The sequence below is a fragment of the Meleagris gallopavo genome, chromosome 2 (genome assembly GCF_905368555.1).
Source record: "Meleagris gallopavo chromosome 2, MGAL_WU_HG_1.1, whole genome shotgun sequence".
NCBI classification, from domain to species: domain Eukaryota; kingdom Metazoa; phylum Chordata; class Aves; order Galliformes; family Phasianidae; genus Meleagris; species Meleagris gallopavo.
The window spans coordinates 58,803,871-58,875,959 of NC_139405.1; the positions used below are offsets into that span (position 1 = coordinate 58,803,871).

At 37.4% G+C, this 72,089-nt stretch overlaps 1 protein-coding gene and 2 long non-coding RNA genes across 6 annotated transcripts; 1 reads left to right on the forward strand and 2 right to left on the reverse strand.

Moving 5' to 3' along the window:
• Positions 1-14,842: 14,842 nt before the first annotated feature.
• Positions 14,843-22,546, reverse strand: CENPW (centromere protein W). The gene is made up of 3 exons (XM_010707334.4): positions 22,184-22,546; positions 17,955-18,068; positions 14,843-15,871 (listed from the first exon to the last, which is right to left on the reverse strand). Exons 1-3 carry the CDS (start codon positions 22,271-22,273, stop codon positions 15,845-15,847), a joined length of 231 nt encoding a protein of 76 aa, XP_010705636.1. The 5' UTR covers positions 22,274-22,546; the 3' UTR covers positions 14,843-15,844.
• LOC109366110 (uncharacterized) lies at positions 22,429-52,827 on the forward strand. 4 transcript variants are annotated; one of them, XR_014881410.1, is made up of 3 exons: positions 22,459-23,442; positions 31,251-31,416; positions 51,364-52,827. It is a non-coding gene; the product is annotated as an uncharacterized LOC109366110 (long non-coding RNA). The 4 variants fall into 4 exon arrangements; XR_014881408.1 differs by lacking the exon at positions 51,364-52,827 and adding an exon at positions 32,613-34,725 and having other exon boundaries at positions 22,467-23,442; XR_014881409.1 differs by lacking the exon at positions 51,364-52,827 and adding an exon at positions 32,613-34,723 and having other exon boundaries at positions 22,482-23,442; positions 31,251-31,359.
• On the reverse strand, positions 24,741-27,339 carry LOC146544994 (uncharacterized). Its single transcript, XR_014881411.1, has 2 exons — positions 27,034-27,339; positions 24,741-26,161 (listed from the first exon to the last, which is right to left on the reverse strand). It is a non-coding gene; the product is annotated as an uncharacterized LOC146544994 (long non-coding RNA).
• Positions 52,828-72,089: the final 19,262 nt, after the last annotated feature.

Below are 72,089 nucleotides of genomic sequence, written 5' to 3' on the forward strand. Positions count from 1 at the left end.
GACACTACAGCATGTTCTACTTGCCCCCAGCAATGTTTTTAATTTATCTGTTCTTTCTATATCTAGTATGTTTAGTTACAGTAGTAATGAAAACCTCAAAATGGGTACAAGGTTTTGCAGATTCAGTAAATTACTGGTCTAGCAGACTCTGGAAATGATGAGCTATAGCTAAGCCATCTATGTAATCTTTATGATAGTACACAAAGCTGCTGAAGTCTAACATCAGAATATCCTTTTGCCAGGTCAAATGTTAGTGCTTTTACTGATATTTTTAACCCAAATAAGCTGTTTTAAGAATGCTAAATGGTGGAATATACTGCTTTGCTTGAATACCTGTAATCAGAATGTGTCACCTAATGGGGCTTTTGCCTTAGTAAGTCTGACCAGATTCAGAACTTTTTTATTATTATTATTTCTTGCACTTTCCAGGAGTCAAAGAAGACACAGCAAGTTTAAATAAAGAAAAAAAAAAGAAAACTTTTAACAAGGCTTATACACTAAACTAATCTCTTCTGTCTTGATATCCATTTCAATACCCAGCTCTGATTAAAAGCTTTCAGGAATTCTAGCAAAGCCCTAAAATTGAGATTTTTGAATAAAGCAAGATTCAGAGCTTAGCCTCACCTGAATATCCTGAACCAAGAATATCCTGCTAGCAATCCTTTGAATATCTTAGGGAAAATGGAGAGAAATAAAAGGAAAGAAACTACATGTGAAAATGTATGCTTTTAAAATTTAATTTCATCAGAATACTTTTGCAAAGTATTTGTTTTGTGATGATCTTCTTCCTTTATCTTTACAGATAAAAAAGACTTCAAATGAACAGAATGTGTCAAGGAAGTTGAATAATTTTATGGCTTTGCAGCATTTGCTCTTTTTTACGAAAAACCACGTTTACCCACCTCCATTGGGCTGTTAATTAAAATTTGAAAATTCTGGGTAAACAAATCTATTAGTCCACTTAGAATGAAATGGAAAACAAATGAGCATAACTCAGGTCAACACAGTGAAAAACCTTCCTTTATATATCTTAAGAACAATATATCCAAAGAAAATTTATGTTTGGCAATACAGGATTGTGTGATTTTTTTTAAAGAGAGATTTAAACTGATCAATACAAATTAGATCAAAATTGGTGACAATATATGAAAGCTTCAAAACTGACTTCATTCTATGAGCTTCAGCGTGAATGTAGAAGAAAGGCAAATTGTCTCAAATCTATAGTAAGCTGAAAGAAATTCTTACACCATTAAAGAAAGAAGAACTTACACTATTGCAATTAATGTTTTGCTGTGTCTAGGTCCATACTTCTGTTTCTTTTCTGTATACCATGCATATTTTATTTAAGCAGAGTCTAGATCCATCTTTAAAATGCTGCATTAAGGAAAATCCCACTTAACATATCCAAATCTGACTTAGGCACTTCTGTTTTAGGAGTTAAGACTTGAAAGCACTGACTGTTTAAATCAGACTCTTAATGTTTGTAGACAAGCTCATCATATTCCTTCACACAATGTTCTTAACACTTGTTGTTTCTAGAAAGTGGGGAAAAAAAAATAAACCTAAATTAAACATTTAGATAAGCAGGTGTTAATATAAATATTTAACAGCAAGATCCTCCAAATACATTTTAAAAATGTAATTCCTAATAATCTAACCAACTTAAAATTTAACATAGCCCTGAAACCTTATGCATTCAGTACAATACTTTGCTAAAAATGGGTCTAGAAGGAAACAAAGAAGCATTTCTTTATTCAGTCCATCCTTTCAGAATCACAAGACTTTTCCAAATATTCCGGATATATAATGAAATAGAAGCAGGACAGCATGGAATTATATTTAAGAAAGGGGCCTCAAAATAAAATTCAGCTGTATGTAACTGAACACAAGACAGCTTCCAGCACCTCTTATTGAAACCAAATTAGCTTTTCCTTTCTTGGCTTCAGAATAAAAAGTTTGCATCCCTGCAGTTAGCATGATTAGGTCCTGTTCTTCAGAGGAAGGATCAGAGACAGATTTCAATGGGACTCACCTCCCCTCTAGACAGTATCTTGCTTTAATTATGATCCAATTCAAAAGCATATCTGAGTAACATATTCTGGCAAAACAAAGATGTTTTACTCACTATGAAGAACTGTAAAACCTTCTGGCATTCGAAAAATTAACTTGTATCAGGAGATGAAAGGTTTGAAGTGAGGGAGTTGGGGTAAAGTCAGTCATCCTTTCCACTGCGTTTGTAATGATTCTCACTAGGACACATTCCAGATTTCCTTAATAATATGGAATAATAGTATGGAATAGCATTGCTCTGCTCACAAATGGACAGTCTGTAATTTAGAAAAGGCAAAAAAACATGATCAAGACTGTTCAGTCTAGACTTTCTGAAATAGGTCAGAGCAGCCTTGAATGTGATCTGCCATTTTATGTGTATCATTCGGACTCAAAATGCCATTCAGCAGATAACAGTAACTACAATAACAGCAGTTTGTACCTCTCTCTGTGCTATGACACTTGGTGTAGAAAAGTTAGAAGAGATGGCACAGATGTGGTTATATCCCAAGATGAAAATTTGAATCTTTTTGGATGATGGGCTGATTGTGCGAGTGCCAGAGTGAACTAGAGAAACAGACCAAATGCTTTTCATGTTGTGGCACATAGCAGTACCTGGCCCTTGGGACTCAAGAGCCCACATTTGAACACCTCTTTTGCTTTTCCTTCAGTTCAGAAGTATATTTCAGCTCTCAGTTCTAAGAGTGAAAATACAGGACTGAAATCTGAAGCTGCATCTTGACAGGACTGACAGGCTGGATAGACATATCTTCTGAGGTATATACATTGAGAAGCATGGATATGAATATGCATTCTTCTGTAGGTACACGTGAATGAAAAATCCATTCCTTCTCTTCCACATAAGTTACAATATTTATAGATTTAAAAACTATGTTCTAGAAGAACTCTCTAGTGTTGTTTTTTGGTAGTAGCAGTTCTCTAAATATCTTGCTTTTGAGAATTTATTGAGATCTATCATTCTAACACACTGAGATCAAACCGTTTTGAAAGGTTACACAGTAAATCCTTATCAGATTATAGATGCTCTCTACTGCAGGCTGAGCCATACGCAACATCAGACAATTAAAAAAAAAAAAAGCCTTTTTCCCCTTGACATTAACTCAAGTAAATATATATTCTACCTAGCTCACACTATGCATAAACACAGTGAACAATCTAAAAATGCATTGATTTTCCTCTATATAAGAGAACTGTGAAGTTGGAAAAAATAATTGTTATAGAAATATTTAATAGTACTTAAATTTCTGATGATTTATGCTTCTTGAGGAAATTAGCTAAAAAAAGACAGCACCCAAGTGTATGTTTGTAGACTATATATCATTTTCAATTTATTAACAAGCAGGAAACAAGAGAAGAATTATAAGTTCTCCTTTCCCCAGCTTCTTTCAGGAAGGCAAACACCCAAAAAGTTTGGAAAAATTCCAGAAGAGGAGTTGGATTTTACATTTCTCTGAATTTGGGATAAAGCAACTGGCAGGGCACTGTGCCAACAAGGCGTTGGCTGCCATCATGGCCTTACCCAATGTGGGTTTAATAGAACAGGAAAGTGTTTCTGTTTATTTTTAGTTGTTTTGTTACTCCTCCTTCTTTTGAAGAAATTTTTATAAAAACGTTTATCTTGTCATCGTGTGTAAATTATGTAGTATATTTTCAGTATTAGAGGGCTATGTCCACCCTACTGTGGGTTATATATCAAGATTCCTGCAGCTGTTCTGAAAAGTATTTTACTCTGAAGACACTCCAAAGTTCTGGTTGACTTGAATTTGGAATAAGGACTTTGCCATTATATGCTTTGTGAGAGGGAGACTGGTAAATGTCTGGACTTTGGAACGGACTTTGTGATATTTGGACTGTGCATACACATCATGTGGTGAATTAGCATGTGGTGTTCTTAAAACAAAACAAAGAAAGAATTAAAAGTGCATTTAAGAAAATGAGTTTCAGCATATGACTAAAACAATCCCATAATAGCAACAACTTTGTGGTAAAGGTGCATACTTGCCAAAAATATCTGCTAGCGTAGATGTCTAGTATTCAAAACCCTCACTTTAGCAGTAGTGCAGATGCCATTACTTAGTTAATATCCAGTATCACAGAAAAAAATCAATACAGTCTACAGGTTGTGCTTCAGAGTAAATGCAGAAGGCAAATATAGTGGGGCAAAATCTTGTTCCCACTTTTTAGCAGCATGCTTTGTTTCAGATGACTTCATATTTACATCAGTCTAAATAGGGAGAAGTTGGCCCAGAATGTCCCTAGAGAGAAAAAAAGATGTTATCAAATTTAAAATAAAATGATGAATAGTATGAAAAGTTCACCTAAGCAGTTCCTTATCTCATCCAATCTATAATTTGCCTTCAGTAACTCCAAAGCCCAGTCAGCTGAGACGCTAAGAAAATATAATGCTTAAAGACAGTGACAAGAATAGTTCTTATTACTGGAGACAAGATACACCACTCTACATTTTTTCATACTGATGTCTTAAATGTTAATAACTTCTGTTATTAACCTCAGCTGAACTGAGATTTGGATCTTTCTGCGAGGAAGATAAACAGAGAAAGTAGCTAGCCTGTCTAAATCCTGACAGAGGGCATAGTATGGTGAACTTATTGTCTGCAAATTTTTAGTACTTGGCTTCTTTTCAGATCAAAGGTCTTCAATTCTTAGAACCACTTACTCTGGAGACTACAGTTGTTCCTCCTGGACTTTTCCTAAGGGGAGAGGTTTTCCCCAGTGCACTTGGTCAAATCTACTACTTATGTTCCGTACAAGTATGGAATTCCACTCCAACAACAACAAAAAATTGAACTTCAGTAAAGCTGTATTATTTATAACACTTTTATAGTTCTGCAGCTAGAACTGATCAACTAAAAATATTTCTTGGATTTTTTTTTTTTTTTTTAAAGTGCATTTCAGCTTTTCCCCCCAAGTTGAGGAAACAGAGTTTATCATCAGGAATATGGACATAAGTAATCTAAGTACACTTGAGAAAATGTTACGTCCATCTTTTGCAATCTTCCAGCTAAGAATTATTACACACATATATTCATTCAGTCAGGACAAAGAAACATGACTCACAAGCTAACTGGTTGATTACAGGCTGTTACATTTCAAATGCCAATCAGCAAAAACAGGCAGCTCATCAGTCAGCTCAAAACCAAAACTCTAAGAATATTCAACAAAAGATTCTGACTGACAAACTTGAAGGAACTAAATTAATCACCAACAATCCATGGAGGAGAGATTTTATTAATTATCTGCTTAAAGAAGTTGTATAGCACTGCAGGCAGTAAGAAATTTTTTAGGAAAGACACACCTGGGTTTTAAAAGAAATATAAATAAAAGGGATGGTTAATGATATCAGAGGTACTACAGAATTTGGTCAAGACATGGCTTGCCTTTCATGTCACAGTCACCACTGCTGAAACACACCACCCACTGCCTCACTGTGCTCATATTCTCTGTTTGATCTCCAGAAATGTTCAGCAAGTGTAGATGAATGTCAGGTTTTTTCCCACATAGAGGAATTCTATTCCACATCTTTGCTTCAGACACACTTCCATGTCAGACACAGTTCTGTCAGACTGCTCCTCTGCTGCAATCTGTCATATGGCAACAAAATCTAATGGGATATTGGTGGGAATGTTCAACTCTACTACAATAATACCAACATCTGCCTCCGCCATTGCGGGCCAACATATTGAAATAGCATTATTTTTGGAGCAACTTTCCTATGTGAGCCAATAATTCTAGCATATTTTTGAATAATAGATTACTATGACCTAATAAGTATAATAGAAACTGTCTTTACCAATTGCCCACAGATCTATTGTTGGACTCTTTTCTCCTCAATAATAAGGAATACTTTCAAACAAAGGCAAACATTAAAAAAATTACAAGAGAGTTCTCAAACCAAAAGATTTAAAAACATGTTATTTGCAAGTTTTAAACAAGGCTAATAAAACTTGAGTTCACTCATTCACATGAGTTCATTACATCTGGCATTTAGAGGTTTGGGGTGATATTTCAAATCTATCCAAAAACAATTGTTTTAGAAAAAAAAGAACCTATACAGAAAAGCAAATATTAAGTAAAAACATATGCTGTAAGTCATGGAAGTCTACCATAGCAGCAATTATGTAATTGTGTGCAATGGATAAGTAGAGTTATATCTTATTTGCCCAGAATATGAATCTTCATAATTAGTTTCTCTTCTGGCTTCACACATGCTCAGATAAGACTAGAGAAAGAATAATAATAGTGTAGAGGTACAACTTCAAACAGGTATAGAAATTTGAGGAATGGAAAAAAAAAATGCTTCCTTCTCAATCTGTTACAATCCACAAGTTTTCGTTACTGGATCTTCACAGTTAAAAAGGTAAGGAGAGTCTTGCTTCTTATCATAAGGAAAATATAAGGAAAAGCCTTCACCCCAATTTAGTTTTCCATAAGTACAGTTCGATTATATCTTTCATAAGGCCTTAGCCTTGAAATAATTAGTGGGGAGGGAAAATGAATGAAAAACACTGGAAACAGACAACAAATATGACACAGAAGTTCAGAAAAAAATTCACATGCTGACTGTTCCACTTAGATGCTGAACAACTCTCATAAAAACATGTGATGTGCTTCTTCACATTCTTAAGGATGTCCCCCTCCAACTGTTCACATGTCTCTGGTGTAGATTAGTTATGGACCTTTCATGCTGATGAGGTAATTGCCTTAACGTACTATACACCATAGGATATCCTCCTTCTCTGTTTCATGTTCTGACATTGCTAAAAAGGTCAGCAAAGTCTTTCATACGGTGCTAGACTCTATTTAAATCAGAAATTACAACAGGAGTTGGTTTTTTTTGTTGTTGTTTTTTTTGGAAGGGGAGGGGATGAAGTCACACAATGCTACAAGAAACCTAGGTGAAGAAGGACTGAGAGTATATCTTAAAAGTGCGGTTACAGTTTTGCTCAAAATTGAATATGAATCCCTGAAGGTTTATTTCCTGTATAATGACTGGTAACACATAGGTACTGATACACTAAGATGAGACTCATACTATAACTACTAAGATATTTATTCACAGAAAAAGTAGGGTTCACATCAAACAACTAGAAAATAATTTCTGTTGAATGCAAAAATTACTGCTCCAAACACATGACTTTTATTAAAAGTATACTTCCTGTGTAACAGAGGCATGTAAAAATTAAATTAACTCAGAAATAAAGATATTTTGTTACACAAATTATGTCTCAAACAGTCCACATTTCTTTTCAAGAGGGATGCAGACAGGAACTTAACTTACAAAAGATTTTAAAATATTATATGTAAGCTTCTTAACAACATTATAATTTTACATGGACTTTGCAAGAGAAAACTTGAAAGAACTTTGTATTTCAAAAGTGTTCTTCTACTATTAAGAATATTTTGCCTGTTTGTACAATAATTTCATGTCTTTTAAAAAAAAAATATATATATATTGTTAGAGTTTTATAATCCCAGTTATGGCATAGATTTACATACTCAGTTTTTATTTTAAACAGCTTCTTCTCAAAAATCATATGTTCCTCAGAGAAAAATATAAGGAATAATGAATGTTTTCATTTTCATTCAATAATTAACATTGTAAAGAAATAAAACCAAATTGTTTTGGCTCTTGTTTAAGTTATAGCTGTTGCTTCCTTATTTTTTACCTAGCAAAGAGTTTTATCTTTTTTAAGAGAAAACCAAAACAACAGCTTTCATAACTACTAATCAAAAGCTACAGCACTGCTAACAAAGGTTCATCTTGTGAGCTGTTTTCCCAAAGGGCCATCCAAGTTTGCTAACGAAAATGAAGCATTTGCTTCATTTACTATTTTCATTACCAAAGCACAGCACCCACTGGTATTATTACTTAGGTAACAGTGTTAATGCTCTGATTTTAATGCAGTTTTAATGCATCTGTCAAAAATTTGCATTAAAAACAACCAGCACACAATGTCCTTTAAACTGCATCCTCAGCCTTGCTCTCCTCTCTCCCTCCCTCTCACCCTTCCTCTTTTCTCCTTTTAGCATTTAAATCAGAGGATTTAAATGCTGAGAAGGGAGGAACAGAAGAATCTGGGATAAACTCTGCTTGGTCTTAAAAATTAAAATAGAACAAAAAAGTATAAAATCCACTAGGTCTAAATTAGAAAAATGAGAATGATTTAATTAAGAAAAATCTAACAAAAAGTCATCTCCGTTCTTGACTGAAGAATACTTTGATGTTTTAAATTGATAGCTTCTTCAGAGAGTAAAACATATTCACAAGTAGGCTAAGTCTCTCCTGGAGCTTTTTACTGTGGATAAGATCTGAAGTTTCTTAATGTAAATTAAAAAAAAATCTAAATTTTTTACAAGCTATAAAGTCCAGTACTTGCAGAAAATCTCCTCAGAGATCAGAACATCAAATCTTTTAAATCAAAGGTAGAGAGACATTCTTGGTAAATTACCAATTATCTACTACATCATTTTAAAGATTTACAGCCTTCTGTTTTATCAGGAAGCTCACATAAAAAAAAGAGTCACTAGGAGAGTTTTCCATAGAATAATGGAGTATCCAGCACATCTCCATCCTCTTCCCTTGTGAACAGAAGTGAGCAAACAAGAAGTAGGAAAAAAAACATTAGCAAAGGTATCCAAGGCACAATTCAGGTCAATAAGTGAACGTTTGTTTTGGAGAAGTTAAGTGTAATTATGCACCCATTCTACCCAAATAAAGATGATTTGGAAAGGTGTTTTCTTTTTATTTCCAGGAAAGCCTTGCATAATATGTTAAGTTCATGAAAATAATATGCCAAAGTAAAACTGCTATGCTTGCATTCATCCTCTGTTATTAGTATTGTCTATTCTTCCAACTCTTGGCTACCGCTGCATTGCCAGCTAGCTGTTTAGCAAATAGGAAAAGTACAACATAAGGCATGGTAGTGTGAGTTATAACAGTAACAATAAAATTTGTGTTTGTGGGTACAAAATCATGGTACAAGCAATGCTTTCTTAAGCCTATAAGCTGTTCTATATATTGCTAAGACTTATCTTAAAAGTTGCAGTCAACAGTGCCATTATACACTTGGTCCTATATTCACAACCTAACAATATTTTTATCTATGCTACATATGCAGAGAAATATTAAAGTGGAAGGGGAAACATAAATGATGATATTTCAGAAAGTTTGTGCTAGGGTCACTGGTTCTTATGTTTGGTTTTTACTCACAGCTTAAGAAACTAAATCACCAAGTTCCAATTATTGATCCTTGGATCCCCTTCAACCCAAGCCATTCTATGATCCTATGAAATAAACTAAAATATTCTATATTAACGTCCATAAAAAAATAATAAAATACAGGATAGGTTTGGAAAAAAAAATGGAAAATGCTCTAGGATAGACCTGTTATAAAATCACATGGAAAGGTACCATGGCCATTCCAGTGCTGATGTCCAAAGAATTTCCCCCAGGGCGCTATGGAGACAGCAGTGCTTCTGCTACGACCTGGATATTTGTCCAAGGCACCTCCTTACACAATATACAGTATTTAGCAGGAGAGCATACGCCTCAGAGCTATGACAGCTGCGACAAGGCAAGGTGCCATACTCTGGCTTAACAGAGATTGAAGATATCTCCTGCACAGGTATCTTCTGGATCCAAACTAGTTTGGGTTCATTCATCTACAAGGCATCATATATTTCCCAAACAATACTAGTGATAGGGTTAGACTATTCTTTTCTGTACTTGGAAGCACTCCTAGCAAATTGTTCCATTCTCCCCATTTTATAAACTTCAGTCAGAGTGAAAAAGAATGTTTCACCTGGTTGTTGATGGCTCCTTTGAAGTTCCTTCCTTAAATTCTCTTGAAATCAGTACACATTTCAAAGCCAACAGACTGTTGAAGGTTTTGTATTAACAGCTGTGCTTGTTCATCAAGCTAAGCATCGTAAGAAAATTTTCCTTTCTTCAAAAGGAAAAGCAAGTAAACAATCAAAACCAAACACACAACAAAAAACAACAGAACAAAAAACACCACAAGCAGTCATGAACAGAAATTCTCATTCTTAATTTCCAGAGCCACTTATATATACAATATCTATGACAAACATCTATTGGATATTAAGCAATACGCACATTATTGTTCATACCCAAATAAATAATATAAATGTGCTTTCAAGTGAAATTGATAGTTAATTTATTCTTTTGGAAAAAGTGTATTTTCAAAAGTTGTTGCTGCCCTAAAATAAAACATCATTATGTTGTCCAGTCTTATCAAGAAAAGGAAAGGGAAAGAAAGAAAACAAAATCAAGGTGAATTTTCTGAAAAGCACATCATGATTTTTAGTTACTCTCATGTATTTTGTAGAATTTTACTGATTATGGAAGAGTTTCCTATAGAGCTCTTCCAACAAGCAAGATGAAGTCCTCTTGTCCACTTTTGACTGAATTTTCAATGTTTATTTAAATGAGTTTTTGGAAAAATCTTCCAGGCAACAGGAAAAGCATTGTCAAAATGTATTACCTTGAGGAATTCTGATGACAATTTAGGAAGGTATCCCATATACCAGAAAAGCTTAGTTAAACTGAAGTTAAAGTTGAACAGGCATAGAACTTTATTGCAAAAAGTTTTAACAGAACACCGTTAGTTAGACTATATGCAAACTACTGCCCTCATTCCTCAAACCCTTTGTATTCAGAAACTGTGGGAATCCACAGTTATATTTCAACTTGAAAAAGAAACTAGGAAAAAAGAGATATTGGAAGCAACAAGGCACAGTTAAGGTCAGCCAGGCAATCACTATGCCATGTGCCACCTTTTCCTTTTGCTTACTGCTCTCTTTTCTTTTTTAAATTAGTCTTCTTTCAATTGCTATCCAACCTTCAGAAATTAGTAAGATTTAAACAGCTCACATATTTTAGAAATAGCATTGTGCACACACAGTTTTCTCGGAAGAGTAAAAACTAAGGAATAAAGAATGTAGGTGTGTTTAAACAATCTATCATCAGTATGTTAACTTCAGCTTTTACTCTGAGTATCCTCAAACATCTGGGACCAGAGGCTTCTGTGTACTAAGGTTTCAGCTTAGCTTATGCAATAGAATTTTAAAAACTGGCTTCACACTATGTAAATGTTTTCCTTGATCTAGTTTATTTATAAAACTTGCTGAAATCTCGTTAAAATTGATTTCAGTTATATAACCTAATATCTGCGTGTACTTACCTGATGAAGTTAAACAAATGAAAAAAATACACATTAGGCTGACAATTTTAGAGATTAGTACAGTTAAAGACAGTTAGACCAATTTAAACCTGATATAAGGAATTAAGTCTGGATAATTCAATCCTATTCCTCATTACATTCATTTGGAAGAACCCTTTATGATTTTTTTATTCAGGATATGTTCAATTGCCAAAATATATATCCTTCTGTGTCTACTAGACACTTATGAAAGAAAACAGGAGTCTGTTTCTGCAGCAGCAGTTGAAAGAGCTTGACCTACGTAAATTCTAGGAGGCTAACAGCAAGCCAGTCCTGTAGAAAGTGCTCTTGGTTCTCTTGAACCACTGCAATCACAGCAGCAATTACCTAATACTAACTCTGTCGTCTACATTTCTTTTGTAAAACAGAAGTAATTTTAAGGCTGTCTAGGTGGTCTTACCTGTTTTTCTACGCTTTGCCCATTTTCCACCCACTGAAATCGTTCTCACAGAAAAGACTCTCTCAATAAGAAATCTGATCTTATAAATATCTAGTTACCCAAAAAGGTCTTTCAGCAGTTTGGTCAGGATATTAACATCCCAGTCCACAGGAGAATACTACGTACCAAAGCCTGTGTGAATTTGATGAGTGGAGACTGCAAAGATGGCGTATCCTCACCATGGATAACCAAACAGCAAATGAATCGATTTCAACTGACAAACTCTACAGAATCAAGAGCTTACACCATACATCTTCAAAGTTAGGACTTATCTTTGACACAGTACAAATGCTGTCAGCATCTTCTTGCCTTAGATCTGAAACTACTTAAACATGCTAGAAATTTGTTCAGTTACACTTTGTCATATCTACATAGGCCAGCACAGCACCTTATCAGAAGTACAGTACCATTAATTTATCAAAGAAACTATACTACGATACATACATTTATAATACATTAAACTGAACAACTACAGGCACTTCTCTGAAATAGTTTGAAGAACTTAGACTGGACATATTTCACAGCAATGGAAAAAGGAATTTTGTCTTATTGTAATCAGCACTTTTATTTGAGTTACCAGTCAGATCATTTAAACATATAATGGTAAATCATATAAAAAAAAAACCTAAGCATTTAAGAGTTGTGATGCCCTATCATTAGCTGCTCTAAGCTGATAAAAGAGTAATGGAATGCCAGCTGAATCTGCAATTCAACCATTATTAGCTATATCTCTGCATATAAGATTGCTTGTGCAATATCTTATAAATACATCCTATGGTAAACAGCTGACACCATATGCCACTTTCTAAATATGAAGCTTTGTTGCACAAATAACTATAGATCAGTAGCTAAGCAAAAAAAAAATAGCCTAATGCTGCAACATTAAGCTTACAAAAAAGATCAAAATCCATTAAAGTCTTGTGAATATCATACCCTCTCAGCATGGATGAACAGCATACTATTTTTTGAAGAGAAATAATTTTTATTTTATTATTAATTGTAATTGCTCCTCACGTGTCAGCAATACAGGCTTTCTAGCCTTTAAAAAATAGATCTGGAAGCATCACAAGTATATTTTTTAATAAGAATAAACAACATTTTCACTTAATAGGAAGTTACTGCAGGGAAGAAAAGTCAGCAGTTTTTGCTCTATCTCCACCTTATGGCTAGGAAAAGTATTTTCCTCACACATATTTCTGTGTTGAGTTTTTATCCCCTTTATTGTATCCTTATAACCAGAGAATATTTATTACTTGTACTTTAGAATTTAATATTCTAATAATCACACATTTTCTCCACTTGAAAGAACGAAGCTCCAAGACATAAATGTCCTCTCTAGCACCTGAGTTAATTTGCTGAATCAAAACAGCAAAGTTCCAGCCTAAGTTTGGATTCACATAGAAAGGTGATTATTTGGGCCCTGCCTCAAAAGTGTAGAGGCTCACATATTGCTGCTGTATTCTATTAAGAGTTGAACAGCTAGACCTCTCCACAGAGATAACCTTCACTGATATACCATTCATAATATTCACACCTATATTTTGTAGTTTTAAGTATAATAATCAGGTGACTTGTATATAGTGCCTTATTCACTTGCACCCACTGGGTAAGAGACTAACATTAGCTACTCTGTAATACGAAATACAAGACAAGGGCCACTAGAAGTACTTTTGTCAAATTCTTCCATTTCATTATTGCTTCTTCTCCCTTATGTTGACAGTCACAGTAAAGGTGTGGAGAAGTATGTGAAACAGAACACTTGCAAAAACTGTAAAGAGAATGAGAGAATGGAAAGACCAAGTAACTGCTCAGTACAGGTTTAACTTTCTAAGCCTTCTGTGCTGCTTTCCTGAGGAAATGAAGACTCACAATTGTTGTCTGAATACCTGTTATTTCTCCTTCCCAAAATCTCTTGAATCCTACCTTTGCAACTGAAGAAAATTCAATAGAGAAATCTCAATCTACATTTATGAAGGTTTTATCAAAACCATTAAGAGGCCCTATTCATGCATCAGCATAGCTCTTCCCTCAACAATCCTTCTCTTCTTCCTCCTAGAGAAACCACAGAGGAACTCAAATTACAAAACCCAACATCATTAAGCTTCTACCACAAATCTAGTTTTAAAAGAATGCTTTCTAAAGCTACATCTTTTAATGTTTTGTCATTAGCCATCTGTCTTTATTAGAGACTCACTGACCGAGGAAATTACCTTTGTACATCCACCAATGCTATAATAATTGAAGTGTGGGTATTTAGGCAATACTGCTGCGATGAGTTTATACTCAAAAATGAAGAGACTACGTGTGTACAAAGGGGCACACAAGAGCTGCCAAATATGAATATAAGTAATTATAAGTATAGTGAGCATTCACAGAACGGCCAGGTTTAGAAGGGACCTCAATGATCATGAATCAACTATCTTAATTTTCAGTAAACATTTAAGAGAGAAAACTGAATATCTGCCTGCTTCAGCTATGACAAAATATTCACAAAATAGTGGCAATCTAGTTTTGACACACTCTGACATGGACTTCTCAGGGCTTATAGAAAAATGTCCCTTTCCTCTAAAAAGAAAAAAATAATCAAACACAACATCATCTTAGTTGTGAATACAGCCCAAAAAATCCCTTGCCTCCCTTCACCAATGGTAGCTGACCATCTATTTACTACTTGAGAAAGAGAACACTACATAAAGCCCTCAGTGAATCTTTATTATCTGCAAATCAAAAAAGAATGTTAAGCTGGCTATCCAAACAAGATTCAAAAGAAGCAGGACACAGAACTCAGATCTCTCCAGTGAGTAGAGGTACACAGTCATTCAAGACATGCAACTAAAATACTTAAGAAAAAATAATAGAAAAACAGTTCTAGAAAGAAAATCTAGCATCCTTTCTTTCTGCATGTTGTAAAAGGACATTTTGCAGATTGTGCAGGATTACCAAATTCATGGACAATACAAAATCTGAAGATCTGACATCACTACAGGTTCCTTAGATTACAAAAACACAATCTTTTTCACTGGTTTTCTAGAATATATTACATAATGGGTCAAACAAATGACTCAACGCATACTAGTACAAAAATAATCTTTATTTTGAAAGCATCTCACTGTGCATATTATCTACTATAGATTCCATAAAACAGTAATATCAACTCAAATAGCTAGATCCAACTATAACTTTATTAAAAGATAAACTAGAAGTATTTAAAAGATAGATTTTAACTCAAGATTTTACGTAACATACATTTCCAGAGTTCTGACAAGTTAGAATGACATTCCAAAAGTGGTAAAAGAAGTGGTTCAAGCACCATGCCAACTTAGACCCTGTGTAAAAGTGAAGATAACTTCAAAACATCAGCTACGCCTGGTATTCCACCCTGCTTCCAACATGTGTCTGTTCACAGCAACTGAATTACAGGCCACCAACTTGTCCCATGCACCACATCAAAAAACAGACCAGGTTAACAGTTCAGAGCATGATTTCTAAACATAAAATATGTATACTTACTCCACAACATGAAAGTGTTAATCTACTTTTCAGTCATTTAAAACCATTCAGACATTTATAAACAGATCAAAGCCAAAGTATTTAGTATACTCGCTTCAACAACACTTATTTTGAAAGCCAAGATTTTGCCTATCTAGTAAATCTACTCTGAATTTGCATAATGGAATTAGTGAAATCTGTATCCTTACTGCTGTTCCTCTTAAAAAGTTTCACACTTTTAATGATAAATTACATGTACTTGAAGAATATGAACAGTAGGGATCCTTCCATTGTGGGAGAAATGAAGTATAGCAAATCTTAAATTACACTATCACTAATTGTTATTGTCTGTAAAAATTTTTATCAAGTGTATGAAAATATTACAGTGTGTGTGCATGTATGTATTTTTCAAAAGCAGAAGCAAGATACTCAGAGTCAGGAGATGGACATAAATAAGACTAAACACTTTCACAGGTGCAAAGTTGGCTCGCAGGATCTCAAGTTAGTAAGAAAACACAGAAAAATGTTTGGAAATTCCATTGCTGTTTACTAGCCTCTGCATTTCTTTTTTTTTTTTTCTCCTCTAGCCTCTGCTTTTCTTTAAAATAACCTGCAAAAAGAGAAAAGTATATTTATAATTGCTTGTATCTACATTACAATCCAGGCAGCAATAAGATCCAAAACAATACTAAGATATTCAGATCAGTGGTTTTCTAGCCAAGCAATCTGTTTCCAAGAGTAGAGTGACTAAGGGTAGAAGTCTACGGAAAATGATAGGAATAAAGGAAAAACATATATAAATATGCCATATCAGAAAATATTAAAACTCATAACCAAAAACTTTGTAAAAATAAAAGTTGTTGTTTTTTTTTTTTTTTTAATAAATTCAATGCCAAGAAGTATCAATAGCACTCTCAAGTCCTCGGCATATTGCTTGACGCTCTTATCCCATTAGACCTAGACAAAAAGAAAAAACTAGAATTTGCAATTGTACAGCTATTACGCTCAGTTTTCGTTTGCAGTGCCTTAGTTCTTCCCATAGTAAGGGCGCCCAGACCCTTGGAAGGACATTTTTTGGTTTGGAGTTTAAGTTGAAAAATGAACTTCAAAGCCCAAGTGAGACCATTTAAGTGTTAACATTATTAAAATACAGGCAGTTTTTCCTTTCTTCTCATCTTAAAAAAACATATATAAATGGAGCAAGAAATGTTCAAATAACATTAAGATTGCAGTTAAAAAGAAATTACAAATGCAAAAGATTCCAACTGCAACATTAACTTGGCTACCCTATACATTCTGTATATATTTTTGTTTCTATAGTAACAGAAACTATCAAACTAAACATTTTGCTAGAGGAAAGAAAGACTGAAGATAAACAGAAGCCACAGGACCAAGACATCAGATACCACCGAGTGTTACTCTTCTAGTTCACACAGCAGCAGAAGGTGGTTGAACAAATAACTCAGTACATTAGACCAAGTTCCTTCAGAAAACCCAGACAAAGAAGATTTAGGTTAGATTTTAGGAAGAAATTCTTAATTTGGAGTGGTGAAGCAGTGGCACTGGTTGCCCAGAGAAGCTGTGGATGCCCCATCCTTGGAGGCGCTCAAGACAAGGCTGGATGGGGCCCTGGGCAGCCTGATCTGGAGGATGGGGTCCCTGTCCACGGCAGGGAGTTGGAATTGGGTGGTCTTTAAGGTCCCTTCCAAAGAAAGCCATTCTAAAATTTTAAAGCAGACATATCCCTCCAAGTGAAGTGAGCTGCAAAATACAACTGGACTTCAGGCATACTTTGACATTAATTCTTTCTAGGGAGAAAAGACCGTATAATCCCTTCACCTTTGCTTTATTCTACACGTACACAGAACTCAAGAGTTCTGTAACACAGACAGTTCCTCCTTCACATACATTCACACAGCAATATTTATACTGAACCCACATATTAATTCATATCTTAATCTTCTCATAGTTCTTCCCTTGTAGGAAACTATCATCGCAAAGTTTGTCTGCTCAAACAGTATCAGCACAAGGCTACAAGAACCCACCTAAAACATCTTTCAGACTAAGGTAAAAATTGAAGATGCAGATTTGAACTCTCCTCCACTTGCTCCATGAAGTTTAATTTACATAATTTCAGTAAAGATATTAATTTGATATTAATTTGAAATTCATCTGAAATAAAGACCCTCCAACTTTGGAACTTGTTCCAGTTTCATAAAGTTCAGACTCATCTTCCCCCATCCCAAAGCTATTGCTACTTGATGTCATAAGTTTTAGTTTTGCTAGTCACGGCTGTTCATAGGCAGATGTGAACTCTTGCCACACTTTCAGGATAAAGGCGTTCACTGTCAAAGTGGCAGGGAGCTATAGGACTAAACAGTCTTATAACACAGAGCGGTTATTAATGCATTTGCCAGTGCTGTGCCAGCCACAACCACGTTGCTTTCAGCCCACAAATGTGTCAGTAGACTTCATCAAAGACATACACCCATATTGCAATGTGAGTTTAAACATAGAATAATTTCATCAAAACAGGACTATATGTATTGGCAAGTTCATTTGATGTCTTGGTGACATTTTTACAAGCTTTGGATTATAGTTAAAAACATTAACACTCAGAAAACTTATGCATATGCTGTTGTAATATATTTTACATTGCACAGAAAATGAAAACACTAGAAATGCCTTATTACCTTTGCTGCAGCTATAGTATGCTCAGGTTTAATTACTTTACTTTTGTTCTCAAAAGCATTTGTCCTGGCTTCTTCTGCTAACCGATGGAGAAACAACAAGAAGCTCAAATGTACCTTTAAAAGAAGAGAAAAAAAAAAAAAAAAAATCAGGAAGGATTCAAACTGCTCATAGACATAGTTTTGTTAGAGGTTCCCTGTTTGAGACAGAATTCCTATATTTAATTATTTTCAAATTCCTTAAGAGTCCTCTCAGGAAAACAAAGTTTCACTGTATTCAAGTCTTAATAGATACTCATTAAATTCCTTAATACAAGACTCTTGTTAAATTCTAAAGAGTGCTTTAGAGGAGGTTATAGAGACATCTAACAGAAATAAGATTTGGTTTATATTTGCGGGTTTTTTTTTTTGTTTTTTTTTTTTTGATAGATTGTAAACCAATTGATCGATTGCAGAATCAGAAGTCTTTTTTGTGTACTAGTAGATCTAATCAGCTTCCAGTAACTAAACCAGCCAGACTGTTAATGAACAGCAAATCCATCCCAGCCTCATCACCAGACACACCACAGACGAGTTCAAGGACTTCTGCCTTTTTCCAGTGTAAGGGAGCATTGACATGAATTTCTCTAGCACACTGACATGTCATTGTCAGGAAGCTCCATCCATTTACTCCCAGCTCATCATCTAACCTTTCTACATGATTCCAGTTCGATACATAATCCTGCTCTGTTCAGTACCAGAATTTCAGCAGCCAAAAAACTGCAAAAAAATATTATTAAAAACTACCATTTAAAAACATCTTTGCGTAGCCTATAATACAAACACCTAGCGTCATACTAGCCTTAAATGAAGCATTTTAACAGTCCAACATTGAAAACTGGCAACAGCACCTATTGTCAATTAAACCTTCAAACATTAACTTTGTTTTGTAGAGCACACAAAGTATTTCTTCAATCAAGAGCTCAAAAATGTTATTGGAACATAGCAATTATGTTTATGAATTCGGTGACATCCTTGCTCTGCCATCATATCTTTTTAGACCAAATAACAAGCTACAATTTGGAGTTCACAGGAAATAGTCCGGCAGAAAATCTGTTGTAAGAGGTGTTTTAATACTCATATGACAAACAATTCTTTTCTAAGTCTGCTGAACTAAAAGAATGACATTTTGCAATAGATACATTTATATTTTTTGTATTTGGAAGCATCTACGACACATAGCAGATGCCCAGGCAGGTTCACTTTGCAAAATGTCAAAGCTGCTTTAACTTATTCCTCATGAAAAAGTCAACTCAGGGGGAAAAAAATATATATCTGCAGTGACACTAAGTATCAAACATTATAAATCTCATTATTAGACTCATTAATATAGAGCTCAGGTTCCTAGGAACAACCCAGGGGAGAAGGTGGAACAAAATCTTTCCATACTTCATTTCTTCACGCTGAGACACTGTTTGCCAGGACTAACAAACTACTGATGAAGGCGAGCTCCCCCATTTTCTGTTGACGATATACAACTTACGAACAATTTCTTAGAAAATATTTTGCTTTCAATGCTCATCGGACTCCACACCGATCACAAAGACAAAAGCGGTCACTCAGTGCTGTAGCTCAAGCTTTTCTGCAATGTAAGTACAAACCTGCATTTGTAGCAAAAAGCAAGCAGCTGAGTTTCTGCTTTTCTTCTATAATTTCAAGCTAAAACACAGCTTTTGCACAGCTTATCTCTGACAGCTGGGTGGGAGTAGATAACATTCAAATCTGAGCCTCTACCTATTAATTTCAAAAAGGGAAGTAATTGATTTCTAAACACATTGGAGAAACCTCAACATTATTTTTGTCACTTCAAATATATTGTCATATTCCTTCAGTAAAACAGAGGAAGATGTTGTTACTTAGAAAATAGGTTCTGATGAAGCATCAGAGTTCAAAAAGAGATCTGAAAGGGGAAAGAAAAGATTCAATTTAGACATGTAACAAAAACATTTGTATTATGACTGCTCCTAACGAGTTTGGAAGACTAATCATTGAAGATGCCACTAATTTACAGAAGACAAATAATCGCTTAAGAGTCAGGAAAAAAAATAATCAATTATTACATAATCAGTTATGTAGGAAAATCTCCACACTAGACTGTTTAGACAATAGATTCAAACAAAGCTGGTATCATTCAGGAAAACAGTCCTGGAAATGAAATAAATGAAATAGCCAATTCTCTCTGTTTTCCTGCGGAAGACACAAATAGTTTGCTCAGAGCTTTGTCTCATTAAAATAACAAGTACATGAAGCATGCCGTCAAATCAATCTTATAAGATTTGTAGAGAAGAACAGAGGGAAGCTTAAAAAAAAAAAACAAAACACCTGCACTCAAAACCTCTTAATTCTCTTAGTATAGAAGCTAAACTGTTAGATTTAAAAATCTAGATAAAAGCTAGATTAACACAGCTAGAGTTTTGTTTATTTATTCATAGGAAAAAAAAAAAAAGAATGAAAGAGCTGTTAGCCACGTGCCTGGTTGACTACCATGCATAGTCAGCACCCCTGAAAATCCCTGTTCAGAAAAGGGTAAAATAAAAAAGGCAAGCCCCCTATTTACTTCAACATCACCAGAAGACATGCTCTAAACTTCCACTACACCATGAAAACTTGTTCTAATCTCATCCTTTGTGTAGGAAAGAGTACTCGCACAGTCATATTTTAAGCTAGGTCACATTGTTGTTGGTCATTAGTCTCAGTCAGTGCAGTTTACTGACTGTATTTGCAGACCAAAAAACACTACTGCCAGTAGAGGCAGAGATACGAATCAATGGCTGAAATTTTTGAGGGATACCCACTTACCTCTTTTCAGTCAGCCACACTTCCTTGCAGCCAAGGAAACACGTGATCATGGGAACACAGACCAAGTATTAACAATGACTGCAAAGAATGTATTAATGATTGTGCAAGTTTGTTTAGTTCCTACTGCATCCCCCTGAATAAGCTTTGAATGGTTCTGAGCAGGAGTAGAGAGAGGTGAGGTCCTTAGTCCACAAAATACCAACAGATAGCAGCAGCAATAGAAAGACATTCTGTTATTAGGCAAATTAGAAAAATAGGTACTGATTACATTAATATGTAAATGCTGTCATCTAAGTACCATATTAATAATCATATGCATGGATGTATTTTATTTGGTATATCTGCTTTGAGCTCCACATAGCCAGCCACCAACCTTCAAGATTCTGCAAGACAGCTTTTATTCATACGAAATTTGTAGTTCAGATTAGTCATAATTCAAATCATACAAATGTAGAATATGCATTACCGCCCTCAGAATCACACATGGCTAAAAACAATAAACACATTACAGTCAAACTAATTCAGGCAATTAAATCACTTCAAAGAAATATTTTTATGCAGAGATAGTTCTCCCCCTGCAGCTACCACAGGTTCTCCAAAGGTCAGGTTCTTTTGTACAGTTGGGCATTATTCCAGCAACATAAATCCTGTGACAAATCTGTCACGGCAGGTCAAAATGTTGTGGGTCAGCTTTTTCTGACTTGCTCCATAAGGCTCTGTTACCCCCTACACCTTTTCAAGGGATACTTTTAACCCACGGGTAGGAGGATCCCAACACTTGTTCTCATCAGATGACAAAACAGACATTCCACTCCTTAGTTTTACATTGAAGTTACTTGAGACGGCCTCCCAAACAAACACTGTTTCAAGACACACTGACAGCTTAGCAACTCATTAATCACAGTTCTGCTGAATATTACCTGCACACCGAAACCACTCTGCATCAACAAACTTCTGCATGTTACTTACAGCAGACTCCTATTTCTCAATCCACCTACACCAAACTCTCGGAACAGCAGTGCACACTTGTGGAGTGACACAATGTTCACACATAACCCTGTCCCTGAATCCCTAAGCTCCTCGTCCCACCAAAACTGCTTCCTCAGCTCGTAGGACACTGCATCAACGCTGTTAATAATCACCTGTCATCCCATTACTCTCCACACTCCCACCGTTCTAGCACGCACACCCCACCGGCCCAGGCCATTTCGCTTCGGGATCGCCCTTCCCACAGGGTTCCAACCAGGAAAAGACGCAGCCAAAAGCACCGCCAATCCCGGCCCCACAGGACGACCCTCAGGGCTGCCATTACGGAGCGGGCGGATCCTACCCCCGCCCACCCTCTAACCGCCGGGGCCTCAGCCGGCTGCTGGCTCGCCGGACGCCCGCCTCACCAGCAAGTCGGTGTTGGCCGCCAGGCGTAAGTGAGGCTTGTGCTTCTTTATGATCTTCCGCAAAGTGCCGCGGGGCACCGTGCGCCTCATCCTCTTCCTCCCCGTTCTCCTACTTCTGCTGCCGTGACAGAGCTCAGCGCCACCCGCCGCCGTTCGAATCCGCCGCCCTGGCGCAGGCGCGCTCCCGCCGTGACGCACTTCCCAACGGCCGAGCGCTGCGCCGCGCCCGGGGCGGGGCTGCCCTCCGCCGCTCGCGCGTTGCCCCGGCAACCGCTCCACGGTCGGAAAGGGGGAGGCGGAGGGCGCTTCTATCCTGAGCAGCACCGCGCCGTCGCTGTGTGCTCTGCCCCTTCCCCAACCCCGGCTCTCCCCTGCCCCGCGGAGACGCAGATTCTCGGGTCCCGAAGCCGGTAGTTGCCGGCTTGCACGTCGCCTTCCGGTGGCCGAACGGGAGGTCCGGATGGTGTGAGAAGAATCCAGACCCCGTGATGGGGTCACACTGGTCGGCTGGGCGTTGTGGCGGTCCTTTGCTACACGAGAACCTGCAGTGCCAGCTGCTTCCCTTATAAGCTAGTTGAAAGCTTAGTTGCTAAAGCATTGATTGAACACCTAACCAAAATCTCCACCCTGGCCTTTCTAACCAGTGAGAAAGAAAAGAACGTGGCGATCTCCTGACCGCCTTTACCTGGCCTTGAAAGCTGGCTGCCACCGTGTGCAGAAGGTCCCAGAACAGCGGGAATGTGCCACAGGTGCCAGCATCAGGCCTCCTAACAAAGCCTTGGACCCACACCTGTGGGTTTTAAGCAAGCATTTTACACGTACAATTGAGTTTATTTGCTGCAAAAGTGGAGGGAGCTGTACAACACGTGTGTTCACTACACCATTGCCCAGTGTCACACTGCTGGGGGATGTGACGCCAGAGAGTGCGGCCTGTGTAGGCTACAAGTCCTGGGGCCGAATTAGCACTGTAAGCCTGCACAGAAATGAGCCCAGAGAGGTGGTCTTGCTCTGTACAAACACCTGGGCAAAATACCATACCCAAATCTAACCCACACACATAGACACACTCATTCTCAAAGCAGCCACCACTTTAAAGTGACACCCCTCTCTCACATCCGTCCCCGCACGTCTCTTTCGGCGGACGGATGCTGCTGACTGAATACAGGTTTCCCCACCGAGGGGCCCCTGTAGCTTGGCATTCTCACTGCATTTGGACTCTGTGTACTTAGTTGGAGAAAGGGTCAGGATTTCATACTGAGGTATGGAGCTTTTCAGCATATTTATTAGTTTTTTTTGTTTTCTTTGGCCTATGAGATGTTTGCAAATTTAAACGTTAAGTCAATGAGATAAATATATTACCTTCATTTTAATATATCAAAATTATCAGCGCCTAGAGACGAGCTGGTTTCATTAAAGTATACTATTAGATCTGCATGATTTTGTATTTTAGTTAATTTTGCACAAAATGTGGTCCAAGTAGAAGTATGATATCTGACAGCAGGAGAGGATTTAAGATCTGCCAGTTCTTCATACTGTGTTGGGTATTTGAAAATCATGCTTTGTTCTTTCAGCTCTGACTGTCACTGGTCATTAATCATCAACAACATAGAGCCTAAAATCGGGGTCTCATATTTTTTCTGTAAATGGATAAGCACTAAAACATAGCTTCTTTCTTTCTTTCTTTCCCGCAGTTTAATAATAATCACAGTTACTGGCTCAGCAGCACTGACAGAAGTAAACATTTGTTTTGCCACTTAACTAAATGCATATGACTCAGAGCTACATACGGTCGTACACTGTGGTGCATACATTCTACACACAGAAACTTGCATCAGGATCGACAATAATTCAGCATGTCAACAAATTCAAATTTACAATAATTCACGAGACCTTACTGAGCTGAGAATTGGGCCTTGCAGTCTTGTACTGTCAGTAGGAAACTGGTGTGGGCAATCATTTTAGAAACTGTATGAGTTGCAGAACTCCACTGTAAGTCTAAAGCTATTAAAATATACCATACAAATTTGAAACTCTGAAGTGACCTGTGTAAAATAACACTGAGAAACAACAATTGTAACTACATCTCCAGTCATGTGTTTGCTGTATGGATAATATTGACTGAATAATGAAATCTCTTATTAAGTCTAATAGACCTGTGTTGGTTCTAACAGTTTTCTATTTCTAACAGACTATTCTTTGGTTTTAATTATAGAAAATAATAATTTAGAGTGCTGCCTCAAATCTATCCATGTACCGAATTTTCTTTCTTTTTACAGTTTGAAAAATTTATGATATTAATTACTGCAAGCAATTGAGAAAAGAGGTCCAATGGAAAAATGACAGATTATAGATTCTGGTCTACTGAGTGAACATGAATTTCTATAGCTAAAATTTCTCCTTCAGAATGTATTTTACTTTATTCCCTTTGTCCATAAATATTTTTGTAAATATGATTTTTTAATAGATAAATACAGGAAAAAATGTAGTACAAGAAAACATGACATATTCATTGCTATGAACAAAATGATTTTACAAATTAAACTAAATTCCATAAAAATCACAATTTTCAAAATATTTTATTTGTACTACCATATGGATTAATAATGCATTACAGTGAATCACAGAGCAACTATAAACTCACATTATATTCTGATTTTGCACAACTGTTTTCCTTTTTCACCTTTCTGGTAGAATCTTTAATGTTATGCTGTAATGAAAAAGAATATATAAATAGCTAAAAGAACCTTACAAAATGTATTTTAAATTAATTCTTGAAACACTGAAATTGTTAATTTTGTCATGCTCTTACAGCCTTTTCATAAAAGGTAATCGTGTGCAATATAGATATATTTGAATGTGTTGCTATTTCAAAATTATAGCAATTTTGCAACCATTTTCTACATGCAGCAACGTTATTTTCAAACAGATATTTCAGAGAACTTCAACAAGCAATATTTCAAGAATTTTAGGGATTTCACTTTTCAAAAATCGTAATTTTAAAACACAGAGTAACTCATTTCGTGAGCTGGATGTGTTTTGTGGCTTCAGCTGCAGCACAGGATCGTCCGAGATTTCCAGTAGTATTTAACTGTGTTTTAGAACTAAATACACCATCTAATACTGATGGTGAGAACTGGAAAATATAGTAGTTAAAACTGCACCATCCAGCTCTGACTTCTTCAAGTAAACAAACAGCCTTTGCAGTGTTTGAATCAAAGCAATTTCAGAAACATAGTTTTGTTAGCTTTGCTTCCAGATTATGTGCATTTCTTGAAAACAGCCCAGTACATACTAAGAGGCCTAGCGTGCATCCATCACTACTGAACTACAACCCAGTAAACATTTTATTTTCCATTTCTGTAATGGAATGGAGGATTTTAAAGACTAATTTTACCCATTCCTCTAATACATTGTAAATTGAAGCAAATGTAGTGTTTGGAAATTAAATTGAAAATCAGGGTTTCATTTCTGTTCTGAAGTTTTGACGAGTCCGTCTCAGTTGTTAAGTGAGTTATTTGTGGATTCTGACATTATCTTCAGGCAGGCTCTTCATCAGCTCTTCATCAATTCATAATTTTAGTTATAAAGAATGCTGAAGAGCTCTATTTTAAATGTGTGATACCTTGAAATTAATAATCACATTTTATAGATTCTTTGTAAGCCAAAGGTCCCTTGGTCTCTTCTCTGCACATACAGTGTGTGTTAAAAATTTTCTGGTGCTAATCCAGTTTCAGTGGCTGATGAAAGACTGTGAAACGTATCCTGGATAAGAATGTCAAAGCCTAAAATCTTTTCATGTGTTCTTCAGTGATGAAAAGATACCTCTAAAACAGAACATAACAATTCAGCAAAAGTAAACTCTTCTATAATGTAGTTGATAGGCTTGATCTTAGTTGTTGGAGGCATGCATGCTGAGTCTCCTATTACACCTGTGTATTCTTTCTTTTGAGTGTAGGATAATTCAGGTGTGGTTGAAATCTGTAAAGAAACAGAAAAAGAGAATTCAGAGGAGTAAATTATATGTTTTTCTCTCCTCCATGGAACTCATGCACATCTCCTGCTAGTAAAAGAAGGTGGAAATGACAACTTTGACAAGAGACTTTTCTCTTGTGGTTGTTACTATCAATAATATGTCAGTAATATGATTTTAATGGTAAGTACTAGCAGCTCAAAGGGAAAGACAGCTCTCTTTTTTGTTTTGCCTTATTTCTGTCTATTTTCAGGACCGGTGTTAAACAGTGAAAAATCAGAAAGGCACAATGCCATAAATTATATTTGAAATTCACCCTCTTTGCTGATTTTAGGTTTTACAATTTAAGCTTCAGTTTTTCAGGATATTGCGTATATCAGATCTCTGAAGGCTGTGCTGAGCCTGCCTGCCTAACATCAGTTGACTTGTGTACAGGCAAGAGACTGTCCCTCAGCCCGTTGTAACGGTTGGAACTGCATTCATAAAATCACTAAGGGCATATATATCGCAGCTCAGTAGTCACTCACTTGTAGAGATATTACATACTTGCTATAAAAAAATGTATAACATTTACACAGTTTTTAAAGTAATTTAATGTAGAATCACATTGATGCACATATAGGTTTACACAGGTGTATACAACAATGTTTATTTCCATTTAATTCTGTAAGAGAAAGTTGTTTACTTCTGATTTTTTCCAGTGGAATTCATAACATTGAGTAAATAATAGAAATAAATAAATTTTGTCAGGTACCCACTTTGACGGCATTCCTGTAACTTTTGTTGTGTCATTTTTAGATTTATGTTATGGTTCTGTATTTACTGAGGCAGACTCATTCAATTTCCTGTCAGTCATTCAATTTCTAGTCATTCAAATTACCATCTTCCAAGGCTGCATGCAGTCCAGAGGGATCCTCAGCCACCTCTAATTGGATCAGCTAATCCAGACCTGCTAAAAAAAAGAACACCTTGTCTGAGAAACTTTCACAAACCTAAACAACATTCCGAAAAATACCTGTTATCTGCCTCCAAAAAAAATCTTTTATACACACACATGATAAACAGAGAAGGAGAGCAGAAAAAGTTAATGACATATCCTGATCTGTCTGAAAGCAGATCAAATTAACATAATATGATGAATGGTAATGTGTAGTATCAATATAGAATTGAAAGAAAGATTAATATACAGATACATCCTATTCATCTGCCAACTTTATCAGGAAGGATAGATTGGAAGTGTCGATCATGAGAAGGTATTTTTTTCTTCACATTGTTTTTCTCATGAAGGATAACTATGTCTTTCAGCCTCCCTAGAAGATATGTTAACATTCACCTCCCACAAGGACCGTGTTTTCCTCCATTGGGATTTTTTTTTCAGTCAGAAAGAAACCCCTCAAAGTCTGATGCACAATAGGTTTTTCCTACTTTTTTCTTGATTTCCTTCAGGTTACGTACTTTCTCAAATGCAGAATGATATACTGCAGAAAGGCCTGCTTTGCTGTACTTCTTTCTATCAGTTATCTGGCCTTGAATGTAGAGGAAAATAGGCGATCCCAATTTGAGATGTCAATTCCTGCACCAAATAAAATAGCTGTTTATTTCTGTTTCTAATTGCTGCTCATCCTCTCCTCATAAATCCTAAGTAATAATTCAGGAACAGGTCATGAAGACCCTGAAATGAAAAATGCCCATTTCTGGCTTGGGACTGCATGCTTCTTATGAATGCCTAACACAAAGGTATATACATGCGTATTTGTCAACATTAAAGCCAGCTAGCAACTCATCACAACATATATCTAAACAAAAACATAAATACAGTTAAATATTTTTTTAAATCTATAAACAATCAGTGGTAACCAGTGGGATGCCTACCTGCCAGCTTGCCCCAGTGCCCCTAATAATTACAGCAAACTAACTTCAAAGAGGACCTATGGAGTGACAGATCAGTTAGGTTTCAAATAAGGTGAGTTGATTGCTAATTATTTAAATCCTACTTTGTGTGCCAGAAGCAAATTTACAGCATTATCATTGTTTGTGAACACGGTAGAAGAAAGAATAGTGATGACAGCAAAGCAAAAATTTGACTATTGACTTCCAAGTACATGAAATAACTAAAAAACAATAGAAGTGGTCAGTAGTGCACAAAATAGTCATGTACTATGCAGTCAATGAGAGTAGTGGAAATCATTTTTTTTTCTACCTTTTACCATCATTAACAGTAAAGGAGTTTAAAAACGACAGTTTCAAATAAAATATGAATAATTCAAAGTAGACTGAAATGTGAATATACGTTTTCAATGCGGATTTTGGAATTGAGGAGGTTTTGTTTACTGCTTAGAGGAAAGCCACTGAGAATGAAGCTGTATAAGACATACAAAACAGTCTATCACAAAAAAAGTTCATCCATCAGTGATCTGCCTTCTTTAACAAGCAGACATAAAATCATCAGCCTTCTAAATTATGTTAATAAATTAGTAATCAAATATGATCTGTCAAAGATAGTATGAGTAGAACGCAACTATTTTTTTATTTCTGGGAAAATAAGGGATTGAAAATTTTAATACCAATTCTGTAATACTGGAGAATAAACTCCCTGGAGAAAGACAGAATTATTCTTTATTTTCTTTTGTTGTAGAAACACTTGTGTTATCTTTGAGTGCCCTGAAATCTTCCTGAATATAATTCTGTACCATGCCCTTTTCAAATGTGCAATCTCATTTCTAAACAGCAATAAGCATAAAATATACCCTCCTCCCCCCCGAAAACAGGAAAACAACCAAGTATTCCAGATTAGTATTAAGAATCAGTTCTTTTTTAACAAATCTAAATGAAAAAGATAAATTTTGAAAGTTTACTACCCCATAAGCATAACCAAGGAAGAGAAAATACATCATCACATAATATGTTGAATTATAGGAATTACTAAATCATTTTCTCTTTCAGCTAGTCAACTGCAACTTCTGGTCTTGGGAATGCAGTGTTTGTGTTTTTTTATATATCCTGCTATAAGGTGTATAGAAAGAGCCTTCAATCATAAATTATCTATTGAGCAAAAAAATCTTCTATTAGCTTAGAATCATTTGATAACATTTGCAAATTCAAATTTGATTAATTAGAGTGGTAATTTACAGAGTGAAAGATATTGTATATACTTCATGAATGTAAAGTAACACCAGTAAGTAATGCTTAAATAAATGTAACTGACCACAGTTTTGTAAATAACCAACTGCTGATGCAGGCTTTTTCTTCTCTTACAGAACAAGCATACCTTCTTCAAACAGTGCTTGACACAAAAGAAAATAGTGAAGTGTAACGCTGCAGGTTAATAAAATTAAAAGACAGCAGCTGTAGCTGCTGCCTTGCAGAGAGGCAAGACAGTGCTCCCTGCTGAAAGAAACTGCATTGGAGCCTTAGCATAAAAATAACCATATTGCCTGAGGAGAAAAGAAGCCATATTGAGTTTTCTTCATCTCCTCATATTGGTGCGTGAGCATATTCTTACAACAGAAATGTACACTGAAGCACAGTAGGCTATCTACCTGAGTTTACATAGCCTAACTTAACTACCACAAAGCTAAGAAAAAGGTCTTTTTCATGCAGAAATTCACACCTCTTGCATCATCACAGATACAATTTAACAAAACTAATGCACAGAATGAGTCATAACACAGATGCAAGAGAAAAGTGTCCTGGAAGAGAGCCATAAGGAGAAAGAGAAAAAAATTAGATTTGTACAAGAACATGGGAAGCTTGGACTAGATGCTGTTTTTTGGAGATTTTCTAATGTAAATGTCAGTCAGATGAAGGCCCATACTCACTGGAATGTTCAGCTGTTTTGCACTTCTTCAAATAAGCAAAACAGCTGTAAACCTAGCTTAACTCTCCAATTAAGCTGAATTTATGGCATCTTTACAATACCAGTGCAGAACAAAGCAGCTGGAAACAACAAGTAATTCAGATCCTAGCAATCCCTTTTTAGGGCTTTTTTTGGCATTCTTTAGTCAGGCAAAACTTTGCCAGTTTGCCTAAGATTAAATTTAGAGGCCTCTGAGAGGCCTCTGAAGATTAAACAAAATTATACCATAGAACACATGTTCATAAATGCATAGACATTAGATATTTCAGTGCAACATATTTTGAGAAGATTAATCTAATTTAGTAGCCTAGTGAACTCAGAACTCTCATCAATTTCTGTAATTACCAGGATTACATCTTTGTTAATTTTACCTTAAAAAAAAAAAAAACAAAAAACAAAGTAAATTGACTTTTCTTTCCAAACTAAATTTAATAATTACATTCTGCCACACCTTTGAGTTGTGTGTATGGATGACGAATCTCCTTTTACCCTTAGCTACAGGAGTCCTGAGGCATGGTCCTGAAATACTTGTATTTGTAAAGAGGCCACTGACATCAGTATGTTGATGTACAGTTCAATTCCATACAGTTTTTCTTTATGATTGTAAGTATAGAGGATAATTTGAAATAACTTTTACTCTTTTTTTTTTTTTTTTTTCATCTGTTCTGGATTTATCAGTCAACTGCCTTTAGCAGACCCAAACAACAGAGGCTTCTTGTTTATTCAAGATGGGACTCCCCTTTTTGATCTCATAGGCTAGACCTGTACTAAGGAGTGCAATATTGGGCCTGGTTGCTAGTTTGAGAGCAACTGTGTCACCTATGACTAACCTCTCTTCTACCTGAAAAAAACAGATGACCTACTCAATCCTGACTATTGGGATCCAACCATCCTCTGGATCGTGTCCTGAACTGACTGACAGAGTACTTGTTGCCTCGTGCCACAGCTGAGTATTTACTGCTATAGCCTGGCAGTGTTGGTGCACCTGCAGCCATGAAACAATGCAGTAATGATTGCATGAATGCAGTAACATTTGTCAGGAGGCTGAAATTCCTAAATAAGAAGTTGCATGTCTAAAATTGGCTTAACTGTCTGAGTTTATTTCTCGTTCCAATGGGCCAGGACCAGAGTCTAGCAGATAGGTCTCCTCTGTGCTTGGGAATTACCGATATCACTGACCTACAAGATCTACTTCTTGTAACTTTTCTTACTTGTCCTGAATCTTGTTCTGTTTGCTACAGCAGCATCGTTTCACCAGGAAGAGTGGAAAGTCAGTATCTACATGCTGAACAGCCTGATGTCTGCAACAGGCTTCTGGGAGCTGGGGAATGCGGTCTTCAATCCCAGAATGTAAGAAGGAAATGATAAAGATCTTTATCCTGGAGCAAATGTTCACTATACACAAAGGTACCATACAGAAGAGGAAGTAGAAAATAGTAGTTGCCAAATGGAGATACAGCCTAGTCCACTAAATGATGGACAGTTAGTTTGGTTAACAGTCTGGTACTAAACTCTGCTTCAGCCACTGATAACAGTTTTGTTGTTGTTGTTGTTGTTGTTGTTTTTCATTTGTTATTATGCCATGGTTTTCTTTAGATGAGATCAGCCACGGAACTAAACTGTTCACTGTTTTTAAGCAGAGTCCTATTCTGACACTCAGAATTGCTTGATGTCACTGGGCATGCGCAGGATAAGAAATTTATTAAATCTTCCATGAAACAGTTTCATTTCGAAGTCTGACAATGTTTAACTCTTACAGGAAATGAGAGTGTAATTGTCTAGTAACAAAATTGAAGCTTCAAGTAAATACCTTACAATCTGAGCATAAATTCATGGGAGAATGTGTTGTATGCAAGTAGCTATATGTGCAAAAGGTCTGAATTTCCCTACCAGCAATGTCTGGATCCAGAGTTTTGATTTCAATTCTATTCCTCTGTTCCATATATAAACCTGAATTTAGCAATTACATGAGTACTTCTGCATTCTGGGCCCATGAGCACTTCTTCATACAAGTAAAAAACCAGGTTTGGAAGTTCTCTCTGGGAATATTTGATCCAAGAATTCCAGTTCTAGCATTTCTCTGATGGTCTGAAGTCTGCAAAACATGAGTGTCCTATATTACACAAAGAAAAAGGCTCAGTCAGATTTATCTCCCATAGGGTATATGAACTGCTGTGTGCATAAGTAGATGATTAATGCGGTTTTATGCAGCTTTACCTTTCTTCTGGCATATCATAAATCTGTGGTACCATATACATGCACTAGTACCACAAACACTGTGCACCAAAACACAAAACACGTCTAATTTGATGTCTCAGAGACAGGAACATTTCAGGTGATATAGTTCTATAAGGTAATATCCTCAAAAGTTACTGAGGTATTAGTTTAATAAGTTTAATATGCATTCCTATCTTGCATTTCTTTTTAACAAAATTAGAAATAAACCCAGTCTTTATTGCTACTAAAATAAAAGCTACAACCTGCAAAAGAATCAGAATCTTTTTCTGAATTTTGTAGGATCAGTTGCAACTTCAGCATTATCTTTGTAAACCAATACCTTAGCTGTGTAATATGTTCAGTAAATACAGCCTTTCTTTTACAAGGTGTCTCCTTCCACTGTCAAATGAAGCACAAAAATGTTAAAAAAAGGACTTCTCGATAGCTTCATGGGTAGTTTGTCCACTTATTCCAGAGATCAGTAAAATGTTTGGCAAGAAAAGCATGGACTGAATACAAGTACACATCCACAAATCAAAGCCAAAATTGAAAACGCAGTTCAATGGAGTTCAAGAACAAGAGTGCCGGAAAGACATTGTTGTAAATAAGTGCAACAAAACTGTACCACTCTCCACCTTCTGAATTGATATCATGTACAGCCTACAGCCCAGCTACATTTCTGTAAAACAGTGTGCCTGAGTGCATCTCAGGAATGTGAATGCCTTCTCTGGTGAACAGGAGCCAAACACCAACCTCGGTACCAAAATGTGGAAGAACAATTGCAGCTATGAAGAAAAAACATGTTTTCCCACCACCCAGCTTGTCTAAAATGTTGAATTGTAGTGTGAAGGTGTGTTTTAAACATGATTTTGACCAGGTTGAATTTTGCAAACTAAAATAAAAAGTAGATTTATTGCAGAGCTTAAGCTCTCTGGAGTATTAACTGAACGGCATACTTCATCAGTCAAACATTGGTGATTAGTTCAAAACAAAAATTTGTGAAGTTCTGTAAATTTAAGTTAATGCCTGACACTTGGGTGCCCACACCTTCAAAATAAGCAGTGTGGGGACCCCAGAGTAATAAGCACAGCTGTTAAGACCATATCTGGTGTTAAGAGCACATCAAGAGTGTCCTTCTTCATATGGCTAGATAGTTTTTCCATCACTTGTATTTCAGTATTTCTGAAACCAGGTGTTAATTTTCAGGGGGATAGGAGGTTTCCAAGCAGCTGCCAGGATTAATATAGCAGCCAGCAGTAAACGCTGAATAAGCTTAGGTACAAAATGTGTACCATCTGGTTTCAGAAGTCTGTAGCCAAAAATGTGAGGCCAGTTCCTTTCATGTCCAGAAATCTTCCCTTCACTGGGAGTTGTGAAATGGATCTTACCTTTGCATTACCTTTTAATTCACAGCACAGAGGAAGATTTGAATAATGGTCTTAAGAAAATGTTGTCTAATTGTAAAATGGGAAACTAAAATAATGTGTTCAGTTGATGAACGCTGTTTGACAAGCTGAGATCAAAGTGCTTGCTCAGTCTCACAGTAGTCCGGTTTTCCAAGATGCTGTTTCTCTATCAGTAATATCTACCTGTGCTCATCACAAACAAACAGACTCCCTGGACTAGTAAGGCAATAAGAAACTACAAAATGATGCCCATAAGGATTGATTTAAGACCGGGGAAGTGAGGAATTTGGTCTCTCTTGTCTCATTGAGGCAGTCCTTCTGGGTTCCTTAGATGTCTTGAGAGATCAACTGTTCCACATAAAAAATAACTTTACTGAATAATCTGGTAAAAGAGTAACCTAAGACTTGTTCACAGACATGAGGTCAGAGGGATGTGTACAGTTTGGGCCAATATAGACACATCTGAAGAGATCCAAGCAACAGAAATTCCACTGAAGAAGTGTGGGAAAGGAGTGTTTCTTGCAAAAGTCCAAATCATTCTGTCCCTTCTCTCTCAGGCAGTCATAAGTAATTGATAATGTACCTTTCTTATGAAAGCCCTGAAGACATCAACCTATTGTCCCACTCAGAGAATTATTCATATCTCTTAGCTTTTTTATTTCTGGGTTATATATATATATATAATGCCTATGATAAGAAACCACATCCTATTTTTCCCTTACTATCATCACTGCTTTCAACACGTTGATTAACTCGGTGCTTTAACTGGATGATTAAACCCTTTTGAGAAGGGATTGTCATGTTACTTTATTTGGCTAGACCAGACTATAATGATTTCTCAGTCTGTAGGCATTATCACAACACAGATAAAACAGCTACGATAGTCCTGTTACATTCCTGGTAATTGTGGGGTTTTCTACACTGTGGTGTATAGATAAAGACAAGTGAGATTTCCCTGGACTCTGTACAGCAAGTTAGAATAGCTCTATTATATGATGTAGCTGCAGATTTAACAGAGATGTATTTAAAGATGGGCATATGAATAAAGAAGAGTCTAAATTAAGGCAGAAAAAATACAGTTTTAAAAGCCTGATGTTTTTATTTGGTACCAATATCCAGAAGACTTAATATTCTGTGGGTTTGTTCTGACCTCTTCTGTGGTTAGCAGTCAAAACACTTTTCTGTATGTGTGTGTTCTAATAGTAAAGTGATAACCCTTTTGATATGCATCTCAAGAGTGCCTGATAATAGATTCCAGCATTCTGAATTAACAATTCCATCTAATCAGACTATTTTATAATGCACTGTAAATAACCATTTCAGCAAAGGCAGTGATTTTTCTGCATTCAGGCACTGAAGCATTAGTGGTAGTATAAATCCCAAGATAGCACTCAGTGTACTTTAAGAGAGAAATTTAGTCAGTTTGAAAAATTTTCAAAGGCTGTGGTCCACATTTCCACTTATCTCTGAATGTATGATAAATTGTTGATCCACAGATAGAGGAGAGTCTTCTGTATTGCATTCGTGTAGCATGAAGCATCTGTAAGTAATAACTTAGGTAACTGTAGTCCACTGATATTTTTCAAAATGTTAACAAAATACACATCCAAATACCAGTTTGTTTAGTCACTGGTGAACTGACTGCTATATTACAGAACAGTTGTCTCACTTCGAAGCTGTAGGCTCCACGTTCAAAAGTAGGACTATACCACAAACTGCAAAACCACTTAAATAACAGACATGCCACAAAGTCCAACTAGATCCAGAAGGCTTTCCTGTTACTAATTTCATCTATTTTATTATTTAATGTGTTTACTAGGATCTATGACTATTTCTAATGTTATGAAAGACACAGAGAGAAAATGATACCAAAAAAATACGGATCTTTATTTCACATTATCTGGTATAGTTCCCAAAACTCACAATTTTAATACCAGAGAGAATACATTTCATTGAAAGCAAGTACATGCACAGCCCCTATCCAAGATGAAGAAGCAGAAATTTTATTACTCACTCTTCTTCAGTGTTAACAGCCAGAGGGAATACACTTTGGAAATCAGTTTTCTCTTACGGGAACTCAATGTGGGTAGCTGCTTGATGTGTTCAGCTTCTGTATGGCCCAGATTCAGAAAGACACTTAAAAGTGTGTCTGACTGTTCATGTGGGTATTTAGGTATGCACTTAAGTACCTTGCTGAACTGGGGCTTGTGTTATGTCATATGTATTCACGAGGTCAGGCATGCAGGCTAATAATTTTTCCGTTTTTTCTAGGTAGACCACAGATAAGTACAGTCACACTATACATTTGGAAGCACCTGCAGTTAATTTATCAGATGATGTTACCCAAGGCAATGGAGAATACCCAAGGCCACAGAAAATGTTCTGTTGGAGAAACATAATAATTTGCTCCCTGATACAGATCCTGTAGGCTGCTGAGAGGATCTGCATGGTCCAAACTTCAAATGTACAGGATAACAAAGTACCATTTTATTGAAATATGCTACCTCAGTATGCAGCAGTTGCAGCCAGTCTCATGCCCTGTTGTATTAGACACCATAGAGAAACGTGAGTTTCCTGCTCCAAGAGATTCACATTCTTAAGAAGTACTGCATGCCACGGTTAAGGAATTGGAGAGCATACATTTGCCATAATGAAATGCTTACCAAGATAAATCAAAAAGCAGATAATTTAGGAAGGAAAAATTAAGTGCATGACTGCTTTTCCCCTCTTTAAGCTCTGGCTATTAGCCCAGGCATTAGCCTCTCTAACCCACAAGTGAATAAGTTGTTTAGGAAACACAGTGATTCCAAGCAAAATTCTGAGCAAATTTTTTTATATTTTCCCTGGAAGACAACATGTGATTGCTTTCTAGTCTGCTCATCTGTTCTCTCTTACTCACTTCTAAAATTGTGGCACAAGAATAACTGTGCCAAGGATATGTTGTCCGAGTTATTCATTGAAATCCAGTGTCTGAAGAGGAACCTTGCAGCTGCTAGCTCTTACAAGCCCCATTGATGAGGGACAGGGTCTGACTGGAAAATCTGGTACTCGTATTTGTGAGAATGCTAGAAACTCATATCTACTTCAAATTAACCAGGTTCTTTTCCTGTTCTACCGCTACCTACATTTTTGCTGAATAACCTGCAATATCCCACTCTGCACTTCACTATCCTAGCGAAGATTCTTACAAAACCTTGATTTAATGCTGTCTCTGAAGAAAAGACTGTTGCAGCTCAACCAAGAAGATTCATCCATCTGATCAGTAAGCATGGAGATAACAGAACTTGAGTACATGGGGAATAAAAATAGGAAAATATGGGAAGGAGCTGCAGATCCCAATGGGCATTAACATGGTTTGAGGTTTCAGTTCTTCCACTGATTACTTGTTTCATAATCATCTTCCTTGACTTACTTTCAGTCAGCTGTAACTAACAAAAGTAATTCTCGTTATCTCCATATTCCTTCAATATCTATGCTTCAGTCACTTTTTTCAGTGCTAGCTTTGTGAACTGTCACCCTTCTGATTTTTATTCAAACTTTCTCTAAAGTTTGATTAAGAGTGCCAGTTTATGTTATAAGGTTTATTCACATCTTAGTGGTATGAAAATTCTTTGCTATTTGCAAGAGATGACACATATGTTGTTGTGGATTTTAATAGTGGAAATGTACTGTTCATGCTGACTAAATAATTTCATAGAAGCTGTTTGAGCCATATTACGCTTTTAGTGTAAACTGGATACAACACTGATGAAATTTAGCGTGATTAGAATGAATAGGAAATCATCAGAACTACCTTGCATCTCACCCATCTGCACTATTTTTTATTCAGGTGATGAGATCTCTATGTAGTTTGAACACTAGGACTGACATAAACTGTGAGTTGAGGATAGGAGAACACACAGCAATGAAAAGAAAAAGAATGAAGTTGAAAATTAGGCCAGAAGATTGAAATCAGGATGGATTTATATCATTTGTTGCTGTTTTATTCATCTTGGTTCTCTGATAAACTACCAAGCAGGATGAAGTTCAGGAGACTTGATATACTGCATGTTAATTCTTTGTTGTTACAAGGTGAACTCCCTTACTCCAGCTCACTCTCCTTCTCTCCCACACTTGTTTCAATACAGAGGAAAGTTCAACTCCCCCTGCTTAGCTCCAGTACCTCTTAATGAGGGAGCTGTAACACTATGCTGTCGTCTCACCACACAGCAATCAGAATTTCATTGCTTCACACAGCTTGACTTATGTCAAAAAGGATGGTTAAAATTCACCCACATCCTGAAAACCCCCGCTGAGTTAAGCAGATCACATCTTCACTACAGGAGGAATTTTTGTTGGTTTTGATTTTTAAATGGTCAAAGGGCACAAAGTATTATTTCTGAAATTTCTTTCACAGACATGGTTCTTAGGATACTGGCATGAGCAAGATGATTTACATATCATATAGTTACAGAGGCAAAAGTAAGAGAGCTACACATGCCAATAAAAGGAAACATCATTTACAAAATGTAGTCTGATCATACAAAATGGATCCTCTAGCCAGTTGTGGTTAAGAAAAGCTCTTAGACCAACTTTATAGATTGTCTTTAACAATGTAGCCCTACATTTACAAAAATCAGAAGCAGAAGTTCAAGGACTGTAAATCAGAATCTCGGGAGGTAATGTTATTTATGTGCTTGAACCAGCATTCCTGAAGCCTTCAGGATGAGCTTCCTTGAATGCATACAAGTACATCATATGGTTACTGCAATTCCTGTGAGAGGAAAAATACAAGCAAGCATTTGCAGGCAGTATACTTGTGTTTACTGTATCTCGTCATACCTTCCAAGAATTTTCAGACATGCTTTCATTTTTAGTGTGTTTCTTCAATTAAACTTAAAACCAGGCACAAGAGAATGCTCTATTCAACTGTGAAAATATTGTATTGCATTACAGGAAGCCTCCAAGTTTATAAAAATATGAATGTCTTTGTCGTACAGAGGTTAAAGATTCCTATTACCCCAGTTACAAGAAAGTTGAAAGGATATCATAAACAACTACCACTGAAATGATAATGTTATGGATATGTTTCTGCATATGTGGTATCAAAAGAAGGAAATGGCTCTACATCCATGAAAAATTAATTATCCACACAAAGCTTGAATTGCCTATAAACAGTAACCTTGAAACGAGCATGTTAAATTATATTTTTAAATGTCCACTTGCTTAAAGATCATTTAAAGATATGAGGAATGACTGAATAAGTCAGTATCCTTTATTCTGGAGAAGAACCGACAAGTTAAAATACAAAGAATTGTTAGTGGTATGGAGGTAGATCATAGAATTGCACAATGGTTTGGGTTGGAAGGGACCTTTAAGACCACCTAGTTCCAACTCCTTTACTATAGGCAGGGACACCTCCCTCTAGACCAGGTTGCTCAAAGCCCCATCCAGCCTGGCCTTGAGTGATTTCAGGGAGGTAGCATCCAGAACCTCTCTGAACAACCTGTTCCAGGGTCTCACCACCCTCACAGAAAAGAATTTCTTCCTAATATCTAGTCTAAATCTACCTTCTTCTAGGTTTTAAAGCCATTTCCCCTTGTCCTGTTGCTACATGCCCTTATATAAAGTCCCTCCACAGCTTTCCTGCAGGCCCCCTTCAGGTACTGGAAGGCCACTATGTGGTCTCCTCAGAGCCTTCTCCAGACTGAAAAACCCCAGCTCTCTCAGTCTGTCTCTGTAGGCAAGGTTCTACAGCCCTCAGATCATCTTCATGGCCCTTCTCTGGACCTGCTCTAACAACTCCATGTCCTTCTTACACTGGGGACAGTGATCAGTCATTCACTATTTTCTCCAGTGGAAAAAAAACAGGAGGGCATCAAGTGAAGAATGTAAATCCTGATCCAAACAAATTTGAGAATCTGGTTCTTCATCCAATGGCCAGTAGTGGATGATGAGCGTGAGGGGAAATTAGATAAGGTAATGGAAGAAAAATCCATTACAACTAATTCAGAAAATACATCACCTAGAGATAGCATAAAGCTGGTAATCCTTATGGCATACTCTTATTTGCTTTACACTATCCTTACTTTTCTTCATGGCACGTGAGGCAGTGATGGGTAGTATTCAGTGGTGCTATGCCCAATTGTCAGGGACAGGACAGTGCAGAACAGACTGGTCCTGCATGAACTAAATCCCATCGAGTTTCCTTCTCTAGGAGCTGTGAACAAACAAGCCAATCACTTTGTTCAATATGAATCAACATTTCTATGCCAGCTCTATCTTCTTCATGAGAACAATACAGCCAGTATTCATTCTGTGCTTTAGTATTTACCAACAATTCTTTCAGCTGAGAAATATAAGCACAGTCTGGGGACTATTCCAGGGTACAGGCCTTATGGACAGGCTGCCCACCACTCACCCCAATTCTAATCTCTCATTTCTCATTTCTCAATTCTCTCTCCACATCTATCATGAGGCAGGACTCAAGGCTTCTGAAATGAGTGAAGTTTGTGGTCTTCATTAGCATGGTCAGTGGTGTCTGTGTGCAGCAGCAGAAGAGGCTATATTAGTACTGCAATGCACAACTCTGATATTTAGCAAGGACAAAAAAAGCCCAGAGACTTCAGCAATGCAATCACAAGCCAAGCAACACTGTTTGGACAGGAGGCACTCCTTGGTGTGAAAATCAGCAGCAAAATCAGTGTAGCCTATGCATAACAAAAACAGCAACGTATGCATAACAAAAACAGCAACATTGTCCCAGCACTTCGGAGTTCACAACAAAGCATTTGACAGTGTAGTCAGAATAAATGAGTTACCCAAGTGAGTTCAAACAGTACTTCCAAACATTTTATCATTTACCTCAAATGCAAGTTCTTCAACATCATTACTATGATTCAGTATGATAAGGAAGAAAAATACAATATTTGTGCTATATATCTGAGAAAATTTGGACTTCTGGGTGCTTTTAGGGAGAAAGAATTATGAATTGCTCTGAGGGGAATCCAGCTGTATGTAGAAAATCTGAATGATTTTTTTTATGTGCAAATACTAAAAATATTTGTTGGTCTTTGGATATGGTCTGTGCTGTACAAATTTATGACTCACAAAACACAATGGTCTTAAACCAGGCCCACCATCTTTTCAAAGAAGGTGATGTAAGATAAGAAATTTCAGCATAGATATGCTGTGCTGAATTTTCCAAGTACAGTGTAAATGTTGGCAAACCTGTTTTCAAGAATGGAAGAGCTGTATTGTACAATAGCTTAAATCCGGCTATCTCTAAGAGCGAGGCTCTGTGGCTTGTCAGGGCCATAGTTAGGCCCAGAAAGCAAGCTCTGTCTGCCCTGCCTGTTCACCAATGTCTGGCTGCCTTTTTTTTTGTCTTAGGGCCAGCTTTTGGTGCACCTTTGTGGCCTTCTGTCAGAGAACCGTGAGCAAAGAGCTGTGAGAAGTAGGTTTCTACTCTTTATTCCTTGGGAGCTTCTTTTAAGCTCAGACCTCACTCTTGATTTCTGCCTGATAAACATTTGCAGCTCTGCATATGACTTACCAGTGGCAGCTGAACTGAATTTTTATCTAGACCCTGAACCTGTCTCCTCAGTATGGATATTTATGGTGTTTTGGACTCTTGGATGGCCCTGGTTATCATCACCAGAGCTCATTGCTCCTGGCATGGCTTGCAGAAACATCCCATGACCGATCTGAGCACCAGCTTCACACGCTCTGCAGAGAGCCAGACGATCTGCTGGGTTGGCCCCAGGTGGTGTTGGAGATATCTCAACAGGTGGCATACCACAGCCTTGATCTTGCCACCTAGTTTGCCCCAACAGACTGTCTTTGAGCCGCCTGGGAGGCTTCTGTGTTATAGAGCAATGCCAAGATCATGGTTTTGTGTCAAAGGTTGTATAGACATAGGCAAAGCAATTTACAAAACTAAGTGAAAAGAGAGCTAAATCTGTTCAAATATCAGATACTGTAATTCATCTTGATTAGCATGGGATACTTCAACAGCTGTAACCATTTAGGCTTACAATTCCAAAAGTCAAATACTTTAATCTATGCTAGCAGGAGAGTGCCAAGGAAAGGGAGGAACTGAAAAGAAAATATATCAAAATTTCAAACTTCATACTAAAAACAATATTCCAAAACATCATTAAAATGCTTATGCTGAAAGTATCAAAATATAACTTGGTTAAATTCTGAAGCAAATATTTTGCTTCAAATTTGTTCAGAAGGATATAGAGTAACCAAAATACAATGCAGACAGAACTTAGGTTTGCATCACAAAAAGTGATGATGAAATCTACCGTGCAATTGTGCCTTATCATGAAGTCATTTTAGTGGGCACCTCTGTCATGTCTTTTCACGGCTCTTAAGATCTCTAAGTGCCTCCAAGTCCACAATCGGGCCTAGGCTGTGAAGCATGCTCTCATTTATGCTTCAGCACAATCTGGAGATAAGGACATCTGTCAAAAACTGCAGTCCATTACAAGTTTCTTATAACATCAATAGACTACAAAGACTGGCACGTTGCTCACAGCATGGCTACATTCTCCCAGAATTCTGGCTAGCACTGGCAGTCAGTGCATCCTCAAGCAGCCCTGCTAAGGGACAGAAAGATGAACATGGCCTGGAGGAACCTGGCTCTTCAAGAGGGGTAGAAGACATGGGCTTGCTTTTAGAAGTGTATGGCCTATTCAATAAAATGTCTCAACCCTCTGTGTGCCAATATTCCGCAGTCAGTCCTGAATTATTGCTCATTGCTTAGCCACACAAGTCACATTGCAGGTAGGAGACACAGCCTGACCTTCACTGTCTAACCAGTATCCAAGAAACAACGTCTGCTAGTGTAGCCCCTTACAAGTCACAGTTCTTGACACTAGTCCTTTGGTGGGAGGAGATGAAGGGTGTGGGGCCTTGCAGTAAGCTCCATAAATCTCAACCTGAGTATGTAGCATGCTATACTTATTACTTTCATCCAGCATGGACATGCTTTGAAATAATATTCATTTATCACCACATGAGTGCCAGTATAATGCAAGTGAGTCGTTGAAATATTGACTAAAGCCTTCAACGCCCTTTTGAACTACCAGCACTAGAAAAAAAAGTGGTTAGGTGGTGTCTTCCTCCTCTTTCAGCTCACAAGATTAATTACTTACAAAAGAAGAGGCTCACGTATCTTTGGATTACAGCTAGGATGGAGACTTCCCAGTGTGGCAAAGACATCAGTAACTGCAACACAGTGCTAAAAGACACCACCGCTAAGCAAGGATACACAAAAACAAAGTGACTATGCAATGTGATATATACTGCCTTTACACCAAGATCTTATTTTTCAGTGACAGAGGAAAAATTGTTTGCCTTCTTGCACCTAGCCAGAACATATATAGGGCTTAACCTTTTAGTGGTTCTTATCTTGGCAATATTTGATATAGCCAAATGTAATGGACATCCTTAAACCATCTGTCCTACACTAGGGAAAATGAAAGCATGGTTCAGAATTCTGACCAGTCTACCAACATGAGACATAGTACAAGCGCTCAGAGGATAGCTGAGGTTAGAAATGACTTCCTGCAGCCATCTAGCCCATCTGCCTACTCAGAGCAAGTTCATCGAGAACAGGTTGCCTTCGACAATTTTGATTATATCGTCAGATTTTGAATATATCAATCCACAGCCTCCCTGGGCAGCTTGTTCCATAAAAAAAGTTTTTTCTGTGATTTTTTTTTAATTACAGTTTGTACTTGTTGCCTTTTGTCCTTTCACTGGGCTCTACTGAGAAATATCTGGTGCCTGTAACGTACTACCTGGTTCTCATGCTCCACTCTCCTAGTCAAAAACTCTGTTCTGATTTGTACCATAAAATGTGACCACTGACCCTTCTTATCTACTTTGCCACAAAAGAGAAGAGTCTTTGTAACTCTGCTTCTACTGCTATTAGATTATCCTTTAGACTCCTCTTTGCTAGGAAGAACAAGTCCAGCTCCTTCAGCCTCTCCTTAGACGTGATGTGCTGTGGGCTCCCAAGGGGCATGGTACACTCTCCTGTTTCTCTCCCTTTACTCAGCTTGAGCTATACTTTGTATTCCTTGTGTGGCCTTAAAAGCACCTCCAGGTACAGGGGAATTAGAAAAAATACAACTCCTCTTAACCAACTAACCATGCTACTCCTAATATAGTCTGATATGCAGTCTGCCTTATTCACTCATTTATTCTTCTGACACACCCTAAGTCCTTCCTCTGAAACATAAATATGTAGGCATTGTTTGAAATGAAGCAGTAGATATAATGACGTTGTTAAAACAAACTATGCTACTTTTGAAATATATACCCCAAAGATCTTGGTTTCATGTTCCAGTGACAAACCTATTCACCACAAGAAATTAACATTGCAGAAAATAATATAATTGTTCAGCCAAACTGAGCATTGCTGAACCAGTCTGATACTTCAGAGTTGGTAGAATTGTTTTTCTGTTGGTGGTCATGTAAGAAAGAAGGCTGTTGCTGCAAGAATGGAATCCATCTGAAAATCAAAGCTTTCTTAATCAAGGGGGGCAGGCAGTATCAGAAATTCCAGAAACAGTACATGGTATATGCTGAATTTGTTTATCTCTAGAAAATTACTTTGAAGTCAGAACACGACACTCAGAAATACTGATATGCTCCTCCACCCATTCCTTGGAAAACTATCACTCAAAACCCAGAACTTCCACTCTGGTCTAGATAAGAAATCTTGGCTGAAGACCTGGCAGTCAGGCTTGGGTGGACCCTGAAATGAGATATCATCTCTATTCATTATAGAGGCAGTGGCATTGAAAGAAAAGAAAAATGTAGAGAACTGTATTCAAGCTGACAATTAGGAACTTTAAGAAAAGGTTAGAGCTTGGGAAATGAAGAAATGAACATTGCTTTTTCAAAAAATGAAGAAGCAGTAGGCTGAGAAAATTTTTTTTATTATTATTATATAAATATATTGTGTAAGGCATTTATTGGCTTTCACTCCCAGTAGCTTCAGTGGGAGAGGCTGTACTTTGTCAGCTGCTTCCCCCTCCTTTAGCAAAACCTTGAGCTGTCTGAGACACTTAGCTCAAGCTAAATGATCATATGCAGTGTTGTGATGATGACTGATCTTTCTCCCTGAGTGGTACTGCACAATGAGCAAGAGTGGAAATAAGCAGGTGTTTAAAAGCACCAGTGATCTTAAGGACATGGCTGTGTGAGTCCCTGACTCCTTAAGCTACATAGCTGTCTTTAAAAATGCTGTTGCCTCGTGACATCTGTCCCCTTGGCTGCTGCAACAACCATCAAACCAGGAGATTCACAAGCTGTGGCAATCCTAGAGCTTGAGCCAGTGCACAGAGAGGAAGCGTGTTCTCAATGAAGGGGCAACTACCAATTCTATGGTTACAGTCAGTGAGCAGCACGAACAAGTTTGTCCCATGAGGGGGGACAAACCAGCAGGCATGGATGACCCCAGCACAGGCTGTGCCTTCACCAACAAGGTATCATTCCACCGAGGCTGAGTGTAGCAAGCAGAGCCAGGGCCTATAGCAGGGATCATCAACAGCCTCCAACACAGAAAGTGATGATCCAAGGCCCAGACAGGGGCTTCAATGAAGAGTGAGAGAAGATTGCATCAGGGCAGGGCTGGAGACAAGCTGCAACATATGACTGAGGGATCCATCCAGAATACAAGCTATCTACAGCGTAGATCCACAGTCCATCTAGGGGGAAGGGCTGAAAGCAGGCATGCATACAGAATAGCTCAGAACAAGACCAGTTGTCCAGTACTGATTTTAAATTGAGACTCTGATCTGAAAGTATGTGGCTGGATTGTAAGTGAGGCTGGTTGCAGCCATTAAGGCCTACCAGTGTACCTGGGGCAGTGCTTTTACTCATGTGGTCATATAGACCTTATGCTAATATGAAGCATTTCATTGCATTATAGAAAAAAGTCACATCAGAGAGCAAGAACAAGGTGGAAAGACAGCAGCTTAAGCAGGAAACACAAGCAATCAACCTGGACCTCTTCATTCATAGGGACTAAAAACATGTGCCCAGAGAGACCAAATCCCATTTGCAAGAAATCATTAAATGCTGTACTGGGACCAGCTGATACTAGTAAGGCCACACAATCCCTGTTGTCGACAGCTTATTCACATAATTCATGGCTGCCTCCAATTATCTGTGGGAGATTTGCAAGCCGGACTCACAGCCTGCGAAGGAGGTTCCACATGGGCAGGCGGTTAATGAACAGATTGGATTATAAACACTAGCTAATCTTTCCCACATGTACACCTGAAGAATATCACAAGTGACAGCTGTTTAAATTTCCAAGGAAATTAATGATTCCTAAAGAGGCAGGGCTTATCATGACTTTGACTGGGCCTGATAACAGACAACCACCAAGGGGCAAATTGTTTATAATAGTCTATAAGTGCCTCATTCTATGGGTTCATCTTGGAAACTTTTATTGACATGGCTCTTTTATTAATGTTTGTGCTAGCAAAGAGTATAACAGCTTTGTTCAATCTGCTGATGATATTAGGCTACTAAGGCCTCTAATGAGCAGCTCATATCTTCAGGTCACAGTCAGTTTAAAATGATTGGTACTGAGTCCAACATACTGTGTACTCAACTGAACCCTAATAGATTGCTGTACTGTGCTTGCCCCATTCAGAGCTCACATCCTTGCATGGTCCATTGTTGAGACAGCTGAAACATTAACTAGCATGTGGTGGGTGATTTCCTGCATTCACTGTCTAGAGAACTGGGAGCAGAGAGAAGAGAGCAATCTAGGTTCACCGTGAGACTTTAACCAACCACTTCCAATAGACCACGTAAAGAAAAAGAATGCCACTTCCTCTGTCCACATCTTCAGAAAGCCTGTAGTATTAGAATAGGACACAAAACCTGTGTTGCCCTATCATTCCCCCTTCCTCTTGGAGAATATGGACTAATTACCATGGAGACTTTTCAGAGTTCCATTCTATTTTAAAGAATATATTGTGAAGAAAGGGCACCCATATTGGCCTGTAAAACTGCTCAAGTGGAAAGAGCATTGTTGAACTCAGAGATCAATAAAAAGGTATGACAGATACAGCAAGCCATTCTTCAGCTACTAGCATTGAAATTGCCTTGCAGGATTGTGCAGCTAAGAAAGGAGGAGCGTGGAATTAAATTCAAGACTACAGACAAATCAAATGCCTCACAAACAATTTCAGCTTTTTCTTGCATAACTTCTGTGATCCATCACCTATCTCAGTTCTGAAACATTCGGCCACAGCAATGGACTTATTCCTCCTGCCACACTGACATAAACCAGAATTGATTGAAATGAAAAAAAAATAAAAAATAAAAAATGCATGAAGGTGATGGTTAAAGTCAGAACTGGAAAGAGTCTGGCATATGTTTTATCTGAATCCATGCTAGTATTACTTTGTGATCCATTGTATTCAATTAGGCTAATTTTGGACCCACGTTTTATATTCAGAACCAGTTATTTCATTCAGGTTCATATTCATTTAATTACACTGATAGATCTCTGCTTGGTGAAGTTTTTGCCTTATATTTGCTACTTAAATTTCTCTGTCATTTATCATCAAAATTATTTGGGGGACTTCATTCAAAGAATATCACGGCTTCCAGCAACTGGATAAAATATTTTTGCATGGGTTTCTTCTTGTGCTTTCTCCACCTGAGATGTTGTTTTTCCCAAGAATAAGTAGGAAAAGGTAGAAGATCAGTGATCTTGCAATTGGATTAATAAATAGTGGACATTATAAAACACAGCTTACAGTAGAAGATCGTCTATGACCTCCTAGCATGCAGACAGACACATGCACACACACACAAATGTGCGCACACATAATTTCCACATAATTTTATTTTAGGATCTTGCATGATCAGGCTTTTTCTTCAGATGTTGAATATCTGCCACAGAGAATGTTTTCTTATAGCCGTAACAATATGTTACTATATTAGGAAAGGAATTCAATTTGTAGGACATTTGGAATCTTTATTAGTTATGATTCGAGTCTGTTTGCTGTCATAAGGCTAAGGAACTAAGAACAGCTAGCCTAAGCAGGAGATACTGATAGCAGGTAACAGGGCTGCTTTGGTCAAATTAACTGCTCACTAACTTTCTATTGAATTTTTAACACAATCAAATTCTTAAACAATGTGGGCAAGGACGTGACTGTTTTTGCTTCTCTGTATATTTTGTGAATTTCTGCTGTAGCATATGCATCCTTCAGTAGTTAATGGAGCACTATTTAATTAACATTTAATGCCTCTTTCCTTCATAAGTAGCAAAGAAAATGTAAAGAACATGTTCAGAATTAATGTATGCATGGTTCCAGTTGGTGCAAGGCAGGCGAGGGCAGTGCTTAAACTGTGTAGAACAAATCAGGCAAGTAATTTCCTGATGTCCACCTTTTCTTTATCCTGCCATGTGCCTTTGTTTCTCTTCATCTTCTATGCCTTTCCTGCTATGAAAACCCTGACCCACCATCCCTGGATTAGATCCTCAAAAAGCTGGAGAGAACAAGCTGAGAGGTGGAAAAAGTATGACAGCACACAGCAAGGAAGAGGGGAAGAAGAGGGATAAAGGAGATTGACTTTCTCCATGGTTCTACAGCCTTGCCACTGTTAGCACTGTTTACCACTACCATCTTAATGCAACTAACTTTATAATACACCCACATACTACTCCAAGAATTTTTTTCTGGCCAACACAAAACATACATCTGTGAGAAAGAGTGAAAAAAAAGACTCAACAAAACTCTTTTCTTATATGACTAAAAATTTGCTCACATACACTGAGAGAATTTAAAAGACAATATGCAACAGTGCCATCTGATGGGCTTATTCAAAAGGGGAAACAAGGTGACAGTAATCTGCAAGCCTAGTAAACTATTTTTGTCACTCCTATGCTAAATGCCATTATCATTACTGGATCTGATTAAAAGAAGGTGCTGGCCAATTATTTCATATTAACATAGCTTCTTCCCCTGAACCTGTGTCAAACTACTTTTTAAAATAAGATTTTGTTTGTTTTATAAAGGTGGTAGGGTTAAAATTGTTTCATTGCTACGATATTTGATTTAGCATTGCAGAACATTTTGATTGAGAGTTTACAACAAATCAAACATACAACCATTTTAAATGAATTAATTTTGGGGTAATAAGCCTTCAAGTGAAATGTCAAGACAGAAAGCAATAATGAGGGTCCAATAGTCTCTCAGGAGGACAACATAGAAAGCTTTCTAGAATGAAGGAATGAGAAAGAAAGTATTAAGTAAGTGATGAGGTTTTATGTTTTGTTTTATTTTGTTTTTGCTACATCTTTGGCAATGTAAACAACTGAGGATTTTATTCTTGGACAATACATTGCCCTTAAACAAGATTTAGAAATCTGTAGGACCAGAGTCTATGTAGCTTCCTCTTACAACCTACTTCATTCTTCTCTAAGACTACAGCCAAATGCCTTTATATTAAAGAATGAAGCAAGTTCACGTGACGTTTTAGTCGAATTACATCTTAATTACTGTATTACAGCATAGGTAAAGCAAACAAATTTATCCAGTTCTAAATTCAGTGTTGAACAGCAAAATTTATTTTATTTTCCAGAATGAAACAGTGTGAGCCATCCTTGGCCTCAGAAATTGGTTCATGGCCCTTAAAAGTAAATAACTTTTATCAATAAGCCAAGAGGAAACCTTAAATAGTTATTTATACAATCTCTAAATAAACAAATATTGAAAAAATATATAAATAACGTGAATACTTTTGAAACAGACCTGGACCATTTGGCAGAACAGTTCAGATCAGTGTTATATTGTTCAATACAGCAAAATGAAAATCTTACAGAAAACATACATACGTTGGAGTACTATGTGCTACACAGCACTACATATTTTGAAGACTCATTTTACCCTCAGTAAGAAGTCTGCTAAAGAAAGTTATGGTTGATAACTGCTTGAATAATAGCTGGCTGCTTTGTGTTCATTTTCAACTTTCCTCCTAACTCATAACTTCTGCAAACAAAAATTCCTATTTTTTTTCCATTAATTGATTAGTCTTGGAATGTAAAAGTAATGTTGGACCACTGTCAAACAAAATTAGTTTTTACAGACTAAAAATAATAGGAAAAAATATGCTTTACAGCTCTTTATTTTCTTCAGGGTTACAAATCCAGTCTAAGGGATGCTTATGAAGGAAATCTCTGTTCAATGATCTGCCCTAGAGGGGGATAAGGTGGGTGGGATATGAAATGCTAGGATACAAATACGTTTGTGTTGATTCAGGAAAGCATTGTTTAATTTATGGCTGTTTGGAAGGACAGAAGGAAACAGGGAATTATGTGTGTTGGATGTGTGTATTGGGGGAGAGGGATTGATGAGAAGTGGGGATCTCACGCATACAGAAAGCATCATTGCTGCTTTTGAAAAAAATGAAATTAAGTGTGCAAACATTAAGGATGAAACATCTTATTGTTCTTGACATTTGTTGGATCTACACAAAACAGTCTTTGATGTTAAGAGAAGAGCAAGCAGCTCTGGGACAAAAGCTGTTAACAACCCTGATTCATAGCAAATCTCACTTCGTAGCAATACCCACAGATAACTCTTTATTTTAAAAGCAAAGCAACAATATCTAAAGCTATAGAAGAAAAGAATATGTCCATCTATTGAGTACTCAGATTGTATAATTTACATGTAGCCTTTGCTAAATATAGGAGCTATTTTTCAACAAAGGCATAACCAAAAAACTGAGATTACCAGGCTTTTTTTTTTTTTTTGTGTGCGTATACGTGTGCGATTCAATTATGAAGCTGAAAAGAAACAAATGCAGATGTCCTTTGCTGATGCAGCAATGCATGTGCCTAAGTAGCACAGCTTTCTGGGAGCAGCACCACATTGCTATAAGAAGATGCATAAGTAAAGTTCTCAAGTATCTGCTTTCAGCTTCACTACCTTGGAAAAGATAGGAAGCAAATATACAGCCCAATATCTATACTCTTATCTACTTTTGTTATTGATCTCAAAATCCTCAGGGAGCTATTCTAGAAGAATGAAGGATATTTAAGTTGATATTTTACAATTAATCTCCTTCTGCTTGTTATCTCCCTTGTCACAGAATCTAGAACTGACTATGGGCCACAGGCATGCATGATGGAAATGTGTACTTCAACTACTAACATTTCCAGAGTGACTCTGCACTTCCTAAATCAATAAAAAATGAGGTGAAGTCACATAAATCTTCATGTGTGAGTGTATGTGTGCATAGCTGCCACGACCCAGCTCCTGGGAGCTTGAATGTGGCTTTCAAATAGAGTTTGAAAGTTCACATTTCTTGTCTGGAGGTATTTCTGTGATAAAAGAGAAAGAATGGGAAAGACCTGGCTGTGCTTTATGTATTTTTTTTTTTTTCTCTCTCACCAAAAGACTATCATTCAGGTTTTCTCCTGTCCTAGTCAGATACATTTCCCATAACAGCACTCGCCCATTACAGTCCCTTCCATTTTATTTCATGGTAAATTGAGCTTCATGAACTAGAACACTTGCTTTTTTAGCTGACTGCAGTGGATGTTGAAAGATCCTCAAGAGATTGCATGTGGGAAGGGACAAAGCTGTATATTTACATTCTATCTTTCTTATTCCACATTTAAGGGTATGTCATTTACAGAGTATGAACCAGTTTGGCATTTGTAATTCTCTTTTTTCTTTTTTTTTTTTTTTTCCAGCCAAGAGGAAAACAGAAATCAAGTCTTTGTTTATTAAGGGATGCTTCCACATCATCTCCTCTTTAAAGAAGGCTGTTTCAAACTGCAAAGTCAGGAGAGATTTTTGAATCAAATTTATAAGATGAGAAGAATCAAATCACAAGGACCAGATGGCTTTCACTCAGGCATTCTGAAGGAACACAATCAACGTGAAAGTGTAATGTGTATCTGTCACTTAAAATCAAAGTCATTCCTAGAGAAACAGAAAGCAACAAGTGTGACACCATTTTTAAGTAGTTAAGAAAGATTTGGGAAACTATAGATCAAAAAGTCTTCCTTCCATGCAGGGAAAACTATGAAGACTACAATAAAATCTAGAATTAGTAGCCACATGGAAAGTTTTGATACAATAAAAAAGAGTCAAAACTGCTTCTCTGGAAGGAAGTCAGCTCATACATTATATACTTCTTCAAAGTATTTGTGAGAATATTGCTAAGGTATTTTGGTTGATAAAACACAGAAAGCTTTCAACCACTTCCTCCAGTAAGTCTTTTCAAGAAGCTGTCATGATGGAGTAAGAAGGGCAGACGTTTTACACCTGGGTGACTTTACCAGTGGAGCTCCACAGGAATCTATACAACTAAGGTCATAAAAATGGCAAAAAACAAAAACAAAACAGTAATAAAGTACCAAAGTTTTCTGAGAACACAGAATTATTCATAGTTATTAAGGATAATCCTGACTGCAGAGAATTTTAAATAGGAATTTGTATAATTTTAATAGTAAAACAGTAATAGATGTTAATAAACGTAAGCCTAACCCTCAAACATCAAAGTATATAGTAACTTTAAAAATACATGGAAAAGAAGTCATATTAGCACTGCAAAATTGCTAAGAAAGGACACATCTTCTGACACCGTAACAACATTGAGAATAAAGCAGACTCATGTTATTTGAAAAAAACAGTACTTTCTGATTACCAAAGTCAGGAAAAAAGATCCTTTAAAGGATTATCCCTTAAAGGATTACTTTTAAGTTCTTATAAAAATTGTAGTATTCTTTAGGTTTGAAAAGACCTTCAAGATCATAAAGTCCAACAATATTATAGCCCCAGGTTTATGTATGCAAAAATTTTTATGCCTAGAGGTATGTCTGACACTATTTAAGATGCTGAGCATTCTTCATTAACAAAATAACCACTGTATTAGGATTTGTCCAGAAGCCATCGGTCTGGACCTCAATTTACAGCCTTCATGACTTTGATTTAATTGGTTGATTCTGGATTGTGTTTTTGTTTGTTTTGGTTGATCAGGGTTTTTTGGCATACGGAGGTGGGGAGACAGAGGAAGACGTACTTCTGCCAGATTTGGGGATTTGCTTTGAACATACATACAGAACTTAGATATAAATAAATTATCAGTTGTTTGAATCTTTTCATGTTTGTATTTAAATTAGAGGCATCCAAATAAAAAAATCTCTCCAGGATCTCTTAAGAAAGATTCCTTTCACACAGCACAGCAGAAGGGCTACTGTTCAATTGAGCTTGAAAACAGTTACTGAATTCCTATTGTGGAGAGAAAAGACAACTTCCTCCAAAATGAAAGGAAATAAAAGCCTGAAGTAAGGCTCAGAAGTTGGGAAGAATTAAAATTTCAGTGAAAATGGGTGGTTTAACCAATGCTTTTATTCTGTGTTACTCTTAGCACTTGTTTCTAATATTTTCCTTCCCCTCTTTCAAAAATATCTTCTCTAAAATATGGTTCTTGTAGCAACAAGCATTTGCCTGTGAGGATTCTGCGAGAGGTGCTAAGCTGGAGAAGGAATGGGAGTGAGCGAATCCTTGTGAGCGCAATGGAGTGGATCAATTCCACGCGTGGAAGAAATACTTGTCTGTATTGCAGACAATATTGGGGCAAGCCCAGAATTCTTAGGCCTGTTTCCCCAAGCATCGCAGATCAGTAACACTCAGTCATATTTTGTGAGATGCTAAAAACCCTGTGATCAGTTTATGTGTAACTGAAAAATTGTCAAGGGAAAAGAATTACAGTACTTGTATTACTAACAAGAATTATATTTGCAGCAGTGCAAGATATGTTCATTTTTTATTTCAGTCCTTATTAAGATTTATGTGTACGGATAAGAATCTGTCAGTATTGCCTAGGGGACTATGTTTTAAAAATAGCATTATAACTAATATTAACAAATAATACCGTAAGGCAATTTTAGTCCTCCCCTTCCAGCATTTACATGTGATTATTTTAATGTATCCCAAGGCTAATGAACATGACAATCACTTGAATAAGGACTTCATATGCATATAAACAAACACTGATAACACCACAAGTAATCTTGCAGTAAGAACTTATTTCCCTGTTCTGTGGGCCCTGGAAAACACCTCTTTGTATGTACGCCATCCTCCCTGACATCAAAGCAGTTAATTACACAAGAAGAGGTGGGTGTCCCAATATTTTTTCCAAATCCCTCTTCACTGAGTAACTGAGTGCTTTCTTAGCAAAGAGCAGAGCAAGTAGTCTCTTTTCTTATTAAACTCCCTTGACTTCTGGAATCTTCTACTAAATTATATTTGCCATACATTAAGAGTATAGGAGGGAGGAGAATAATTGAATAACTCAAAGCTTGTGTCAATTATCAAGTGTTTTAAATATAAAGACTTTCCCATCAACTAGAAACTAAATCCACTGATTTGTTGCCAGGGAAAATGGGCGAAAGATGCCATTTCTAAAATGTGTAAAGACATCGTGGTTCATCTTACAATAATATTTTTTGAACTTTTGTGGCATGCTTTTAGAGGAAACAAGATGGGGTTGCATTAGTGATGATTTGCTAAATAGTACGTCCTAATCCTAGTGTTTGTTAATCTTTGCCTTGCCTTCAGATTTACAGTCTTAGTTCACGGAAAGTAAAAGAGAATCCGAGCAGATGGAGGAATTCAGCCTTCCCCTTCTCTGCTTGGAGGCAGGTTTGGATATTTGTTTCAGGATGATTTGCTTCACTTCTAACAGAAACCCAGATGCACAGGGAATGGAGAAAGAGGTCTTTCAAGACCTGCAAGATCAAGCTCTGTGCACAAGACGACCTGGAAGTCTTGAGCTGCCTAACAAAGCAGCACACTTGTAAGAGCACATCATGCTGCTGCCTCTCACAGTCAAGTCTCTTGTCAGGTAGCTGCCATCTGATACAGATAACCCTGGGCACTCTCCTCTTCAGGCATCCTGACCTCTACATCATCCCCTCTAGACTCCACTGAACAATGACACATTGAGAAGCTGACCATAGAGGACAGAGCAGCAGCAGAAAGGAGGAAAAAAAGCTATGCTTGAAATGTTCCCACTAGCTCTCTCCTGCCTTGTTAGGCAGTTTCAAAGCTTGCTTTCATCCTCCATCTTCAGACCAAACTGGCTAATAAAGGAGCTCTTCTTGCTTTTTCTCACCTGCTCTGAAACAGGATCTGTTTGTTGTGAGAGGCTCTTTTGTCAGAAAGGGCTCTCTTTTTTGTGTGGTTTTGTTTCCTCCTGATTCTCATTAGCCATGACCTTGGCAGAGCAGAAAGATGGCCTCACTGATCACAGAGCACCCTTCAGCTGCGTGAGGGGCAGGCATGGAGGGTGGTGAGCCCAGCAGCAAGCATGATGAAATCCTGCCTGTGCTTTTCTGACCCAGGTGATCTTCTCAGTGATAGATCTGTTCTGAACTTCTGCCATTGCTGAGGAGGGTGGGTTCAGAGGAAAACCAAAGCCTGTAACTTATAATGAAGTCCTTATGAACTGAAAACTAGCAATTGATATGCCCATGGCAGAGATGCTGACAACAACGACTAGCGCTTTGCAAGAGAAGGTTTCAAAGATGACTCCCATTAGAAAACTAAGGAAGAAATAGTTTGATTTTATTTTACTTCAGCGTGTTCCTCAGCTGCCTAATGTGTTGAGCAAGGGCCATAGCATTCAGGAAGACTGGATTTCTGTTTCTTGACCTATCAAGATTTCTAGGGATGAATTTATGCAAATCTGCTCTGTTCCAGGTACCTAATTTCTTTTTATCTCAAGTCTTCGCAGCTCTTCAGCTGAGTATCAAATATTATTATCTACAGACTTAATTCTCAAGAAAAGTCACAGTTTTTACAAATCCATAAAAATGCATTTACCTACACAGTTTGAAAATAATAGGATGTGATGCCATAAACAGGATGAATATGTTCTGCAGCTGCTACATGACAGAAAAGATTCCAGCTACTACTTCTTGGGCCACTTCCAGGTAGTTGGGATAAACTTTTTTCCCCCCCAAATTTAAACAAGATCCAGGATGAAGAAGAACATAATTTCATACTTAGGAGTGAGAAACAAGTTAGAATTCTACTTTCATTAGAGCTTGAAGTTTTCATTTGGAGAAAAAACAAAGAGTTGTCAAGCCGCAAAGAGGGACAGAACATAGTAACAAAATACATTTTAATTGTCTTTTTCTGGCAGCTTCTCTACCACCCAGTCAATTCTAATAACACATCTTTGCTTGGGGGATGTATGTCATTGCAGAGTCCCATCACCTATGCTGAGTAGCAAAGAGAAAAAAACAAGCCACAGCACCATTTACTCAGCTCAGCAACACCCTATTTACAGGAGAAAAGCTTTAATTTCAGCACTTTCAACTTGGAGTGCTATTTGGAAACATTTAGCTCATAAGAAGTCTTTCAGTTCATGCTTTGACCTCATCATGACCTGAACATTTTGTTAACAAAGTACCCTGTTAATATTTTAACCAAAAGAACTAATGTACTCAGAGCTGATTATGTTGCCAAAGTGGTGCTTGCTCCTAAAAAGGGAAAGTTTTAATTCTATTTTCAAAACCAAAGCCTTGCTCCTAACTATATATGGAAATGTCATCAATCAGTCCTGGAAACTGTGTGCACTGCAATGCAGTATTATAGCCAGTGTTTCGGCATTGTGTAATAAATCTCATTGTGGCTTGTGGCGGAAGTTTTTTTGCTGTGTCAAATTTCTGTTAGTTTGAAGATATGTTAATATATTAATAATTAAAAAAGAAAATCGTACACAGTATGAGTGCCCTCTTTCACAACCTAACGATTATATATAAAACAACAAAGTAATCACAAGAGGAAATAGTAAAACTCATAGCCACTGCCACCTACGCTTATAACAAAATTATTGACTAGGTTTTTTCCCTTGTATATTATAATTATATGGTAGCCATCTGAACCCTTCATCAGATTATCCTCCTACCATCACACTGTCTTTCTGGTGACAATATTCTATATTTGCTCCTTTGTGGAACTTAGCTAGGCATTTTGTATTAACGGACAAAAAAAAAAAAGAAAGGAAAACAGCACACACAGACATGCTGTTTCATCTCTAAGTGCCTGGACATCAGCAAATCTTACTGGTATGGAATTGGAAAAAATGTTTATATATTACTGTGTTTCATAAAATGTATACAAACCTTTGAGTTTGGAAGAATTATTGGTCTAGTATTAAATGCAGAGGTTGACAGCCCTGCCTACAGCAAGGGGATTGGAGCTTGATAATCCTTAAGGTTCCTTCCAACGCAAGCCATTCTAAGATTCTGTGAATACTAAGAATTGCCTTCTTACAGTATTTAAGGACTCAGAATCTGCAAGCTATCTGCCTACATGTCTTAGACTTACAGGTATTCTCATAGGACACGCAGTTCTTGTAAGGTGTAGAACTGACAGGAAAGCAAGTATTCTCAAGCTAATCACGGAACTGCTCCTGCTGTTGGCTCTTTTTTAATGTAAGAAAAAGTAACTTAGCTAAAAATGGATTCTATGCATTTCTATCATTGTCTCATTAATACCTACTAAATGATTTCAGCAACTGAAGCATCTGATATCCTGAAAGTATTCTATTATTATTTCTACCAAGAATGTCTAAAAAGGTGTTTCTGAAAAAGAGAATCAGGATAGATCCTTTGGTCTTCATCTTTATAAACCAAGTCTGACAAAATATCTTACTGATAAATTCATCATCAACCAAACTAATATGCAAATGGAAAAATTACAGTAATAAAGGAGAATAATAATAAAGAAAGGTTGTATGTGATATATCATAATTGTCTTGTTAAAAAACAGTGCAAGGGAAGTACTATGTGTGCAGCTGTTACTTACTAGCCACTTAACTGTATTTAATCTGTGTATTTCAATTTTTTGTTAAGTCTTGGTCAAGATTAAGAAGTATGTCCTGTGCATATTTTAAAATAATCATGACTCGCTTTCTTGTTTGTATGTTTTTGTACGGAGCACTTCAAACATTTTTATTCATTTTTACTTTGTTGGTCATTTAAGTTACTGCTTTCTTATGGGAATAATACACATCTCTAGACTCTTTCAAACCTGTGTTTTAGGAATTTGGAAAAAAAAGTCATAGCTGATTGGGTTAATATACAAAAGGGAATTTTCCTGAATGAAAACATGGGTTAAATGAACACATGGGTTAAATGAACAGGATTTAGAAAAGAGTGGAAGAGGATAATAAATGGGAGTTCCTGCGGCTTCTTAAACTATTGGAAACATAGAGCAGCAGAAGTCTTCCCTAAACTAGCAGTCAACATGATGTGAGTATGTAGGATAAAATCTATTTCATTGCTGAGGAAAAGATGACTATTAGCTGCAGGATATTGCTACTGACATATCATCATCATATTCTTGTTAGTATGGAGGCTGAGCATTATTTGTGTGAAAACTGTCACTCAGAAACCTTGCTTCCCAGCACACTTTAGTTTCTCAGTAATCTTCAAACTTACACAGCTATTTTTGGCTTGGGGGGTTTGAACTCTGATGCCAAAGGAAAAGTGGCAGGCAAACAGAAAGACAGCCACAGAGCTCAAACTATTGAGCAGAAAATCCCAAATCTAGAATATTTTAGGTAGGAAGACTAATGATCTATGAGGGTTTAATGAATAAAGCCAAGGCTTCAACTTGCTGATTATATGTCCCTAATTAATCGAGTTTCAGTGACATGCAGAAGAGAGACTGTTCTTACTGAGAAGTGCCTTCATATTTTGAGAATGCCCCAATCTCTTCCGTGGTTTGTTTTCTTTAAGTCACACCAGTCTGTCCTCACTCCATCAGAAAACAGGATGCACATTTACAAGAACTTTGGGAAAAAAAAATCTATATATTCCCATTTTGTCATACCCCATTTCTTGGAAAGACTATACTATGTATTTCACGAATCTCAGCTAATTAAGATACTTACATTAACTACACTACAGAAAACAATCCAAAGTTATAGTAAGAAGACAAAGCTGTAGGAGAACAATTAAATCTGGTTTAGATTTAGGATCTCTCTGTTAACTAGGGTTTGGGGGAAATCTCCTTTAGTGAGTGCATTTTCATGAATAGTCTACATGATGGAAAACAAAGTCCTTATTAAATTTTCAGACAATAGGAAGGGTGGAACTTCAGACATGCCAAAGAAGAATCCTGAAAACTGATGTTACATAAAAAAACATGGTGATATTCACCAAGGAAAAATGCAAAGTGCTACACTTAGCCAGAAAGAAAGAGCTTCTCAGATACTGGATAGAGAACAGTGGGTTAAGTAGACAAGTACACAAAAAGATTTGAGGGTCATTAAATGCTGCTGTCTGCCTATAAATCAGCAGTGCCATCTACTTTGAAAGGACAAACAGTAAGCTACAACTTAGAAACGGGAGAAAAGGTATGCAGCATCTTCTAGTCTATTTGAAGCACAAAATCTTGTGTTCTATTTTAGCCAGTTGGGGGCTCTCCACTCCTCAGTCCACTCAAACACTATTCCCTAGGATTACTTCTGCTTTAGGCTTTGCAGTGCCATCTTCAGGGGATGCATATCCAGCCATCTTGGTGTCAGTGTGGTGGGTGAGGGGCTAAGCAGCATGTCTGCCCTCCAGAACTAAGTTGCACATAGGACCCCACATTGGTACTGTTCATTTTGCACTGCTATTTATTTCCATTTTCTTTTGAGGAGATGGGCCCAAACCCCTAGATCTGCCAATAGCTGAGATGTTTCAGTTTTTAACTTCTCTCAAACTCTAGGTTCACATCCAAGTCCTTCAGATGAGAAAAAGTTGCATCACATTTGTATTATCTTTACCTCAGCTGCTGTGCAGCACCACCAGGCCAAACATCATGGGATGGAAGGGGAAATAGAAAGAGCTGAAAGGTCAGGTCTCTATTAGGCATAACTCAAACAGAGGGGTGAAGAACTTCTACATTCATAATTTTACTTGAGTTCAAGCCAGTCAGTAAACATCCTTATTCTGACAAATATATTTCAGATACTGAAATCCTGTATTTTGTCCTGTCATCTCTTAAAACCCTTTCTTAGATTTTACTTTTTCTTTCATTTCTGATGAAAATGAAGACATTTACTTGGCCAAGCTTTTTTTTTTTTCCTCCTTTGTTCTGTGAACATTATGCCCTTCAGAAAGCAGAAATCAACCAGGCATGAGTGAACTAACAGAGGGCAAGAGGAGAAAAAACAGTCACTGCTAAATCCTGTATTTTCTCTGCCTACAAAAGTTTTAAAACTTCGATATTTCTGTTGCAAGCTAGTGAGGACAATGGTTTCAGCTCCAGCACCCAGACAACACACCACCTCCCTCAAGTGGTCAGTGAGATTACAATTGGATGTTAGATTTCTGTTTTGTTTGTTTGTTCTTTGTTTGTTGTTTGCTTCAAAGGCTGATTTTTGGCACTGCTCAAGGGGCTTGCTGAATAACACACTTAAAACACTGATAGAGAATGCTTAAATCATTTTAACAAAATATGTATTTTGAATACTACATGGAGATAACACTCACCCAGAAACAACTCCATAGCTGGCATCTATTGGACACTGTAGACTTTTGATGAGAAGTTAACTGAAATAGCTGCCTTCCTGTGGATGGGCTCTAATAGCTGTCTGCCTACAATTACAGACATTCAGTTGCAGTTCCTGCCACGGCAGGGACTGTGTAAACACATATGCTAATCAAAACAGTGGTCCATTTGGAAAAACAGCACTGTTAATTCTGATGGCTTCTTGCTCAAATCCTCATTGGAATGATTACAATTTTCTTTTGTTCATAATGTTCCCCATTTAGAAACAGTACTTTTGTAATTTTCTGTCTAATATGTGCTTGTGGAACAAACAAAGAGCTATGAGGAAGAGCTCACAGGAATTCAGAACAGAATTACATAAGTTACAAAACAGCAGTAACGATGGTAAGATAACACATGAAAGAAAACTTCAGACTTAGCAACCCAGGCACTCACTGCCAATGTTTAGAATAAAATTTTCTCATGGAATTGTGCACTACAGAAGTCTATAGCAAAGTGTTGTACACCAAACATGTGAAGGAGTAATGCTTTCATATTTATGCCAGTGTCTGTCACAGCAGTGACTAAAGAAACTCCTCAGACCCTGTATTCAGATGTACATCACTGTACATCTGAGAAATTGTTTTAGAATGCTCATAATGAAACAAAAATTCACAGTCCTTTACCCTGTCAGAGCCCAAACACTTATTTTTATTATTTCATAAGAAATAGACTTATATAAGAGGAAAGCAGTTTAGAGAGAACTAATGAATGAAAAATCAGGCCTGTTACAAAAAATGTCTTACCTTCAAGACCAACAGCAAATGCCTAATAAATCTAAGAGAAAGCCAGCACACAGGGTTACAATGGGAGACAAGAAAACAGTGGTGCCAAGGCACAAAGCAGGTAAATTATTTAATACAGGAAATGCAATCCTCACATTTTGAGACTTAAGTCAGTCCCCAGTGGGAATCAAAAATAAAACTGTGAAGTGTAGCATGTATAGCCAAATGTATTATAAGCACTGGTCTTGCTACAGGCAATGTTCTGCTCCAGGATGTAATTTTTGTTTCTTTGGCTCGATAAAACTGCATCAGGTATTTCCAAGTATTTCCAATGACTTTTTTTTCTTTACCAAAAACCTGCTAATTAAAGCAACACTGCTCAGCTTCCTTCTTGGCATTAATGAAGTGTCAGAGGAAGCAAGATTTTAGCATTTATTTTCTTTTCAGAGCATCTAATAACCTACACTGCAGTCAGTGGAAAAATGGTAACACATCTCCTGACCAAAAAATAAATATGTTCTTTCCTTACTATTATTATCAAATAAATTTGAACTACAAAGTTTTCTTCACATGTTTCTCTGAAAGCTGATGAAAGGATAATGACCCTAACACATTAGAAACAAACATAAATAGTGTGCAAAAGGTACCTCTTTAACACAGTACTAGGGTGGCTAAGCTTGGCTGTTGAAGACCTTAAAAATACAGCAAAGGGAAATTGTCTGCAGCTTGCAGACGTTGAAATAGAAGCATGGCTAAGGACAACAGCCCTTGACTTGTAAAGTTGTGAAGAGGTGCAGAGCAGTAAGATAGCTTCAAATAACTTGCAAGGTCATCATTGATAATTTTTGATTAATCTACAGATATAATCTCCACACAGTTGTTTGCCATTTTCCTTTATCCTACAGCTCACACCTAAAAGCTGTCTTTCTTTTGTTCCAGCATCTGAGAGGCCTTTAGAAAGAAAAGCAATTCCTTGAAACCAGATACAAGCCAAACCAAAAATCACATCTCTACACACCCTCCAAATTTTAGAACTGCTTGAAATTTGAGCTCATATCTAGATCCAAATTTGTCTGTTTGAGGTCATATTTACACATTTTTGTTTAAAAAACAGCACTGTCTGACTCCCCCAACTTTTTCTACTTCAGTCTTTTGGGTCATGGTCTGACCATCTTAACTTGGTCTGATTGACTACCGTACACATCCCATTCCCTTCCCACTCCATTATCTTTCACAGATGAAATTCAAGATTGCCTGCTAATTGTAACAGGACAGTTTCTCAGACAGATGACTTTCCAAGTAACCTTCTCATTCCACTCATATTCGGGGAATGAAAAAGTATGCCAAAGTGTTATGTGATGACAAATAAGGGCCAACATTACAATTTATGTTTGCAACCTGGCACACAGATAGAAACACAGTATGATTCAGTGTTTTTTGTAGTCCTAATCCCTACTGAAGAGTAATGTTGCCAAGGTAAACCTGACATTTTAAATGAAACTGCTTTGCATACACTGCAGGGAACCTGAGATCCCACTTTGTGCTGTAGTTTCCTTCTAAAGTGTAGCTACTACCAGACAAGACAGAGTAATTGTGCAGGCTGAGCTCTCCTGTGCTAACACTACTTGGTCTACTTGAGCAAACAGTAGTGGTTCGCAGGCTGTGCAAATAGAATCAGACAAGTTATTTGAACATGCACATTCCCAAGACTGAGAAGAAGAGCAAAAACAACTAGATCCCACTTTCCTTCCTCATCCAGGCAACTCCCAAGAAATAAGATCCGAATTATGTCCCACATTTGTAATAACATAATATTTCCTGATAAATCAATCGTTAATCTACAGAGTGAGAAGAGGCAATACATCTCATTATGTCTACAATTCAGAACAAGATTTAACACTGGGAGTGGTTTCCTCTTTCCTCTCACCATTTCTTCTTTTGTGCCCCTTCTAAAAATAAAATATTGACAGCTTTAAATAAGGAGGAGGAAGAGAATGAATTCAAGTACTTAATGCTTGTTATAACACCAATCCAGCCCAGTACCAACAGCTAGCCTCTTACTAGTAGTCCAAATCAATAAGGTCTATCCAAGAGTTTTAAGATATTATACTGCAGGCTGAGTGACTTCAAATGAGCCTTTCTGCACCCCTGTAGAGGAGCAGTGTTGGTTTCCCATCAAAACACATCAAATGCAGAGGACTACACCACAGATATAGCTCATACATATCACACAAATATAGTTCAGTTTGGACTATATAGGTCAGTTTGGACTTTAACCACATTTCTAAGCAACTAGATACAGCCCTTCCCATGTTGCTGGAAGTTTTTTTCCTAATGCAGTGGAATCTTCTAGTATTTAAATAATTTTTTCCAAAGTATAATTTAAATAGGATTGGCCATAATTATATATGTTTTGGAAATTGGAAAAAAGACTTATGATAGGAAATGTTTCTTGCTTTCCATTGCTGATGTTGAGGCTCTCCAAACAATGCTCAAAAGCTTTGAGAACTTTTATTCTGCTTTCCCTGATCACTTTTTTTTTTTTTTTAGATTAATAGTTAAACTGCAGCAGTTTACAAGTCAACAAATCTAACATTTTCCTCACTATGAAACAGCATAGTATTGCACTGCAGGAATACTTGTACTTCAAGTGGAAATACAGATGAAAAATGAGATGCAGTGCAACTCCTAACAAAGAGGAGAAGCAGGTACTGACAGATGGATCAAAAAAAAAAACAAGGAAACTCAGGGGTATAGAAGCATATCCACATGTTTCTCTCTTTAATTACCAGCAGATCATTGCATCTTAATGTCCCACATTGGAAGGCTGGAAAAATTAAAACCAGCTTTACAATGTTATTAGTTACAAAGAATATCCAACTGTAAAGATTAATAACTGAATCAGGACACTCTCCATTACTCCCTTAACCATTTTTGCAAAGACAGCAGAAATTAAAATGCATTGTAACATAGGAAGGTGATTTGAGCTGGCTAAGATGTCTATAAACTTTCTAAACGCTATGATGGAAGATGTTAAAAACCTCTGGACCATACATTAACACTTCTTTCATCTAACTAGTGAAATGGTAACTACAGAAACATATCATATGTCAAAATATTTAGCTTTTTTTTTAAACTGAAATAACATATAACATTCAATTGTGCATAACATGCAATTTTTTCTCCAAGATGACAAAAACTTTAAGAAAACTCTGCCAACAGTCAAACAAGGAGAAGTGTAACCAAAGAACTAGACATTAGAAATCACAAAAAACCACATGCCTAGTCCTGTGAGGGTGCTAATGTACAGAACCTGGTCTCCAAAGGATGTTCTGCCTCCTTTTAAATAAAAAATATTCTTGCATGGATTCCTCAAGGACCCAAACGTTGACAGCTGCTCCCAGGCACTAGAGCAAAGCATAGTATTCTGAACACTGTAGGTGATCAAGGCTCTTCTAGGTGATATCAATACACTCTAAATGCTACCTACAGGCACAGGTAGGTTTGCGCAAATACTTATCTAAACCTTCTTCCTCTATTTAACCCAGATTAATTTGCTTTTCCAATGTTAATATTTTTTGGATGTTTCCATGTTTATTCACTTTTTACCTGCAAGTGCATGTTCTGCAGAGACAGGCAGATGAAGCTCTGTTGTAGAGGCATTTTAGTGCATGAATATATTACCTAAACACTGCATAAATCTCTAGGAAAGACATGTAGAGTTAAAGACAATCAGAACTATTGTCGGTTTCTGTATTTTGGATAGTAAAGGATTAAAGCAGAAAGCAAAAGGGACTGATCAGCCTAACAGGGATTAAGCCCACTCACTCCCTAAAAGTGCTCTAACCACCAGATTATAGGGTATGCTGGGCAAAAGCATTCCTCATTCTCCCTCTTGAAACTGAACCACAATGCAGCCAGACATACAAGAGCTATGGAAATAGAGAAAGGGCAACAAAGAATGGAACTGTAAGCTAGTGCTTAGGGCACACATTGTGGAAGGAAGGGTTGAAAGGCCCAGACCCTTGTCCAGATCTTGCTCAGAATTTTCTTTAATTCACAATACAGTGACAAAATAAAGTGAAATGCATATCTGTACCAAGGTTCTAACCCCCAGCCTGTTCCCTCCCATCTGAGCATCTAGTTAATCACATGAAGTCAACATATTTTTCTGCTTTATCCTGAGGTTCACCCAGTATTTTCCAAGGGTCTTCTGTAGTCTTGAGAGAAAAGGTTGACACTTAAATTAGATGAGCTTTTTGATCATAAGAGACAGCATCGCTCACACTGCTGGCAACAATCAGGATGAGGAGGCTAAACAAAGAACACATTTAATGCCAGTTTGTGCACACACATAGGTGTGGCTGGAGTATCTTACAGTTTAGTTATCTTTCACGTAATATCAGAAGTTAATGCATAAATGCACAGATACCATGTAGGGATCCAGTCAGATTTCCACATGCTTTTAGATTCTACTGATACAAACCAGGTGTTGGTGAGATCTGAATTTCAAGTTCACTTCACTTCTTGGAGCATCATTTTTGATGAAACACAAGGGACATTCCTCACAGCTCTCACAACTCTTCTTTTTCTCATCAAATCTACCTCAGCTGAACAGATTATTTATTGTCTAGTGGGAAACGTCAATTACACAGTATCATTCAAAAAATTTGGAGGAAGGAAAGAAATTCACTATGAAGTTTTTCAGGCAAAACTGTATTTTACCCATCACTTGAGCTAATGCAGTGGTTTGCTACTGTCAACTATAGATCTATCAGTACATTTTTAAGCATACCAGAGACAAATCTCATACCCAGCATAGTAAGACAAATGTAAATTTAATGTACAGCTGATTAAAAATTGATTTGGCATTTTTGTTGAAGAAAAACATTTTCCTTTCTCTCCACAGATTTATTTACTGCATGAAGAACAGATGCTTGTGGAAATACTGGTTTCAGAAAGTGTACGCCTTGGTAAAAGAGATCAATGCCTATCCCGTTCTATTTGTGTAAGTTAGTACATGACAAAAATCCAGAATCCCATCACCATCTACAGCAACTCCATGTAGTTTCACAACTAGTATAAAGTGCCAGCACAAATATAGCACTACTGATCTTACATTGACATTTGGGAAGTGGTTGGTTATGAAAAGGAAGTCCCCAAACTGTAGCTCACAGCCTTGTTTCCACGTGGCAAAGCTATCTTCAAGAGCCCACTAGGTCTCAAAAGCTAACAAGGAAGAGGAAACATGGCCCTGGCTCTATTGTACTGTCCAGTGAGAACAAAGTTTCCCTACACTCTATCCCCTCTGACTCTCTACTACTGAGAGGCATGAATGAACATGAATATGTACAGCTGCACGATGCTTCCTGCTACTCCTTATACATCGAGGTCTCAAAAGTAGTGGGAGTAGTGAAGACTGGAGAGACCCACTTTACTGAAAGCAAAGGTAAGAATTAAGAGAAAGAAAATCTGCATGCTGTAAGTGAAGATCAGGCTCGAGACCACATAAAGAATCTGAAGGTGCACAAGTCCACAGGACATGGTGAGATTTATACACGGGTTCTGAGGGAACCAGCAAATGAAGTTACCAAGTCACTATCCATCATGTTTGAAAGGTCATGACAGCCTGGTGAAGTTCCAACTGACTGGAACAGGGGAACATAGCCCCCATTTTCAAGAAATGAAAAATAAAGATCCAAGAAACTTCAGGCCAGTTAGTCTCACCTCTGTGCCTGGCAAGAGCATGGAGCAGATCCTCCTAAAGGCCCTGCTAAGACACATGGAAAATAGAGAAGTCATTGGTGGTTACCAGCATGGTTTCACCAAAGGCAAGTTATGCCTGACAAACTTGGTGGCCTTTTTTGACACAGCATCAGTGGATAAAGGAAGAGCAACTGATGTCATCTACTTGGACTTATGCAAAGCATTTGACATTGTCCCACATGACATCCCAGTCATCAAACTGGAGAAAAAAGGATTTGATAGATGGAACACATGCTGGATAAGGAATTGGCTGGATGGTCACACTCAGAGTTGCAGCCAAAAGCTCAACATTCAAGTGGAGACAAATGATATCCCACAGGGATTGGTGCTGGGACCTATGATATTCAAAATCTTTAGAGTATACAGCGTGGACAGCGGGATGGAGTGAAGCCTCAGCAAATTTGCAGATGACACCAAGCTGAGTGGTGCAGTTGACACACCGAAGTATGCCACCCAAGGGGACCTCAACAGGCTTGGGAGGTAACAACTTCATGAAATTCAACGAGGCCAAATGCAAGGTCCTGCATCTGAATCAGGGCAATCCCAAATTCAAATACAGATTAGGCAGAGAGTGGCATAAGTGCAGCCCTGAGGAGAAGGATCTGAGGGTATCAGTTGATGAAAGGCTCAACATGAGCCAGCAGTGTGCACTGGCAGCCCAGAACACGAACCATGTTGTGGGTTGCAACGAGATAAGCAGGACCAGCAGATCAAGGGGGAGAGATTGCACCCCTCTACTCTGCTCTAGTGAGATCCCACCTGGAATACTGCATCCAGTTCTGGGGTTCCCAATACAAGAAGGACAATGAGCTGTCAGAGGAGGGCCATGAAGATCATCAGAGGACTGAAGCACTTGCCTTGCAGAGACAGGCTGAGAGAACTGAAGCTTTTCAGCCTGGAGAAGAGAAGGCTCTGAGGAGACCTTAGAGCAGCCTTCCAGTAACTGAAGGGGGCCTACAGGAAAGCTGGAGAGGGACTTTGTGTAAGGGCACTTATCAATGGGACAAGGGAAAATGGCTTTAAACTGGAAGATGTTAGATTTAGACTAAATAGTAGGAAGAGACTGTTTACTGTGAGGGTAGTAAGACACTGGAGCAGGCTGCCCACAGTGAGGTCATGAATGCCCACACCCTGGAGGTGTTCAAGGCCAGGCTGGATAGCTATTTGAACAACTTAGTCTAGTGGGTGCTGTCTCTGCCTATAGCAGGGGGGTTGGAACTAGATGTTCTTAAAGGTCCTTTCCTATCCAAAACATTCTATGATTCTATGACCTCTCCTGTGCCAAACTCTTCCACTTTAGAGTAGCTGCCCCAAATGTGCCCTGCCTCCCAAATGTCCACAATCTGTGGCTATGGCAGGAAAAGCCCCTTTCTTTCCTGAAGGAAAATTTCTTCAAACACGGAAATTGTGGGAAGAGGCAGCAGACCAGACTACGTGGAATGGCAAAGGCTCTGACCAAAATAGCCTAAATTGCCCTTATAAAATGGACGAAAATAGCAAAAAATGCATTTATAAAAATGAACTAATTTCAGGGAAAAAGAACATATGATCGACCTACAGCAGACTTTTCATCTAGGAGACAGAGTATCCATTTTGCAGTTCACACATTTCTGAGAATGTCTGCCACTCTGCAATGCATCTACATTGCAAATACACTCAGATGTTTAGAACAGTGAGCTGCAACAGCGCACTGCTGCCCGGTTAACCAGAAGTACATGGGCTGAGGATTTGGCAGTCCTAGCTTCATTATTTTCACTTGAACTGATCAGTAGCAACACAATATTTATAGTAATTACAACATTCTACATTTCAAGGATTTCTTATCATGTAAAATTTATGTGCAGTTAGCTGTTCATGAAAAACAAATTAATTTTATGATCAGACAACCCATTTTCGTAAACATCACAAAACATCTGATTTATTTTATTTTTTTTTTTTTAATATGAACCAGCTCTCCTCACTTACTCCAAAACAGCATGGGCAATTCATATATTCCAGAGAGAAGATAAGATTTTGAAGTAACATAGTATAAAGCTAAATAGGTGGAGAAGTCACTTTCAGAGTGGGAGGTGATTAAGTGTGCAGCAAGGCAGATCCATAGATTGGCTTTAAGGCCACAGAGAACTCCACTATAATAGGATATGAAAGAGATCGTGTTTGTAGTGCTGCAGATGTTTAATCCATTCAGTGGGTAAATAATAGTAAAATCAGTCTACTGGATGTGATGAGCCTGCAGGGATGCACACATGTGCAAGAAATACCCTTCTTTTATTAGGATCAGAGAAGAGGAATCTTGAAACTCTTTATTTTTGTGACTTGGGGTCACAATCTGGAAGAGATTGAGAACCACTGCGTTACAGAGCCTCAGTCTCTGACAATAATCAATCCAACAACTTTCAAAAGTAGCAGAAGAAGTGAAAACCCATCTACACTGCTCATACACTGATCATTGATAGTTCAAGCAAGCTCAGTGATCAGCCAGGCATTTGAATAATACACAAAATAATTAACTCCAGCTACATGATTTAAACATCTATGCATATCTCTCAAAATATCCTCCTTGTGTCAACATTGCAAAGGCTTTGTTAGACAGGCCTGGTTGTCATGGTCTCCATGTGTCTGACTGCCAGCTACATTCCCATTTATTAGCTGGAGGTTGACAAGTCTATTGAATTCCTCTCAGCAATAAAGCATGTAAGGAGTGACACTGTCTTCTGCTTCTGGCATTACTCACTTTATTTCTGAGCCAGTGCTTAAGTGCTTTTCTAGATCAAACCAAGCAACTCTGCTCCACCCAGGATCTGACACTGCAGCCCTAGCTGTATATCCAGTGCTCTAAATAGCAGTGCATTTAGGGTAGGAAAACCTGCTAAGTATTCAAGGGTAATAAATCATAGAGGATTTAAATGAAGATGATTGGAAGTACTACAGTGAGTGTCATCTTTAAAGCAAACAACAGAAACCTTCAAATAAAACATTTGTAGAGATCTTACTTCACACAGAATTGGGGAAATAAAAAGAAATAGTCCTAATTTGAGAAGGTACAGAACATGCTGGAACGACCTAACACAATGAAACAAAAAAAAAAATTAGGCTAAACATCAAAAATTAACTATAAAATCAATTGGGCCAGAGGAGCACTCTCAAAAGAGGCAGATGTAGCCTCAAGATCAGCAGCTATGCAGGAGCCAGTAAGGTAAGACACCACACAGGATATGAACACAAGGCATGGTCCCACAAATGTGACCCTACTGCAGATCACCCAGGCTGATGTTGTATTTTTCTCTACCCACTGATAAACCAAGCCTGCTTCTGTTGAAGTCAATGGGAATTTTGCCACCAACTTCCAAGGGAGTAGCAGCCCCTGGATTCGGCTGTGTACAATTTCAATTAGAAAGCCTATGAATCACATCATTCTGCTCTTGGCAGCTAAAAGACAAAGACAGTGGGATAGGAAAAGAAACAGCTCAAGCAAATGGAAATATTTTTTCTATTGGACTCTTTGTTAAAGGAAGATACTGAGTATAACCTTTCTCCTCCTGTTCTCTTGCTAATAACTGCTTGGTCTGATTAAAGTGCATTGCTAACATCTTGACTACTTTTCACCATCGACAAGTTTGATTCTGAGAGATTTATCCAGCATGAATAAAACTCATTCCTATGCAAAAAATGTTTTCTAGTTCAGGGATCATTCAAGTCCTCCATAATTCCTCAGTGTCACCATCACCCAGCTGGGTCAAAACATTTGTACATGCATGAATGCTGTATAGGTACATATTAAAACAAAGCCATCCTATTACCGTGACTGCAATTACATAAAGAACATCCACATGCAATATTTTCTGAAAGAATGAGATGACAGACAATAGTGCCAACAGATAAAGACTGTTGTTCATACAGCCTTTGCTCATCTCCAAATTTCTTAAATACCCACAGACCAGTCATTAGGAAGGTGTCAACAGAAGGCAGTATGCAGTACATTCTTTTTTTCATTCACACAAAAAGCAACAAAAAAAAAATACAAGTTAGTTGTCCTGCATCCCAAACCAGATTCTCAAGGCATTTTGGTGATCAGCTTGTACAAATTTCAGTGGGATTTAAGTATACAAAGTAGGAAGCATTTTCAAGAATCCCGATTTCAATTCCCTCTCTGTAGAGCATTTCCCATGTTTAGCACTGTCTGTTTCAACCTTTAAGACTACTAGACTACTTTCATTTGAGCATATGTACTGTCTGGTACAGCAAGGCTTTTGCCCCTGCAAATGCTTTGTAAGCATTTGAAATATATAACTTTTTAATAAAAACAGAATACATATTCTTACTGTAAACCAACATTAGCTTTGAAATAAAACTTCCTTATGCCTTCAGATGCAGCAACTCACTAGCTTCAGATAAGCACCACTGAATTACTCCCAGTATAGTCAGGATAATTGTCAGAGTTGCCTCAAACACATTGCAAAGATCATTTTCAGAACTGTTTTTCTGGAGACAAAATACCATTTTTCCTTTCACCCAGTAGCATCTGTATTACATAGTACTGCAACATGTCATTTCATAGCAAATTAGCACTTACTAAGGTAACTCTTCCTCTACTAAGAAGAGAAGCATCAGAGCCACACCAAGTTCCAATCCAAGTGAAACCCACCAATCCAAAGCTGAATGAAGAGAAAGTGAAATAAAACATGAAATACAGCAACAACAACCAATCTGCTTTGGGAAAATAATGTTTTTTTTTTTTTTTTTCCTCCTTTTATGAAGGCATCAAGTCATTAAAGGTAAACAAAAATCCACTTTTTGTCCACAAGGACATCTTCATGTGTGCACACACCACATGTCCCCTGTTAATCTTCCTATTTAATAATCATAATCAGCAATGTTTCCATAATACCCATAATCCTTCAATACTGCACGGAGCAGGGTTCAGAAGTTTGCAAGCCAAGACATCTTTTTAGTGATTTATACAATGAAGGAGAATTTCCTTAGCTCACCTGCAAAAGCTGAAGCATTTTTGTGATTATAGTTTATTTTCAAAAGTTTCCGTTCATGTAAGGGTTTTTTTTTTATTAGAAAAAGAAGCACATTAAAGGGATCCATGTATATGTGCTTGCTACACATATCTTTGACAGGTCTGACAGTATGCCACTTGGAAGAACAAATTTGATTTTATTTGAAACAGACTGCCTGCTACATTCAACTGTTTTGACCGTAAAATGTGTTGTTTCACTATGAATAGAATATAGGAAAGTAAAATATTGATTACAAAGGCAGAGTTTTTCCACTAATAACATTACCACACACATTTGTTTTTATTGTAGAACACAACAGCGGTCTGTTCATTTTCATTAGCAATGCCACATTCTAACAGC

Bases quoted from the DNA above. Each gene is read 5' to 3' on its own strand.
- CENPW (XM_010707334.4), bottom strand. From the start codon at position 22,273: ATGAGGCGCACGGTGCCCCGCGGCACTTTGCGGAAGATCATAAAGAAG. The intron at 18,069-22,183 runs GTGAGGCGGGCG...CTTCTTTTAAAG, and splicing joins CGGCCAACACCGACTTGCTG to GTACATTTGAGCTTCTTGTT. The intron at 15,872-17,954 runs GTAATAAGGCAT...CTCTTTTTGCAG, and splicing joins ATACTATAGCTGCAGCAAAG to GTTATTTTAAAGAAAAGCAG.